A 72,089-nucleotide genomic window follows, 5' to 3' on the forward strand; every position below is an offset into this window, starting at 1 on the left:
AAATTGCTTTACTAATACTGTGGTGGCAGCTGTAAGATTTTAGAAAAGTTTTCTTTCCTCTGAGCCTCAGTTTCTCATCATTAAAATGAGATTAGTAACACTCCCTTTATATGACTTATAGCTGATTATGGGGAACAATTATAACAGTAGATATGAATGCAATTGATAAACTGTAGAAAGTGACCAGACAGGGAGAGAATATGTTTCCCAAATTTGTTGGCCCTGATGGTATTTGCAGGTAGAGCAAAGCCAGGGACCAGGGCCGACATTCACAGTCCATGAATCATCACTTGAATCCTCAGCTGTAAAGTGAAAGGCAAGTCTGAGCCATTCTTTGATTTGTTGTGGTTTTATGCCTTTGAAAGCCACGCCTACCTATATAAGAATGCAGAACTTATAAGAAATTCATTTGAAGTGCTTGTTCTATTGGGTACAGCAACCTGGGACCCAACCCTTTCATAATGAACTCAGGTTGCTTTTGTTAATGGCTTGTGTCTGGTTTCCAAACTTGCCCTTATGTAACCCCAGAGTCTTAATTCAGTCTCAAACTTTAATGAAGACAGAAACCTCGCACATCAGGGCAAAGAACCCTTGTTCTTACAAACCTCCAATCAGCACAGCTTAGGTGTCCAAGGCTACACAAAAGATGCTAGTGTTTCAGGGATTTAACAACTAGGCAGAGGCATCCAGATCTCACCCTGAGCTCATTACCATAACCCAGATTAAGAGCACTCTGCTGTGTGCTGTGCTTAGTCACTCAGTCGTGTCCGACTCTTTGTGACCCCATGGATTGTAGCCGTCAGGCTCCTTTGTCCATGGGGATTCTCCAGGCAAGAATACTGGAGTGGGTTACCAGGCCCTCCTCCAGGGAATCTTCCCAACCCAGGGACTGAACCAAGGTCTCCTGGATTGCAGGCGGATTCTTTACCATCTGAACCACCAGGGAAGCCCAAGAATACTGGAGTGGGTATCCTCTCCAAAGGATCTTCCCAACCGAGATATCGAACTGGGGTCTCCTGCATTGCAGGTGGATTCTTGAGCTGAGCTACCAGGGAAGCCCCCTCCTCTGCCTCCTACCCAGCTATTCCCATTCCAGGACAGACACAGAGACCACGTAATTGCTGTGTGCGCCCAAGCGGGTGATGCGGTAATCCTCAGCTCCTGGATCATCGTACGGCCAGGGAAATGTTAAAAAGCACCAGACCTCGGGTAGCCTCCAGGGGAACTACTGGAATGTTGTTTATCTTCAGACCGCAACAACTGGTCCATTATTTCACAACAGGAAGGTCTATCCTGGGGCTCAGACGTTGAAGGCTTAGGGAAGCAAGGCCTGAAGTAACTCCCCCTTCTCTTCCACCTTCTGTCTCCCCACACTCCTGGACCCTTCTCCCCCGCAACAGTTCAGATGTGAGAAAAAAAAAAGATGGGGGGGAGGGGGCGGACACAGCCAAGGCAGCGACCTTGAAATAGATACAGCTTTCTGAGCAGCTTGCAGTTAATTTAATACTTTGGCTGGGAAGGGACACAGCCTGATCCAACAGGATTTTAGGTGACAGGGAAACTAGAAACTGTGCCTTTTTTTTTTTTTTAACTGTCTTAACCCCTTGGTTAAGATACCCTTTCTTCTACAGCATCTGCATTTTCAAAAGTTCAGATATATTCTCTTAGATCTCCTATATGATGGAAAGAAGTCAATCATGATTCAAATTCCAAAATGAGAGTCAATGCCTGGTAACTCTGTCTTAGCTCCATGTGATCCAGGAAATTCATTTTAAAAAGTCATAGTAAGTAGCTCTATGATCTTGGATGACTCAATTAACCTCTCTGAGACAGTGTGCGAACACTCAGGAAGCTGACAAGAGCTTATAGTCAGGCCCATGAAATGGAGAGGGTGCATGGGCTTTACAAATTCAAGCTTCAGAGACCTCCTAATCTCCCGGGCAGAGAGCATAGGACTCAGAAAAACCTCAGCGTTTTGGTTTTCTTGCCACATATGGGATCTTAGTTCCCCAGCCAGGGATCTAACTTGCACCCCTTGCAATGGAAGCACAAAAATCTTAACCAGTAGACCATCAGAGAGTTCCCTTGGTGCTTTTATTATTTTAAAAAGTGGAAGCAGACTGTTGTTGAGAAAAGAATCTTTATACCCTAGACCATTAGGATATTCCTGAGCTTTTAGAGAGTTACAGTAGGAACATATTGGTCTTTAATATGCATAAGTGAGTCTCATCACTGCTCTTGCACAAACTGCTTCAACTTGGCTATTCTCTCCTGTGATGGAGAGAAGGAAAAAAGCTGGATCCAAGATAAATCTTCTGGATAAGCCAGGATGGAGAAGCATTTGACCTCAAGACAGATGAATAAATGGTACTTGTTTAAGTAAAATATAACTACTTCATGGCCAACTCCTTCTTGATCAAATTTTTAGCCCTTAGCATTCTAGCAGGTCAACACTTACCTACATCTGGTATACCTACCACGCCCAATCTTAGGCATAAAAAATGAACAAAACACATTTTGCATTAAGGAAAGGCACAGAGAGAATAAATAGGTTAAAAAAATCAAATCTGATACCAAGCAAAGTGAAGAACAGGTACAAGTAGCATGTCATGCAATGGGGTGCAAGAAAAATACAGTTAACTCTGGCTGTGAATGTCAAAGAAGCCCATCATGAAATTGGTGCCACATGACCTGAATCTCAAATAATATGGGGGTTAGCTCATTTCAAGCTGAAGTCAAAGCAGCAACAAAAGCAAAACAGTGTGAAAATATGAGTGATACATATGGAAAGCAGTGAGCAACTAGTGAGGCCATGATAGGTTGTTGGCCATTCCCTCCCATTCTTCAGAAGAACTCCCACTTTCAAACCGCCCTTTATGGCAGCTTTGAAGTGGAAAAATTCTTTTCCAGAGCCATCATAGTGAGGAAGTTAAAAACACAGGTGTGGGGGGCCAGCTAGTTCTGTCACTTACCATTGTGTAGTTTTAATCCAGTTGGCTAAGTTCTCTGGACATTAAGTTACACTTCTGCAAAATGGAAATGATCATATTATCTGTTGTCAGATTTCAGTAATAAAAGCAATATAATATTCTTGGCACAGTGCCTGGAACATAGTAAGGATTCAGCATTAACTGTTTTCATTGTTACTTGCTCATTTTAGTTCTCTTATTAGATAGGTATTCCTAAAAGTCAAGAATGATCCGTTCCTACTCTTGGCCCAGGATTTAGAATAATGCTTTGCACAAAAACAGAGGGCTTCCATGAGCACTTAAATATGAATGAATGATTAAACTCATATATAATAAGTAGAAGATCAAATTTCAAATCTGGACTTTTCTATAACCTGGGTTTGACTTTGGCTCATGTAACTGAGCTATACAACTGTCTTAAAACTTTACTGTTTTATAGAGCTAGTAGATACTCTGCTGTGGTGATGTGGGTTCAGATGAACAGCTGGAGACTGCAGATGCCAAGACATGGGTCGGAAATTCCTTGGATCCAGTGCTCTACCATTGACTGATCTTTCCTTCTAAAGGATATTTACTTGGATTGTGACTGAATTCCTTCAACTGTAAAGCAAAAATAATTACAGTGTCCACTTAAATAGGGTAAACTCATTGAAAAGGCATTTGAAACTCTTCAAAAAGGCATTTGGCTAAAGTCTAGGTGGATAATGGGATGTCCCAGGATGCCAGAGAGAATTTCAAAAACAATAACATTTTAAACAAGCCACTTCAACAAACTCCTTATATACTTTCTTACTTTCTGAATAAATTCAAAATTAAGGATGAAAAAGAAAAACCAAAGTTAGCAGCTATGAGGTAATCAAACTTTCAGATATTATAAAAGAATATATATACACAGAACACATAGATATCTAGTTTTTTTGGACGAGGAAATGCATGCATTTTTTAAAAAAAAAATGCATTCCTTCCTGAATTACCTTCAAATCAGCTAAAAAAGTTCAGCACCAAGGAGGAGTAAAAGGTAAGGATGCAAAAGCATCAACAACAACAGAAACCCCTCTGGAATGGATGGATATTCTAGAGGAATAAATGTAGAGAATTCTAAAAAGCCTTTCATACTAATGACCTTGTATGGCTATTTCTGTACAATAGATCCTAAAGAGGAGACCTGGTAAATTAAAAAAAAAAAAAAAGATGGACATTCTAACACTAACAGGTGGTGTCAAATTCTCCTGTCAAACTGTTGTAGCAAATTATCTTACACTTTGTTCCCAGGGACCTTGTCTCTGACATCCTGGCCAATAGAGTCTACTGAAAAATAGAATAAGTTGAAAATTGGAAACAATTTACAACAGTTAATGGATCGACAAATTTCAGTACAACCATACGGTGGACCATTGCTCTACAAAAGGAAAAAAAAAGTCACTGATGTACACAGCATCAAAATAAATCTCAAAAGAATATACTGAAAGAAAGAAGTCATACAAAAAATAATCATATGATTCTATTTGCATGAAATCCCAGAAAAAAAAATTTATTCATGGTGACAGAAATCTGAGGCTGGGAGTGAGAGTGGCTGCCTACGAAGTGGCAGAAGGTAACATTTTAAGTGGACGGAATTATTCTATATCTTGATTGGAGGTGTGGTTACATGGGTGAATATGTTTGTCAAGGCACTAATTATATCTCAATAAATTCCATTAAAACTTAAAAGAATAGGACAAAAAGAGGAAGAGAATGAACCCTAGGATTCAAATGTGGCTTGGATTCTATCCGACCCTGGATTTTAGTGTTTTTACCCTGCCACAACAACCTGTTTTAGAATATTTTATTTTCACTTTATACTTTTCTAAAAGTTGAAATCTCAATCACCAGGGCACACTTAGATTCTTCCAGGGCTGCCAGGAGAGTAAATTGACTTGGTCTGTACTCTTTTACATCCAATGTAAATTTAAAGGAATCATGCTCTGTATGTATACAAGTGCTTGCTCCCAGAGATATCCACACCAGAGCTGGGCTACTGCAAGGCTTTAGGGTGCCTTCTTATCTATAGTGAGCTTAGCTTGGCTTTGACTCTCACTGAACACTTTCCCACCCCAGAAATCTGTGCACTTATCTCTTCTTGCAGTCTTTTGAGTATATTCTCTTATGGTTCAAGGATCTTCCTCTCAAAATTGAAACAACAGAAAATTATGAACAAATTTCTAAATATACATGTTCCTACAAAACGTTTTCACATTTATTATCTCATTGTATCTTCATCAATTCTGTAAAATAGGAATGGTTCCCATCACTTTCAGGATATAATTTCCACTTTCAGGTCAGCTACAAAGTCCTTCTATCTATCTGGCTCCATCTTACCTGGCTTGCCTCATGTTTAATCCCAGTTACCTACATCCATCCAACCTTTCCTCCAGCCAGCCTGAAACACTAAGTTTTCCTATTCTTCCATTGCCCCCAGACCTCAATACATATTACTCTTTCTGCCAGACACAATCTCCCATCTTTGCCTTCTTGCCTAAAACTGAATTACCTCTAAAAGTTGGCCTGTATCAACCCTTTGAAGTCCACCACTACCTGCTCCCAGGGCTCTAAGAAAGCAGAGCACTCTTATTATTGGTTTCCCAGATTTCCCCCTGTGAACTCCTGGAGGCCAAAGACATTGCCCATGTTATCACCTAGCCCCAAGGTGGCTAATATAATGACAGATACATAAGAAGCACTAAAAAGGCTTTTGCTGAATAATTGATTTGACATGAAATTTCTGGATGAAAGAATGACTGTCTAATGTCTAAAGTCTGAATTCCAGGCTCAGAGGAGGAGGCAAGATCCTGATTTTGAGTTCTACACTGAGTTCTACACATGGCTTACTGGCATGACTGTAGTCTTTTTGTTTGTCAAAAAATGTCTGAGGCCAACTTAAGGACACGAGACTGTAATTTCACTGTGTCGATCTCAGCTGAAACTAAGGTGTGCTGGCATGAGACAGTAATCACTTAACTGCCTTGTGCCTAAGAACACTAATATTTTGGCCCTTCCAGACAGGCTCAGCAATGTGATTAGGAGCCATTTGAAAAATGACACCCCACAGTAAAATGGAGCTTTGTGGCCTCTTCCTCAATGCCAGCTTCTGATCCTTTAAAGCCTTCTTTAGAAACATTTTTTTTTTTTTCCTTTTCTTGTGTGTTTATAAAAAAGTGAGAATAAGAACTCTCTTCAGAAACTACTCTCAGCCGCCAAATTATCCAGTATTTATTTAGGCAATATTCAAGTCTCTGTATTTATAATAAACCTAAAATTGTCTTATCCAATAGGCTAATGAAAGTCTATGCTAGATTATGTGACTAGACATTATACTTTGCTAAATTCTTACAAGCAGTAAATGACTTTGTGAGTTTGGTACTCGTTTTTGGTCTTCCTCATTTTTTGTTGAGACTGTAGAGATCATATTTGTATCTGTCGATGTTTTTACAATGCCATCATTAGCTAATAGAATTTCAGGTTTGGACAGGAATATGTTGTTGGATCATTTCTGTACAGTTCTCTGCCAAATGGCTCCGGAATTTCTGTTTGCAAACTCCCTCTATAAAGAACTCACTAACTCCCAGGATCATTTCATCCCATCTTGGAACAACACTGGCTATTTCACCTTGTGAAATCATTTTTCCTGGAGGTTCCATAACATTAGTCCTAATCTAAACCTTAGAGCACAAGTATAATGCCTCCTCCATGCCATCTCTTCAGATGTATGAAGATGAGAAAGGTAATTCCATTAAATCTTCTGCAAGTGATTCCCTCATAGGAAGTTGTTTGAGTCATGTTACTAAAGGATCCCTCTGGTTGTTTATGTCACTTAGAAGTCTGCTCCTTAGATTTAGTAGCTGCCATCCAGATATTCTCTGATGAAATACAAAGAGCAGGACCAATGACTGCCTCCCTCATCAGTTTACATGAGCCCTGCAGCTCTTTCCTTGATCTTATATTTTCTATTCTGCTTTCAAAGTTGCCTTTCAGTTTATTCTTTCATGAGGCTTGGACACTCATTATATTGTTTTTCCATTATGCTATTAAAAAGTGTAGCACATTTGTATTTGCAATATAGAAAACAGAGTACACAAAGAAAATTGTAATACATTTGCATATAACATTTCTTGTAGCCCCACTTCTGCCTAGTGGCAAAAATTATTACCTTGTTATTTGACTTTGCTTTTTCCTAATCATGTGATTTCTCCAGGTCCACAGGCTGCCATCTCTGATCCTCCAAAAGGATGCACAGACCATTCCCCATACCTTCCATGCCACTTTGAGGCTGCAGGCTCTTCAGATGTACATCTTTCATATTTTTTGCCCAGACCCAATGCGGCACCAACCCTTGTTCAGCGCTGCTCCTCTATGCTAGATGAAGTACCCAAGAACCTGCCAGAACCCATTTAGGAAACAGGTTCCTGATCAGCTATTAATTTCAGATCTCCTCACCTGGGGAAAATGTAACACTTAACCACTCACCTTCCAACTCTTTCAAGTTAATCCCTGAGTAGGGGGAGTCACTTTCTGAGAAACTTTCCTCAGCTTCTCACTAGTTTGTTCATCTCTCTTCCCCATTTCCAGATTTTTATCTAGCCACAGTCAATATGAAAACCATTCTAAACTTATTGCTGTTAGGCCAAAGGCAGTTCCATGTCAGAACCTTTTTTATGAATTTCTGAAAGAACCAGTTTCTTAAAAGTCCCATAGCATTTTCTCTGAAGGTTTTCCTCACTCTCGTGGGATTTGAAAAGCCTATTTTGAAACTAAAAAAAATTGAGCCTTTCCTCATATCTTGTTTCTGAACTTCTGCTGTAAAAATTTACCCTGAGGGTGTGAGGCTAAAGAGAATAGTTCCTGGAGCCAAGAAATTGGAAGGAGGTAAGTGTCAGACTTTATTTTTTTGGGCTCCAAAATCACTGCAGGTGGTAACTGCAGCCATGAAATTAAAAGACACTTACTCCTTGGAAGTAAAGTTATGACCAACCTAGATAGCATATTCAAAAGCAGAGACATTACTTTGCCAACAAAAGTCCATCTAGTCAAGGCTATGGTTTTTCCAGTAGTCATGTATGGATGTAAGAGTTGGACTGTGAAGAAAGCTGAGCGCCAAAGAATTGATGCTTTTGAACTGTGGTATTGGAGAAGACTCTTGAGAGTCCCTTGGACTGCAAGGAGATCCAACCAGTCCATTCTGAAGGAGATCAGCCCTGGGATTTCTTTGGAAGGAATGATGCTAAAGCTGAAGCTCCAATACTTTGGCCATCTCATGCGAAGAGTTGACTCATTGGAAAAGACTCTGATGCTGGGAGGGATTGGGGGCAGGAGGAGAAGGGGACGACAAAGGATGAGATGGCTGGATGGCATCACCGACTCGATGGACTCCAGGAGTTGGTGATGGACAGGGAGGCCTGGCATGCTGTGATTCATGGGGTCGCAAAGAGTCAGACATGACTGAGCAACTGAACTGAACTGAAACACACCAATTGGGCTTCCCTGGTGGCTCAGTGATGAAGAATCCACCTGCCAATGGAGGAAACACAGGTTCGATCCCTAGGTCGGAAAGATCCCTTGGAGAAGCTAATGGCAACCCACTCCAGTATTCTTGCCAGGGAAAATCCATGGACCAGAGGAGCCCAGTGGGCTACAGTCCTTAGGGTCACAAAGAATCAGACACGACTTAGTGATTATAACAACAGCAATACGAACAACATCAACACATCAATTAATACTTTAAAATCTTATTCAAGTTTCTGGAAAATAAAATGGTTGAATTCCTTGCCAGGAAGGAGTGGTTAAAAAGTGTTTATAATCCAGAATTTCCACCCTAACCTTTCAATCATCCAGGTGCTCCTGCTGCGGGGTCTTAAGAGACAGGCTCTGCAAGACACCTTATTCCTCCTACTTTATTATTCTCCTATCCAGGTGAAATCACAGAACATATTTCTATCTGACTTATCTCCTGTTCAGTTAAAATAAGTGCAAGTCACAAAAATTCCTTTTTGTCCTTAGAATCTCAGGTAGTTATTAGAGTCCCAGTGCAAATCATGTCACCAAATGGACAGGTCATCCTAGAGATGCACACACACTAGGAAGGGTTAATGGCAGGCCTAGGATGGTGAGGAAGGGGGTGGCTGTGCCTATTCAGATTGCATCCATATGTTGGTCTGCTAACTTAGAAAGTGAGCTTCCCTGGTGGCTCAGATAGTAAAGAATCTACCTGCAATGCAGAAGATCCGGGTTTGATCCCTGGGTCTGGAAGATCCCCTGGAGAAGGAAATGGCAACCCACTCCAATATTCTTGCCTGGAGAATTCCGTGGATAGAGGAGCCTGGTAGGCTATAGTCCATGGAGTCAGAGAGTCAGGCACAACCGAGTCCAACTCACATACATAACCTGGAAAGTGTTTGCCACTTTTCACCCACTTTTCCTGGGTAAAAAAGAAGGTGCTATGAAAAAGTGTTGACCAGAAAGGAAGGATATTCCTCCTCTCCTCACTTGTAAGCCTGGGCAGAACTCCACCATAAGAGGGCTTTACATTTTTTAAATTGAATTTGATACATCTTTATTAATTAGTCCCTTATGGATCAATCAACTATTCAAATTATGCAGTGTTTTCTAGGTCCTAGTCTCAAAATCAGGTGAGTGAAGGAGTGTGTTGCTCCACAGGAAACATCAAGAAAGTCCCAGGACTGGGGTCAGGCCAAGGTGAATAGTCAGAATGAGAAAGATACATTATGGCTCCAGTGAGAGAGAGCAATGAAGAAACCGGTAAAAATGCAAAATCTCATTGGCTGGGAGAGTCAAGAGGCTTTGAAAAGGAAGATTTAACCTGGGGTGTCATTTTTATTGCATTTCTAGCACCTTTCCTCTGCATCCCAGTTTTACCATAATCCACTGTGAGCTCAGGTAATGCAAACTCATTTTCATATCAGCAAAAGGGATTAAGAAGGTAAATCTTCAGAGGGAGAAAATATCCATGATGTATTTTAAAGCTGAATGCTATATAAATGATTTTCCATCCACTCTTTTTTACTATTCATGCCTCAGTTCACTGTCATGCCCATGAATAAATGAAATTTAACAAATGTTGTTTGGTTCACAGTGACCCAGAATCACCCTAGAAGCTGAAGATCAGCTGTGTTCCATTCCAGGGGCTCTTAGAGCATGAATGTGAAGGCCTTGGAGATAAACAAAATCAAAAGACTTCCACAGTCTTTTCAAACTTGTTTTGATAAACAAAATATCACGTACCCACATTTAATTGCATTTGAAAGTCAAAGTAATTTAAATATTGTGACAAAAAGGCAAATCAGATCAATGGAACAAAGTGTGCTACTGTGGATTCATGGTACAAGTCTCCCTTGAACTTTCACAGACCCTCCATAGAAAAGTAAGTTATAGATCAGTGATCGGTAAACTGTGGCCTGCAGCCTGTTTTTGTATGGCTTATGAACTAAGGATGGCTTTTACATTTTTAAACGGTGGTGAAAAAATACCAAAAGAAAAATAACACTTCATGACATGTAAAATCTATATGAAATTCAAATTTTGCTCTCCAAATATGAAGTTTCATGGGAGTCCAGCCACTCTCACCCTATTGGCCATGGCTTGCTTTGTGTAACACCAGCAGAGCAGAGGGTGTGCAAAAAAGATCATGTGACCTCCAAGTCCTGAAACATCTACTATCTGACCCTTTACTGAAAAAAAAAAAAAAAAAGTCTATCCCGTATTTGCTTTCTTTTAAAGATGAGAAAATTAAAACCCAAGGAGACAAAAGACATCAGAGTCATTCAGTTGGTATTTGGCAGAAAGTGAAGTGAAAGTGAAGTCACTCAGTCGTGTCCTACTCTTTGCGACCCCATGGACTGTAGCCTATCAAGCTCCAATGTCCATGGGATTTTCCAGGCAAGAGTGCTGGAGTGGATTGCCATTTCCTTCTCTAGGGTATCTTCCTGACCCAGGATTCGAACCTAGGTCTCCCGCATTGCAGGCAGACGCTTTACTGTCTGAGCCAGAGATAGCTCTAAAACTCAGCCATCTAAACTCTATGTAGGGTCTTCCCTCATTATACTACATGGCCCGGTGGGAGGACAGTCCCAAACATTATAGAGAGCAAGCCTGTGACTGAAGAGGCTGTAGGAATCACAGCCATGGTTTCAAGATTTTAAGAGCATATGTGAATAATGTGCTTCCTAAGGAAAGGAGAAAACAAAACAAAACAACACTGAAACTAATCATGAAAGTGTGTGGTAAAATTGTTTTACACATGTAGCGCATGCCCTGCTGTGAGAAGTGGCCATCTATCCTGGTCTGGGCTGAATACTGCATGTCTTTCGGTCCCAGTACCTACTGATGCTCTAGCCGATTCCTACCTTGCTACTTAAGAGCCCTCAGAAACAGGAATGTCAAATGCTTAATGTAAGGGAGCGAACTGGGAAAAAGCAAAAAAGAGAATCTGGGCCCAACCCTGGTGGTCAAGTGTTTAAGACTTTGCCCTCCCAGTGCAGGGGGCACAGATTTGATCCCTGGTCAAGGAACTAAGATACCACAGGGTGTGGCCAAAAATAAGAATCTGGGAGTTTGGGAGAAAGTTGAACTTGATTTTCTGCTGGAGGCTACAGCTTTATTATTTTTTCCGATTGGCACGCGTCTTCTTTGTTTTGAATAATGGAGATAATTATACATTCAAGGGATCACGCTCTTAAACCCCCCAAATGATTAAGAAATCTTATTGTCGGCAATCATGAGAAAATGTAATAGAGGATTACTCAGAGAGACAAGGTAAATCACACATCTTCAGGTCCCTTGCTTAGTTAAGAGACCTAAATCACCATTCTCCTCTCTTTCCCATGCTCAATTGTTGATAATGCAGGCCTCTCTTGAGGCACAACAATATTCTCTCCTAAACCCTGTTCATGTGAAGTCAAAGGTTCCAATGAGTTCATCTTGGGAAACGACTACATTGGTGATTTTGGTGCTGACCTGTAAGCTCCCGTTTACTGGCAACTGGGAGTAGAACAAAAGCTTGCTTTGTGTTTAGGCTGTAAGGTTCTTAGGGAGAAAGGAACCCAGTGTATCATTTGCTCAATTCAACAAATATTTATTGGACAGCTACAACAAAGTAGACATTAGTCTAAAAGCTGGGATCTGCTGAGCCACCAGGGAAGTCTCAAAAGCTAGGATGAAACAGTAAACAAGTATACTCCCTGACCTTGTAGGTAGGTCTGTATCTAATAAAACCAGATAAATAGACAAGGAAATAGGAAAGTCAAATGTGTATCACGAAGGATACAAAGAAAGTAAGTACAGATTGTTCAGTGAGCTGCCTGGGTGAAGCAAATCAATTCAAAGAATAAGTGGAATTAACCAGGAAAAGAGCTTAGAGGGGGCATTTTTCAGGTCGAAGGGACAAATGTGAAAACCCTGCGGATGAGGTAAGTCACGGACTACTGAGAAAACTAGGGTGGGGCTGATCAGACCTTGGGAGGGGAGCAGTAGGCATGTGAATAAGGAGGGAGGAGGGCCAAGGATGAGGCTAGGAATGTCCACCAGGGCCAGCCAGAAAGGCTCCTGTGAGCCTTATCCTGACAGCAAGGAAAGCAGGCATAATCAGAAGGCAATGCAGAGGCTCAGAAGTTTCTTAATGACAATAGGTGATGTGATCAGATTTGCCGCTTTCTTGTTACCATAAAACAATGACCTAAGTTTCATGGTGTAACAATAAAAATAAGAGTAGTTTGTACATATTGTGTTAATATGTACCTGGGATTGTGTTAAGCACTTTACCCAAATTATATGATCTACTCCTTGCAAAAATCCATTGAAATAGACATTACTATTATTTGTGACTGACAGATGAGGAAACTGAGACATTGAGATTGAGTAGCATGACCAACAGTGTACAATTCTTAAGAAAAGGAACTGGAATTTAAATTCAACACAGTCTGCCTCCAAAGCTCAGGCTAAACATGGGCCTGGGAATTAAAAAAAAAAAAATAGATACAACTTCCAACTCTGGTTCTCAGTAATTGTGTGATCGTGGGCTTTCATCATTTGTTTTCCTTGTCATTCGATAAGAATGAGCTACATAATCCTCAATCCTCTTTTTCTAGTTTAATATCAAGATATTGTATTTCTTTGAGGTCAGTTAAAAAAAAAAAAAAAACAGTAGTTTCAGGGTAATCATTTGACTCCTCTTATTCTTCCTAAGGCAAAAATTAGTTACAAGAAATCAACCCCTATAGAAAATACATGATCTCTCTCAAAGGTAATTCAAATCTTTCTTGCTCTCCCCTCACTCTCTCAACCTTCTTTCCCAAGGTTTGTGATGGAAATCCAGTAACAGAGTGATTTCCATAAACACATGTTGATTGTCAATGGATTATAAAATACAGTATCACTAAGACTTCCCCACCACACACACACGTCACTGTCATCAGGTTTTGTCTTCTTCATGGTCCATCAACAGTGACAATAATCCAGGCTATGTTTTCTGTCAATTACACTTTAAGCTGGTCAGGGTGAGACTTTTCATTAAAGAAAAATCAACAGCTCTGAAAAGGCAGGTGTTATAAGCTAACAAAAAGATTCAGTATTCATAATGTCTAAATTGTGTTTGTTGGATTTGGAGGGGCCAGCAGGTACCTTTTCCTGAATTTATAACCATCTGTAATAAAGAATGAAAGTCATGATTGGAAAAAAAAAAAAAAAACAGCTAGAGAATGGTAGAGGACTGTGCCATTTTAGTGTCCACAAGATGCCAGGGGAATATCCATGCTCAATTGGCTTTTGATGCTGAAAACATAACTCAGTGGTTTCAACTTCAGAATTCTTAGACTTTGTGGAACCACAGGTTTGAAATCTGTTTGGCAAGCCTGAGTCATGGTTTCAAACTCTGTTTCCTTAGAAAAGAATCTGAAGAGCAAGTGATTTATAGTATGTCCTTCTAGAAGAGCCCTCCAACCCCTGGCCACTGAATGGACTTTGAAATATGCCCAAAGGGATCCTTTATCCACGGACAATCTCTGAGTGCTTATTATTCACTTTACTAGTGTAGAAGCTCTTTAATCATTGTCTCTGCATTTGCTTTAATCTAAAAACTGTCAATTTATTAGCTCATACTGTGCCTGAAGCTTTTCGTATCTTCCTGGGGAAAGACTTGTATAGATTCAAGGGATGATTCTAAAAATGTCAGATTGATGTGAGATTAGGATATGAAGAGACAAAATAATATAGTAATAAGAGTATAGAATAAAATTTCTATAAAATTTATTTCTGAAAAGAAGAATTCCACATCCTTAAAACCATCCTTAACTCCGCCTAGTAATAACAACTGATATGTAGGTAAAAAAGCTATTTATTATAAACATGAAGTTATTAATTCCAAAGGATTTTCAACACCAAAGTTTTAGGAAGCTACACAGAGTGTTCACTGGAGGGATACTCCTAAAAATGAAAGTGGTTAAAAAACCAAAACAAAGCGCCTGAGGTACAATACATATACATATATATATATATATATATATATATATATATTCCACCCCCCCGGGGTTGAAAAATCTCAAATTTGTGTGTGTATGTGTGTGTGTGCGTGTGTGTATATATAGAGAGAGAACTAAAGTTTATTTCTTATTTCTAAAGTATAATTTATTTAGTTTATATAAAGTTTATATATATATAACTATATAAACTGCAAACTATATATAAAGTTTATATATACATATATAAGGGTCAGACACAACTAAGCGACTGAGGACCTTATCTGTCCTCAGTCGCTTAGTTGTGTCCGACCCTTTATGACCCCATGGACTATAGCCCAGAGGAACAGGCTCCTCTGTCCATGGGATTTTACAGGTGAGAATACTGCAGTGGGTTGCCATTTCCTTCTCTACTACATCTTCTCAACCTAGGAATCGAACCCGAACCCACGTCTCTTGCATATCCTGTACTGGCAGGTGGATTCTCTAAACCTGTGCTACTTGGGAACCTACACTTACATATATAGTTTCCACTGGAGTTGACAAATCTCAAATGGGTATCGATATAGCTTTTTTTCATGGAGAATAATCAAAGCATTGAGAAATATAATGTTCAGGATACAGAGATAAGAAGCCCAGGATAACACAAGAGCAGAACAGTATATAGTACACATGCTATAGAGAAGATGGCATAAAAAGAGTCCAGAGATAAAGAACTGAAAGAATGAGTACCCTTTGAAGTAAAACTGGAATTCTTGGCTTCTAGATTACCTAAAGACTGCTAAGTCTAATTGCTATAATTGCTAGGAACCCTACCTGTGACATTCCTGATCTGTTGCTAGTTTTTGGCATCTTTCTCCCAGAGTTGTTTTATGATCAAGTAAAATCTTTGATTCATTTTTTTCTCCTATGGAAGACACTATTAAGATCACCTTGTCCAACTCATTGACTTTACAAATGAGGAAACCAGGGCCTCAAGAGGTTAAAGTGAATTGTTCAAAGTCACCTAGATGGAGAGTATTATAGGCAGGACTAAAATCCTGAATTTTCTAATTCCCAAATCACACTTCATTCCAAGAGCCCGTTCTTAGTCTCAAATAATCAGCACTTTTCTCTTCATCATAGTGGTCATTTCTACAGAGGTAGAGAAATACTGGAGGTGATTTTCAAATGTTAACTATATATCTCGGAGAAGGCAATGGCACCCCACTCCAGTACTCCTGCCTGGAACATCCCATGGACAGAGGAGCCTGGTAGGCTGCAGTCCATGGAATTGCTGAGGGTCAGACATGACTGAGTGACTTCACTTTCACTTTTCACTTTCGTGCATTGGAGAAGGAAATGGCAACCCATTCCAGGGTTCTTGCCTGGAGAATCCCAGGGACGGGGGAGCCTGGTGGGATGCCGTCTATGGGGTCACACAGAGTCGGACACGACTGAAGTGACTTAGCAGCAGCAGCAGCCCTATCAAATAGCCACCTTGTTTTATTTCCTTACCAGAAGTAGAATTGAAAGATTCAAAGGATCTTAGAGGTCACCTAGACCTACTTTCCTATCCTATAAATAAGGAAGCTGAGGTTCAAAAAGGATGTCTTACCAAAATACAAAATACTAGAATTTGAAGAAGCAACAATATTTAGTCAAATGTTTTAAATTTAGAGAAAAAGAATTACAAAAAGCACTTAACTATTACAACACCTGTACTTCCCACTATTCATAACTGATAATTCTTCATATTTGCTATATCTCTTTCAAATATTTTATACAAGAAATACAATTATGCATATACAATTGAAATACTTTTTACCCAACCCCTAGTCTTACTGCCCTCCTTATCAACCCAAGGACAGTAGATATTGGAAATTTGTGAATTCTTGCAATCTATTTTGTATAATTTCACAGAGACATCATAGAGACATCAATGGATGATATATATTCACAGCTCATGCCAGAGGTATAGGGGTATTAAAATCTATGCTGATTTTGTTTGATTGTATATTATTTTTCCTTGAAATATTTAGTAGAAAACTCCTGTAAGGCAAGAAAATTGTAAACTATTTCAATCTAATAGACTTGTTTAACAGGCAGGTCACAGAGGTTAAGTGACCTGCCCTAAGTGATACAATGTCACCATCCATATGAATTCAGATGTTTTTCCCCTACAGTGGTCTCCACATTTATCTTTTCACTGGAAAACCCCACCTAATTATCCCTTTCCTCTTAGTTTAAGTCCTCTGGGTGTTTTTTCTTCATCATTTTTAGAAAGCCACATTTCTCTCCCACACCTCCATTCAGAAAAGAAACAATTCTGAAGTTGAGAAATCTCATACCAGAAACAATATTCTCTTTAACTTTGCACTTTGTTCTGAACAGCAGGGCAGCCAGGCAGACACCAGGCTCACACACCATTATGAATCTGTCAGCAATTAGAATTCTAAACCCTATTCAGGTTTTACTTGCTTCAATCAACTTGTCACTGCAGTGAGGATTATCTACTTTCTCAACATAAACATCAACAGAAGTGAGTGCAATGGCTTGAGTCCTTGGCGAAGGTACCGCCATGGAGAATGTTAAATAGCACATTCTGCAGACAGGAGGGATCCGGGGCCTTAATGGGCCATAATTAGAGGGGGCAGCGCCTCCACTAGCCTTTGTGTGAGGCTTCAGAATTCCTCTCCTTAGGACAGAGAGACGTCTTGGGAGATGCAAGGAGACTGCTGTTGTCTGCTTCTCCCTTCTCTGTCTCCTGAGCTAAAGAAAGGACCTTGGGAATCATGGCACCCAGCCCCCTTGTTTAAAGGATTAGGAAGCCGAGATCCACAGAGGGAAGGCTGTGGCCAAGGTCAAACCTGGGACAGAGCACAGCATCCTCCCAGCCCTGGGCATCTCTCACTCACCACACTGCCCACTTCAGGGAGAGTAGAAAGAACCTGAGTGATAAGCCACATTCTCCCTCAAATACTCTCACTTAGTGGTGCAAAATACCAAGCAATACAGTGCCATGAATATGAGGACGGGGCCAGCCCAGGGAGCCATGGACATCTAGAGAAGAGATTTCTTTATTCCACCTCAAATCCACTGAGAAGATAGAGAGTATGTAAGTACACAGTAGAAATTAATTTGATTCTTTTTAACAATTTTTCTTTTAAAATTATTATTGAAGGAACTTGGGTGGGTAAAGACAAAGATGGTTTGTTATCTTCTACTACTAATAAGAGCTAATATTATATATATTAATGTATTTACTCTTCATAACAACTTTATAAAGTTAGCACTATTATTTTAACTTTTATTTTACAGATGAATAAACTGAAGCACAAAAGGTTGTGAACCTTGTTCAAGGTTATGCACATGGTACTGGCAAAACTAAGATCTGAACCTGGATCATCTGGCTCCAGAGCCCCTGCTCTCAATCACAAGAGTAAGGTGATCAACCATCCTGATTTTCCTGGGACTGCCCCAGTTTTAGCAATTAAAGCCCCATATCCCAGGAAACGCTTCAGTCCTGGACAAACCCTGATAGTTTATCACCCTGCACATAATCATACTCTTTTTTTTTGTCACAATTAAACCCAAGCCTCAGTAATTGATCCAGCTAGCCTGGTGGTCATACCCATCTTTGTGCCTTGTGAGGCTGAACTCACAGGGAAAATTTAAAATATTAATATGTTCCAGGTACTACTCTGAGCAATTTTCAGGCTTTGTTATTTAAATTCTCACAAGTACCCTAGGCGAGGTACACAGATAAGAAAACAGAGGCTCCAAGAGAACTGGACCAATTGTCTAAAATCTCAGTGTTAGCAAGTAAAAACCAGAATTTGATCATAGGAAAGCAGGAAGCTCTTGAGACTTCATTATAGGAAAATAGCTAAAACAAGGGAGTTTCAACATTTGAAAGTCCTACCTATTTAATGTTTATTCCCAGATGTGGGAATTCTGGCTCCTTTAGAATTCCCTTCCTGAGTAGACTCATGTGCTTCCTCCTCCTTCTGACTCAGCCATGGGATGCAGATCCACTGGTCACAAGTTAGCACCAACAAGCTCAGTGGCCGCCCCACCTCCATTCAGTGTCCACATTGTTTCCCCCTCTTTGATGATCGCTCCTCTGCCGTGGTGTGCATGTGAAATCCTTACCCATCCTCTAAGACCAGTTCATATGCTACGTTCCCTAAAGCCTTACTTGGACCTAGTTTAAATTAATCCTTCTCTCTTCTTCTTTCCTTTAGCCATACTAACTCTTTTAAAAATATGTATCCCAATCTGTCCTGCCTACAGCCACAGAATTCAAGGATGAGAGAGGGCCATGGTAGCTCTCTTGCTGTGTTGGGGAATCCACCTTGGCATTATGTTATTTCCCTTCTTACTACTCCATAGGACCAGAGATAGCACCTGCACACAGCCCATAGTTTGATGGTCTCTTGAATGAATATATGTCTATACCATTTGTACATGGAGATTTGGATAATGAAAACAATATCTGGGATGTGTGTGTATATCAGGGGATAATCTCTTTGACTCTTCTAGGCTAGATTTTACTCCAAAACTAAATAAAGTAAGTGATTAAAGCAATTGACTTGATGATTGTAGTACATAGTTACCTCCATAAAACTTACCTAAAATATCTTCGCAAAATTATTTGGTTTTAAGAATAGCAATTCAATTTTTAAATGATCTAATAAAGAAGACCCCAATGTTTTTGGCACCAGGGACTGGTTTTGTGGAAGACAATTTTTCCATGGCCCAGAGAGTGGGCAATGTGGGGATGGTTTCAGAATGATTAAATCGCATTACATTTCTTGTGAAATTTATTTCTATTATTATTACATTAGCTTCACCTCAGATCATCAGGCATTAGATTCTGGAGGTTGGGGACCCCTGGTCTAATAGAAATAAATACAGGGCAAGGAGTCAGTTCCCACTTTCTTGGTAATGATCCAAAATCACTGTGTAAACTTTGGTGTTTTTCTTTGCCCAAACTGTAGGATGATGGTAGTAGAATTACATGATTTCTAGGATCCCCTCCAGCTCTACATGCCTATTATCCAATAATTCTAATAATTAGAGCAAGTCTTCCCTCCCAGGGACATTCTGTTTCCTAGAGTAGCCTTGGCATTCAGAAAATTCTGGGTGAGTAATAGTATCAATAACCAAGTCAAGGACCAGTTGAAGCCACCTGAGGAAGAAAAGAATGTTCTGTTTGAAGGAAGGAAGCCAGAGATTCTGGAGGGACATGATGTGTGAAATGCAGCCTGGGGGTTTAATGAGTTTGAGGCGTGAAAACCCAAGCTTCAGGGCCGCATTCCCTGGCAGTGTTGAGCACGGCATGTTTCCATGCCCTGTGTGGCCGAGTTCTATTTTAGATGTACTCGAGCTTGAATCCTCCTAACACAGACAGCTGTGACTGTCTGTTAACTTTTAGGCATGGTTTTCCATTCAAGCAAATGGCTCTTGGTTTTATATTGACAGACCTAGGGAAAAGCAGCTTGAGAAGAACAGACTTAGAAACTGCCAGAGAATTGATTGGTGGTGAAATAAGTGTATTTATTGAGACTGAGATGTAACCAGCTTAGCCCAATGGAGCAGAACAGAGAGAAGATTGGTCTATGAAGGTCAGAAGCAAATGGTATGGGGAAATCTTATTGGACAGCCTCCCCCATCACACTAAGAAATGTTTAATTCAGTATTTGAGAGTCTCTTAAGACTTTTTAGCCATTAACGTTCCTTTCTAGCTATGACACACCTCTTGAGGCCTTAACCCATGGAAAAAATGAGAGCACAGATGAGGCGTTTTACCATGCGCCCAGCCTTCTCTCTTTTGGAATCTCTTCCAGGGCCCAAAGTGCCGAGCTGTCAAGTCCTGCCCTGAATGCTTTGGTTAAGTGGATGCCCAGCCCAACTGAGGAAGCTGTGTCAGGACTGGGTTAAGCCCTCCAGCTGCTGGGAAGAGCAGAAGTGGTCACCATGGAAACAAGTACCTCATCAGTCTTGTAGTGAATCACAGGATCACTGGGATACACAGGAGGCTAGAGTCCCTGGAAAGACTACACCTTTTCCCCTGAGAAGACATAACTGCAATCTTGAAAACCAAGGCATTCTTGAAAACCAAGCTGCCTCTAAAATAGAGGAGATAGCCCAGATTGCTTCTGCCTTCTAATTTAGGCCTAGAGCCTACGTGACCTGAGACTGTAAAGGCAAGAAGGTGCCCGTTTATGTGTATTTTGCTATTTTAGCCAGCTCTACTGGATGCAACTCAATGTCAGAGGGAGAAGAGAACTCTGGGTGTTATCTATTCAAAACTCCAATTTTGTAAAGGAATATCTGAGGAGCCAGGGATGAATTATTTGTCCAAGGCCCATATAATGAATCACTGGGAAAACCAGGACTAGAATCAAGATTTTGCACTCCAAATTTATTACTCATTCCACAATCCTTGGGCCAGAATGAATTTGATATGAAGCTAATAAAGGTTAAATTTCAAAGTACCTCCCCTAATGGGTCCCTTCTGAGGCTTTGAGAGGGGCCCTAGCAATGTATTCCTATGTCAATTTTTCTTGCTTCTTTTTCACCCTTAATTTTCAAAAATAAATTTTATTTAACTGAAATTGGTTAGAAGTGCTGTTCCTTTCCATTCTGTCTCCCCCTTCATCACTCTTCCCCTCAAGTTGGGTGTCATATTTGTGAGATACGGTTAAAGGGAAGTTGAGTTAGGTTAGCATTCAGTTGGGGTTAAGTAGGTAGGGAGGGATTCCCTGGTGGCTCAAACTGTAAAGAATCTGCCTGCATTCCTCCAGTTCCATTCTTCTTTCTCAAGATAGCTTTGGCTATTCGAGGTTTTTTGTATTTCCATACAAATTGTGAAATTATTTGTTCTAGCTCTGTGAAGAATGCCGTTGGTAGCTTGATAGGGATTGCATTGAATCTATAAATTGCTTTGGGTAGTATACTCATTTTCACTATATTGATTCTTCTAATCCATGAACATGGTATATTTCTCCATCTATTAGTGTCCTCTTTGATTTCTTTCACCAGTGTTTTATAGTTTTCTATATATAGGTCTTTAGTTTCTTTAGGTAGTTATATTCCTAAGTATTTTATTCTTTTCATTGCAATGGTGAATGGAATTGTTTCCTTAATTTCTCTTTCTGTAAGAATATACAATGGATTAAAGACAATCTCTTTAACAAGTGGTGCTGGGAAAACTGGTCAACCACTTGTAAAAGAATGAAACTAGACCACTTTCTAACACCATACACAAAAATAAACTCAAAATGGATTAAAGATCTAAACGTAAGACCAGAAACTATAAAACTCCTAGAGGAGAACATAGGCAAAACACTCTCCGACATACATCACAGCAGGATCCTCTATGACCCACCTCCCAGAATATTGGAAATAAAAGCAAAAATAAACAAATGGGACCTAATTAGACTTAAAAGCTTCTGCACAACAAAGGAAACTATAAGCAAGGTGAAAAGACAGTCTTCAGAATGGGCGAAAATAAGAGCAACTGACAAACAACTAATCTCAAAAATATACAAGCAACTCCTACAGCTCAATTCCAGAAAAATAAATGGCCCAATCAAAAAATGGGCCAAAGAACTAAATAGACATTTCTCCAAAGAAGACATACAGATGGCTAACGAACACATGAAAAGATGCTCAACATCACTCATTATCAGAGAAATGCAAATCAAAACCACTATGAGGTACCATTTCACGCCAGTCAGAATGGCTGCGATCCAAAAGTCTATAAGTAATAAATGCTGGAGAGAATGTGGAGAAAAGGGAACCCTCTTACACTGTTGGTGGGAATGCAAACTAGTTACAGCCACTATGGAGAACAGTGTGGAGATTCCTTAAAAAACTGGAAATAGAACTGCCTTATGATCCAGCAATTCCACTGCTGGGCATACACACTGAGGAAACCAGAATTGAAAGAGACACGTGTACCCCAATGTTCATCGCAGCACTGTTTATAATAGCCAGGACATGGAAGCAACCCTAGATGTCCATCAGCAGATGAATGGATAAGAAAGCTATGGTACATGGACACAATGGAGTATTACTCAGCCATTAAAAAGAATACATTTGAATCAGTTCTAATGAGGTGGATGAAACTGGAGCCTATTTTACAGAGTGAAGTAAGCCAGAAAGAAAAACACCAATACAGTATACTAATGCATATATATGGAATTTAGAAAGATGGTAACAATAACCCTGTGTATGAGACAGCAAAAGAGACACTGATGTATAGAACAGTCTTTTGGACTCTCTGGGAGAGGGAGAGGGTGAGATGATTTGGGAGAATGGCATTGAAACATGTGAAATATCATGTAAGAAACGAGTTGTCAGTCCAGGTTCAATGCACGATACTGGATGCTTGGGGCTGGTGCACTGGGACGACCCAGAGGGATGGTATGGGGAGGGAGGAGGGAGGAGGATTCAGGATGGGGAACACGTGTATGCCTGTGGCGGATTCATTTTGATATATGGCAGAACCAATACAATATTGTAAAGTTTAAAAATAAAAAATAAAAAAAAAGAATCTGCCTGCAATGCAGGAGACCTGGGTTTGATCCCTGGGTCAGGAAGATCCCCTGGAGAAGGGAATTGCAACCCACTTCAGTATTCTTGCCTGGAGAATTCATGGACAGAGGAGGAGTTTGGGTAAACTCTGGGAGTTGGTGATAGACAGGGCGGCCTGGTGTGCTGTAGTCCATGGTGTCGCAAAAAGTCAGACATGACTGAGCAACTAACACAAAAGTATGTAGGATAAAATTACATGGTTCCCAGTCAATTTATGAAGAGCTAAGTTGCTCTTTATCTTGACTTAGGACTGGCTTTCACTTACATAACCAACTAACACCAAGGTTCAAAGGAAAGGCAAAACCAAAGTTCAGCTCCTACGAGGATACAAATGGTCCCTCAAGTGTTTGGCACAGGAAAGATGAGGGCAGTGGAGAAGAATGGTGGTTAAAATATAGAAGCCAGGGGGTAGTCTATAAAAATTCTCTCAAATCTATCTCACATGGGGAATAAACCTGATAGACATTTTCCATCATCAACAATGAATTATAAAGTTGAATAAAACTTTTCAAAACTATTAATAATAATTTTATAAAAATACATTTCAATAAATTGAAGAAAACTGACATTTCTCTTTATAGAAGATAGATTTTAAAAGGTATTACATAGGAAGAGGTAGTCAAATAATATGCACTTTTATTGAGTATGAATGAAGTATTGTATAGGTGTGTTAACTAACAATGGTATTGTGGTATTTTCTGAATTTTTAATTTTTTGGAAATTTTAGGTTTATAATATTTTCAATTGATTTATATGTATTCTGTCATTCAAAAAATAGGGTGCATAAAACCTGCCTCTGTCTCCTGCCTGAGACACCTGTTTAATGAGTTTGCATTAATCACGGGATTGCCAAAAATGATAGGAAATATTTTAGGTGGGTTTTGTGGATCAGGAACCCATAATTATTGTACAGTCATGCCAGCATAATGTTCATTGGAATTAAGCAGTGTAGTATAGTGTTCAGAGTCATCTGCATTTTGTACATGAGCAATTCCCAACTCCAATTCACAGGGTCAGTTTCATTGCCGGTAACAGGCTCAAACCTTATACTGCTTCACTATTACTCATCAGTGTTATGTTTGTCTACACCTGTCTCCCAGGTAACCAAACCACTTAAGCTCATTTCCTCTTACAAGATTCAATTCATTTTCCAAATATGCACATTTGCAAAATATATTTGTTCAGTCACTCATGTCAAACTCTTTGTGACCCCAAAGCACACGAGGCCTCCCTGTCTATCACAAACTCCCAGAGGTTACCCAAACTCCTGTCCATCGAGTCGGTGATGCCATCCAACCATCTCATCCTCTGTCATTCCCTTCTACTGCCTACAATCTTCCCCAACATCAGGGTTTTTTCAAATGACTCAGCACTTCGCATCAGGTGGCCAAAGTATTGGCGTTTCAGGTTCAACATCAGTCCGTCTGATCTCCTTTAGAATGGACTGATCTTTAGAATGCACTGGTTGGATCTCCGGGTAGTCCAAGGGACGCTGAAGCCTCTTCTCCAACACCACAGTTCAAAAGCATCAATTCTTTGGTGCTCAGTGTTCTTTATAGTCCAACTTGACTACTGGAAAAACCATAGCCTTGACTAGATGGACCTTTGTTGGCAAAGTAATGTCTCTGCTTTTTAATATGCTGTCTGGGTTGGTCATAACTTTCCTTCCAAGGAGTAAGTGTCTTTTAATTTCATGGCTGCAGTCACCATCTGCAGTGATTTTGGAGCCCCCAAAAATAAAGTCAGCCACTGTTTCTGCTGTTTCCCCATCTCTTTGCCATGAAGTGATGGGACCAGATGCCATGATCTTAGTTTTCTGAATGTTGAGCTTTAAGCCAACTCTCTTCTTTCACTTTCATCAAGAGGCTTTTTAGTTCTTTATCACTTTCTGCCATAAGTGTGATGCCATCTGCATATCTGAGGTTATTGATATTTCTCCTGACAATCTTGATTCCAGCTTGTGCTTCATTGAGCACAGCATTTCTCATGATGTACTCTGCATATAAGTTAAATAAGCAGGGTGACAATATACAGCCTTGATGTACTCCTTTTCCTATTTGGAGCCAGTCTGTTGTTTCATGTCCAATTCTAACTGTTGCTTCCTGACCTGCATACAGATTTCTCAAGAGGCAAATCAGGTGGTCTGGTATTCCCATCTCCTGAAGAATTTTCCACAGTTTATGGTGATCCACACAGTCAAAAGATTGGTTCCAAATAGGAAAAGGAGTATGTCAAGGCTGTGTATTGTCACCCTGCTTATTTAACTTATATGCAGAGTACATCATGAGAAACGCTGGGCTGGAAGAAGCACAAACTGGAATCAAGATTGCCAGGAGAAATATCAGTAACCTCAGATATGCAGATGACACCACCCTTATGGCAGAAAGTGAAGAGGAACTAAAAAGCCTCTTGATGAAGGTGAAAGAGGAGAGTGAAAAAGTTGGCTTAAAACTCAACATTCAGAAAACGAAGATCATGGCATCTGGTCCCATCACTTCATGGGAAATAGATGGGGAAACAGTGGAAACAGTATCTGACTTTATTTTTGGGGGCTACAAAATCACTGCAGATGGTGACTGCAGCCATGAAATTAAAAGACACTTGCTCCTTGGAAGAAAAGTTATGACCAACCTAGAGAGCATACTGAAAAGCAGAGACATTACTTTGCCAACAAAGGTCCGTCTAGTCAAGGCTATGATTTTTCCAGTGGTCATGTATGGATGTGAGAGTTGGACTGTGAAGAAGGCTGAGTGCCGAAGAATTGATGCTTTTGAACTGCGGTATTGGAGAAGACTCTTGAGAGTCCCTTGGACTGCAAGGAGATCCAACCAGTCCATTCTGAAGGAGATCAGCCCTGGGATTCTTTGGAAGGAATGAAGCTAAAGCTGAAACTCCAGTACTTTGGCTACCTTGTGCGAAGAGTCGACTTGTTGGAAAAGACTCTGATGCTGGGAGGGACTGGGGGCAGGAAGAGAAGGGGATGACAGAGGATGAGATGGCTGGATAGCATCACTGACTCAAAGGACGTGAGTCTGAGTGAACTCCGGGAGTTAATGATGGACAGGGAGGCCTGGCATGCTGCAGTTCATGGGGTCACAAAGAGTCGGACACGACTGAGTGACTGAACTGAACTGCACAGTCAAAGGCTGTGGCATAGTCAGTAAAGCAGAAATAGATGTTTTCTGGAACTCTCTTGCTTTTTCAATGAACCAGAGGATGTTGGCAATTTGATCTCTGGTTCGTCTGCATTTTCTAAAACCAGCTTGAACATCTGGAAGTTCACAGTTTACCTATTGCCAAAGCCTGGCTTGGAGAATTTTGAGCATTACTTTACTAGCATGTAAGATGAGTGTAATTGTGTGGTAGATTGAACGTTTTTCTGGCATTGCCTTTCTTTGGGATTGGAATGAAAACTGACCTTTTCCAGCCCTGGGGCCACTGCTGAGTTTTCCAAATTTGCTGGCATATTGAGTGCAGCACTTTCACAGCATCATCTTTTACGATTTGAAATACCTCAACTGGAATTCCATCACCTCCACTAGCTTTGTTCGTAGTGATGCTTCCTAAGGCCCACATGACTTCACATTCCAGGATGTCTAGCTCTAGATGAGTGATCATACCATCGTGATTATCTGGGTTGTGAAGATTTTTTTTGTACAGTTCTGTGTATTCTTGCCACCTCTTCTTAATATCTTCTGCTTCTGTTAGGTCCATACCATTTCTGTCCTTTATTGAGCCCTGAATAAAGCCCTGTCCATTACTGAGTTTGCATGAAATGTTCCCTTAGTATCTCTAATTTTCTTGAAGAGATCTCTAGTCTTTCCCATTCTATTGTTTTCCTCTATTTCTTTGCATTGATCACTGAGGAAAGCTTTCTTATCTCTCCTTGCTATTCTTTAGAACTCTCCATTCAGATGCTTATATCTTTCCTTTTCTTTTTTGCTTTTTGCTTCTCTTTTTTCACAGCTATTTGTAAGGCCTTCTCAAACAGCCATTTTGCTTTTTTGCATTTCTTTTTCTTGGGGATGGTCTTGATTCCTGTCTCCTGTACAATGTCATGAACCTCCATCCATAGTTCATGATGCTTTCTGCCTATCAGATCTAGTCCCTTAAATCTATTTCTCATTTCCACTGTATAATTATAAGGGATTTAATTTAGGTCATACCTGAATGGTCTAGTGGTTTTCCTACTTTCTTCAATATTTGTCTGAATTTGGCAATAAGGAGTTCATGATCTGATCCACAGTCAGCTCCTGGTCTTGTTTTTGCTGACTGTATAGAGCTTCTCCATCTTTGGCTGCAAAGAATATAATCAATCTGATTTCGGTGTTGACCATCTGGTGATGTCCATGTGTTGAGTCTTCTCTTGTGTTGTAGAGAGTGTTTTCTATGACCAGTGCATTCTCTTGGCAAAGCTCTATTAGCCTTTGCCTTCCTTCATTCTGTACTCCAAGGCCAAGTTTGCCTGTTACTCCAGGTGTTTTCTTGACTTCCTACTTTTGCATTCCAGTTCCCTATAATGAAAAGGACATCTTTTTGGGGTGTTAGTTCTAAAAGGTCTTGTAAGTCTTTGTAGAACCATTCAACTTCAGCTTCTTCAGCATTACTGGTTGGGGCATAGACTTGGATTACCATGATATTGAATGGTTTGCCTTAGAAATGAACAGAGATCATTCTGTCATTTTTGAGATTGCATCCAAGTACTACATTTCAGACTCTTTTGTTGACTATGATGGCTACTCTATTTCTTCTAAGTGATTCTTGCCCACAGTAGTAGATATAGTGGTCATCTAAGTTAAATTCACCCATTCCAATCCATTTTAGTTCGCTGATTCCTGAAATGTCAACGTTCACTCTTGCCATCTCCTATTTGACTGCTTCCAATTTGCCTTGATTCATGGACCTAACATTCCAGGTTCCTATGCAATATTGCTCTTTACAGCATCGGACCTTGATTCTATCACCAGTCACATCCACAACTGGGTGCTGTTTTTGCTTTGGCTCCATCCCTTCATTCTTTCTGGAGTTATTTCTCCACTGATCTCCAGTAGCATATTGGGCACCTACTGACCTGGGGAGTTCATCTTTCAGTGTCCTATCTTTTTGCCTTTTCCTACTGTTCATGGGTTTCTCAAGGCAAAAATACTGAAGTGGTTTGCCATTCCTTTCTCCAGTGGACCACACTTTGTCAGAACTCTCCACCATGACCTGTCCATCTTGGGTGGCCCTACATGCCATGGCTTAGTTTCATTGAGTTAGACATGGCTGTGGTCCATGTGATTAGGTTGGTTAGTTTTCTTTGATTGTGGTGTCAGTCTGTCTGCCCTCTGATGCCCTCTCTCCGCGCCTACCGTCTTACTGGGGTTTCTCTTACCTTGGATGGGGGTATCTCTTCACGGCTGCTCCAGCAAAGTGCAGCCTCTGCTCCTTACCGTAGATGTTGGCTGTCTCCTCACAGCCACTGCTACTGATGGTGGGATATATCTGGGGGACAGGTTATTCTACCCTATTTTACAGGAGGAGAGGACTCAGTGATGAGGTGAGTTATTAGCATTCAAATTACTTAATTCCATCTCTGGTATGTCCACTACTTACAGTTTTTGTGAAGAGCAAATAAAATAATGCAATAATGCCTATAAAATGTTCTCAGCCATACACAAGCATGAGCGCTGACAAATGTTAATGCTGGTTGAGTCTTTACCTATGGATAAGCATTGCCAACCTGGATTCATGAAGGATTCAGATGCCTACAGGTGTTTCTACAATTCCTTGAAAGAAAATGTGGTCACAGTACACAAGCTTCAAATTTTTCTGCTCCAAAATCAACCACAGATTTTGAACCTAGAGCAAGAAATCTAACCCATTACTCTTTGCCAACTTAAGTGGTTACGAAATTTTACTGAGCAAGATTTGCAAGGTAATATGTCATCAGAAAACCTAACTTGACTGGCACCTTCCCTCCTTCCCAGTTGCATGACCTTGGTAAAGTCATTCTATGTATTTCTATTTTGATTTCTTTATCTGTAAAACAAAGATATTAATAACTTACAAGCCTGTAAGAAATCAGAAGATAATATATGGTAAATTTGGAGACATATAGACAGTGAGTTATGATTTTTGCATCTGCAAAATAAAATGGAGAATTGAAGCAAAGCAGCAGATGGTTTGGTTCACATTCTTCCTTCCACAAGCCCTGCCACTTCTTTCTTCAGAATTACTAAGGACATACAAGTGTAACACACTTAATATGATTCCAGGACAGAAAGTTTATAACCTGGATAAGATGGAAGCAAATGCATATTTGACAAAAAGTGAAAAATAGAAGTTGCTATAGAAATCTAGTGAAAACTTATTATGTAAGTAATATATGCTATCAATAGAAAAGTGAAAATAAGTAGGAAGGAAAGAGAAGTGTGATGGATAGTGTATGTGAGCTATGTTGAGTCTTTTCCTAGAAGGAAGTCAATGGCTACGGCTAAGTCACTTCAGTCGTGTCCGACTCTGTGCGACCCCATAGACAGCAGCCCACCAGGCTCCCCCATCCCTGGGATTCTCCAGGCAAGAACACTGGAGTGGGTTGCCATTTCTTTCTCCAATGCATGAAAGTGAAAACTGAAAGTGAAGTCGCTCAGTCGTGTCCGACTCTTAGCCACCCCATGGACTGCAGCCTACCAGGCTCTCCCGCCCATGGGATTTTCCAGGCAAGAGTACTGGAGTAGGGTGCCATTACCTTCTCCAGGAAGTCAATAGATAGCGGCAAATAAATATAGAGAAATAGAAACATATTTTCAAAGGTATGATGATTGCTATCAGCAGAACTACAAAGACTCTTAAAAGCACTTGCCACTAACTTTCAACCACTAAGTTGAAATATAGAGAAATAGAAATATATTTTTCAAAGGTATGATGATTGCTATCAGCAGAACTACAAAAACTCTTAAAAGAACTTGCCACTAACTTTCAACCACTAAGTTGAAAGAGATGAATTGGAAGCTTTTGGTTTCTAACACATCTCTTTTGTATTGTTTGATTTTATTTACCATTTATTTGATAAAATATGGGAGGAAAATTATTCAAAAAGGCATTTATTCTTTTTTATCTTTGGTGACATCAATATAAGTTAAAATATCATTATTTTAATATAATATTGTTATTACTAATACTGTTATTATATCAACATTACTAATATTGTTATAATATTGTTATTACTAATATTGTTACTGTTATTACTAATATTGTTATTACTAAGTTTTTCATTTTCAGCATTATTTGTCTTTATTCCTATACCTGCATTATTCAATAGGATAGCCACCAGATACATGGGGCTGTATGAAATTAAATTCATTAAAATAAAATAAAAATTCATTTCCTAAATCCCATGTGCTATATTCCATGACAAAAGCCTACCTTGTTGGACAGAATAGAGTTATGGGATTTTCCATTATTGCAGAAAGTTCTATATCCTCACACTCTAAGCAATTTCATTCACACAAGGTTTCAACTACCACTCATACTGAGATGACAGCCTGATCTTTATCTCTAGCCAAAGATCTTGTCTCCTGAGCAACGTGCCTTCACAAGTAGCTGTTGACTGGACAGAAAAATTGTCTATGTCCCATGGCTCTTCATACTCAATTCATCCAAATCTGAACGTGCTGTATTTCCCAAGGAAGCCATTTTTACTTTGTACATTCCCCATCTCTCCTGGGAAAGTCTGAAAAATCACTAGAATCAGCTGGCTGGTCTCTACTGGTTGCAACTCACTCTCCCTGAAGCTGATGGCAGCCTGGGAGAGGTTCAGTTCATCTCTTCTTCCTGACACACTTCTTCTGGCCAGCTCATCACGTTCTGCTGATTCTAGGTGTGGCCTACACATCTGCTAAGCAAGCTCTATTCTAAAACTCAAACTCCTGACTGGTGCTCTGGGCATCACTCAATCTTCCTTATGATTGTTTTTTTAATCAGTAAAATGCTATTCCTCAATTTCTGTAACTATGACACATTCTGAATGTTGCTGTGTGCTTTTGATGTAACCACAACAAACTCTGGGGAATAAAAAGACTTTTGGTAAAATCAAAATACTTTTTCTTTCTAAAGTCAGGGAGAGGGCACTCATTTGTGGAGCTGGATTCTGAGAGAGGTGGCCAAAACCTTACTGTGTCCACATCAGTAACTGGTTTTGACATACAATGGGGCTTGCTAGAGCCCAAGATTTAAAAATAAATAAATAAATAAATAAAGTCAGGGAGAAGGCCTAAGTTGGTCTGTTGCTCTGTAAAACCAGTCTACAAAAAGGCAGTGGTTTCCTGTAAGCTTAACAAGTGCTACTGACATGGATTGAAACCAAAATACCTATGGGATCAGCCTCACAAAACACATTTACCAGTTACTGAGTATAGGTAAAGGTGTATGGTAGAGAAGAAATGTGGATAGCTTCAAAGAGTTTACAGTCACAGGGGTAAATAGTTCAACAGTTATCTTAAATCTAAGTTAGGTTGAGGATTTGGTAAAATGACCATCTCAAAATCTGATCCAATGTCCTAGCAGGCATCTATTGTTTTGTTACTGCAGAGGTTAGAAAGCTGAACATTACAACTCTTCAGATCATTCAGATCAGATCACTCGCTCAGTCGTGTCCGACTCTCTGCGACTCCATGAATCGCAGCACGCCAGCCCTCCCTGTCCATCACCAACTCCCGGAGTTCACTCAGACTCACGTCCATCGAGTCAGTGATGCCATCCAGCCATCTCATCCTCTGTCATCCCCTTCTCCTCTTGCCCCCAATCCCTCCCAGCATCAGTCTTTTCCAATGAGTCAACTCTTCTCATGAGATGGCCAAATTACTGGAGTTTCAGCTTTAGCATCATTCCTTCCAAAGAATCCCAGGGCTGATCTCCTTCAGAATGGACTGGTTGGATCTCCTCGCAGTCCAAGGGACTCTCAAGAGTCTTCTCCAACACCACAGTTCAAAAGCATCAATTCTTCAACGCTCAGCTTTCTCCACAGTCCAACTCTCACATCCGTACATGACCACTGGAAAAACCATAGCCTTGACTAGACGGACCTTTGTTGGCAAAGTAATGTCTCTGCTTTTCAATATGCTATCTAGGTTGGTCATAACTTTCCTTCCAAGGAGTAAGCATCTTTTAATTTCATGGCTGCAGTCACCATCTGCACTGATTTTGGAGCGCAGAAAAATAAAGTCTGACACTGTTTCCACTGTTTCCCCATTTATTTCCCATGAAGTGATGGGACTGGATGCCATGATCTTCATTTTCTGAATGTTGAGCTTTAAGCCAACTTTTTCACTCTCCTCTTTCACTTTCATCAAGAGGTTTTTGAGTTCCTCTTCACTTTCTGCCATAAGGGTGGTGTCATCTGCATATCTGAGGTTATTGATATTTCTCCCTGAAATCTTGATTCCAGCTTGTGTTTCTTCCAGTCCAGCGTTTCTCATGATGTACTCTGCATATAAGTTAAATAAACAGGGTGACAATATACAGCCTTAACGAACTCCTTTTCCTATTTGGAACCAGTCTGTTGTTCCATGTCCAGTTCTAACTGTTGCTTCCTGACCTGCATACAAATTTCTCAAGAGGCAGATCAGGTGGTCTGGTATTCCCATCTCTTTCAGAATTTTCCACAGTTTATTGTGATCCACACAGTCAAAGGCTTTGGCATAGTCAATAAAGCAGAAATAGATGCTTTTCTGGAACTCTCTTGCTTTTTCCATGATCCAGCGGATGTTGGCAATTTGATCTCTGGTTCCTCTGCCTTTTCTGAAACCAGATTGAACACCAGGAAGTTCATGGTTCACATATTGCTGAAGCCTGGCTTGGAGAATTTTGAGCATTACTTTACTAGCATGTGAGATGAGTACAATTGTGCGATAGTTTGAGCATTCTTTGGCATTGCCTTTCTTTGGGATTGGAATGAAAACTGACCTTTTCCAGTCCTGTGGCCACTGCTGGGTTTTCCAAACTTGCTGGCATGTTGAGTGCAGCACTTTGACAACATCATCTTTCAGGATTTGAAACAGCTCAACTGGAATCCCATCACCTCCACTAGCTTTGTTCATAGTGATGCTTTCTAAGGCCCACTTGACTTCACATTCCAGGATGTCTGGGTCTAGGTGTTGATCACACCATCGTGATTATCTGGGTCATCAAGATCTTTTTTGTACAGTTCTTCTGTGTATTCTTGCCATCTCTTCTTAATATCTTCTGCTTCTGTTAGGTCCATACCATTTCTGTCCTTTATCGAGCCCATCTTTGCATGAAATGTTCTCTTGTTATCTCTAATTTTCTTGAAGAGATCCCTAGTCTTTCCCATTCTGTTGTTTTCCTCTATTTCTTTGCATTGATCGCTGAAGAAGGCTTTCTTATCTCTCCTTGCTATTCTTTGGAACTCTGCATTCAGATGTTTATATCTTTCCTTTTCTCCTTTGCTTTTCACTTCTCTTCTTTTCACAGCTATTTGTAAGGCCTCCCTAGACAGCCATTTTGCTTTTTTGCATTTATTTTCCATGGGGATGATCTTGATCCCTGTCTCCTGTACAATGTCACGAACCTCATTCCATAGTTCATCAGGCACTCTATCTATCAGATCTAGTCCCTTGAATCTATTTCTCACTTCCACTGTATAATCATAAGGGATTTGATTAGGTCATACCTGAATGGTCTAGTGGTTTTCCCTACTTTCTTCAATCTAAGTCTGAATTTGGCAATAAGGAGTTCATGGTCTGAGCCACAGTCAGCTCCCAGTCTTATTTTTGCTGACTGTATAGAGCTTCTCCATCTTTGGCTGCAAAGAATATAATCAATCTGATTTCAGTGTTGACCATCTGGTGATATCCATGTGTAGAGTCTTCTCTTGTGTTGTTGGAAGAGGGTGTTTGCTATGACCAGTGCATTTTCTTGACAAAACTCTATTAGTCTTTGCCCTGCTTCATTCCGTATTCCAAGGCCAAATTTGCCTGTTACTCCAGATGTTTCTTGACTTCCTACTTTTGCATTCCACTCCCCTATAATGAAAAGGACATCTTTTTTGGGTGTTAGTTCTAAAAGGTCTTGTAGGTCTTCATAGAACCGTTCAACTTCAGCTTCTTCAGTGTTACTGGTTGTGGCATAGACTTGGATTACTGTGATATTGAATGGTTTGCCTTGGAAACGAACAGAGATCATTCTGTCGTTTTTGAGATTGCATCCAAGTACTGCATTTCAGACTCTTTTGTTGACCATGATGGCCACTCCATTTCTTCTGAGGGATTCCTGCCCGCAGTGGTAGATATAATGGTCATCTGAGTTAAATTCACCCATTCCAGTCCATTTCATTTCGCTGATTCCTAGAATGTCAATGTTCACTCTTGCCATCTCTTGTTTGACCACTTCCAATTTACCTTGATTCATGGACCTGACATTCCAAGTACCTATGCAATATTGCTCTTTATAGCATCAGACCTTGCTTCCATCACCAGTCACATCCACAGCTGGGTATTCTTTTTGCTTTGGCTCCATCCCTTCATTCTTTCTGGAGTTATTTCTCCACTGATCTCCAGTAGCATATTGGGCACCTACTGACCTGGGGAGTTTCTCTTTCAGTACCCAATCATTTTGCCTTTTCATACTGTTCATGGGGTTCTCAAGGCAAGAATACTGAAGTGGTTTGCCATTCCCTTCTCCAGTGGACCACATTCTGTCAGATCACTCCACCATGACCCGTCTTGGGTTGCCCCACGGGCATTGCTCTTAGATCCCTTAAATTCTGGATAAGATTAAGTTCTAATTTAATCCAGGTCTCCTACTAATAAGAACAGAATGTTGGCCAAGTTTCTTAGCCTCTTTGCATTTTACTTTCCTCATTTCAAAATAGAGGTTGTGACCTTAACATTATATTGAGAGATTTACTTAAGGATTCACTGATACAATGAATGCAAATACCTTAGCATATGGACTGGTTCCATAGACACAATAAATTCTTACAATTAATATTAAGTGGAAGACATGGAATGTCCCTTTCCAGGTCCTGCTTCAGAGTAAGTAAGGGGGAAAGGAGACAAAAAGTGTCACATTCGGTTTGCTGATGCAGATCTAGCATATGCATTGAGGCTCTGAAGCTAGAAATTCCAGCAAAAGCTTGTGATCATTGAATTGTAGCTAAGGTGGTGTGATCCTGGTACCTGCTGTTGTGAGAGCCACTATCTGATGGCCTAGTTTCTTGTGTGTGTGGCAGAGATAATTCATCCTCAGATGGGTCAATTTTGCAGTGTTGTTCTGAGAATAACTTCCACAGTCCCAGCCTGGGGGTTGTGCCTCCAGCCTTAGTAACAATGTCAACATCATAAAGTCTTAATTCTCTATATTAAAGCACTTTGTGTTTAAAATGGTGAAATGGTTTATATTACATGAAAATAAACCCAACCTGATATATGCAGAATGGAAGAAGGCATGATTCCTTCCACTACACTAGGAAGCTGTGGTGGCTTTGTGAGGTATGAGTGACAGAAATGGGCCACATCCACACTCCGGATCTGTTTCCTCAGTTATAAAATGGAAAGTTGTCTTGAAGCAGAACATGGAAATGGAATTCTGTTTATTCTGCTCACCAGGAGGAAACTTCTTCACCATCGTCTTTTAGGACCACCGAGGATTAGAGGCCACAATTGTCCCCTTCCAAATGATGCAACAAATTATGCAGAGCCATCTTAAATCAGACTCATTTTTTCTTCCCTCTTGATTGTGGGGTATTCTCCTTGAAGCCATAGGTGTGGGTTGAGAGAGAGAAGAAAATGTAGTAGAAACAGGAACCATAGTTCTCTGAGCCACTTACTTACACAAATTCTTGGCCCTCTAAACCTACTTGAACCTTGTCAGGTATATATCACCTTCAACTGATAACAGAGTGTGGTTGTGCTTGCCTGAATTTAAGACTTGGTGAGTCAGACCACACCCAGCTCATTATGTGCAGCTTAAGCTGCATTGCAATTTGGTGATGTATGGTCAAGTGCTCAGTCTCTATTAGGGCCCAGTGGCAATCTGAAAGGAAAACTGCTATCTAAAAGAATGGGTTGTCTTTGCTTAACATCCTAAGGTCTATCCAGTGATCCATCTGTAGGGGCTGACCAAATTCCGTGCAGCATCTCTACCTGCCGCAGATATTTTAAGAACCACTGTATCTACTGGGGATGTAGCCCAAGAGGCAAAGTAGCTTTCACAGCAGGCTGGACCAATTGCAGATATCTTTTCTTTTCTGTCCCCTACTCAAAGATGGCAACTTTTTGGATTAATGGTCAAGAAGTTCAAATCGCAGACTCAAATGAAGTACATGTTGCCTGCAAAATCTGAAGAAAGATTTGAAGAAAGCAGGGAAAACCACTAGGCCATTCAGGTAAGACCTAAATCCCCTTACAATTATAGTGGAAGCAGCAAATAGATTCAAGGGATTAGATCTAAGGACAACGCACCTGAAAAACTATGGACAGAGGCTCATAACATTGTACAGAAGCTGGTGATCAAAACCATCCCCAAGAAAAAGAAATGCAAAAAGGGAAAAGGGTTGTCTGAGGAGGTTTTACAAATAGCTGAAAAAAGAAGAGAAGTGAAAGGCAAAGGAGAAAAGGAAAGATATACCCATTTGAATGCAGAGTTCCAAAGAATAGCAAGGGAAGATAGGAAAGCTTTCCTAAGTGAACAATGCAAACAAATAGAAGAAAACAATAGAATGGGAAAGACTAGAGATCTCTTCAAGAAAATTAGAGATACCAAGGGAACATTTCATGCAAAGATGGGCACGATAAAGAATAGGAACAGTATGGACCTAACAGAAGCAGAAGATATTAAGAAGAGGTGGCAAGAATACACAAAAGAACCATACAAGAAAGATCTTAATGACCCAGATAATCATGATGGTATGATCACTCATCTAGAGTCAGACATCCTGGAATGCAAAATCAAATGGGCTTTAGGAAGCATCACTATGAACAAAGCTAGTGGAGGTGATGGATTTCCAGCTGAGCTATTTCAAATCCTAAAAGATGAGGCTGTTAAAGTGCTGCACTCAATATGCCAGCAAATTTGAAAACTCAGCAGTGGCCACAAGACTGGAAAAGATCAGTTTTCATTCCACTCCCAAAGAAGGGCAATGCTGAAGAATGTTCAAACTGCTGCACAATTGCACTCATTTCAAATGCTAGCAAAGTAATGCTCAAAATTCTCCAAGCTAGGCTTTAAGAATGAGAACTGGAAAATCCCAGATGTTCAAGCTGAATTTAGAAAAGGCAGAGGAATAAGAGATAAAGTGGCCAGCATCCATTGGATCATAGAAAAAGCAGGAGAATTCTAGAGAAACATCTACTTCTGATTCATTGGCTATGCCAAAGCCTTTGTGTGGATCACAATAAACTGTAGAAAATTCTTAAAGAGATGTGAAAACTAGACCACCCTACCTGCCTCCTGCAAAATCTGTATACACGCAGAAGCAACAGTTAGAACTGGACATGGAACCACAGACTGGTTCAGAATTGGGAAAGGAGTATGTCAAGGCTATATACTGTCACCCTGCTTATTTAACTTGCATGCAGAGTACATCATATGAAATGCTGGGCTGGACAAAGCACAAGTGGGAATCAAGATTGCCGGGGAAAATATCAATAACCTCAGATATGCAGATGACATCACCCTTATGGCAGAAAGCAAAGAGGAACTAAAGAGACTCTTGATGAAGGTGAAAGGAAAGTGAAAAACTTGGCTTAAAACTCAACATTCAAAAAATTAAGATTGTGGCATCTGGTCCCATCACTCCATGGAAAATAGATGGAGAAACAGTGGAAACAGTGAGAGACTTTATTTTCTTTGGCTCCAAAATGACTCCAGATGGTGACTGCAGCCATGAAATTAAAAGACTCCTGCTCCTTGGAAGAAAAGCTCTGAAAAACCTAGACAGTGTATTAAAAAGCAGAAACATTACTTTGCCAACAAAGGTCCATCAAGTCAAGGCTACGGTTTTTCCAGTAGTCATGTGTAGATGTGAGAGTTGGACTATAAAGAAAGCTGAATGCCGAATAATTGATGCTTTTGAACTGTGGTGTTGGAGGAGACTCTTGAGAGTCCCTTGACTACAAGGAGATCAAAGCAGTCAATCCTAAAAGAAATCAATCTTGAATATTCATTGGAAGGACTGATGCTGAAACTGAAGCCACCTCAATACTTTGGCCACCTGATGCGAAGAGCCGACTCACTGGAAAAGACCCTGATGCTGGGAAAGATGGAAAGCAAGAGGAGAAGGGGATGACAGGATGAGATGGTTGGATGGCATCACCAACTCAATGGACATGAGCTTGGGCAATCTCTGGGAGATGGTGAAGGACAGGGAAGCCTGGCATGCTGCAGTTCATGGGGTTGCAAATAGTTGGACATGACTAAGCGATGTTTATTGATTAATAAGAGAGCAGAAATTTGCCATTTGCTTTTAGGAGGTGTATCTTGACATGATTGAGACCACTGATACCATAGAAATATCACCAGTATGACTTTTGGTGATATAGGACTTAGAATTTGTAGAGATATTTCAATATATGTGTCACGTAAGTCTTGGGATAGTTGCTACTTCCTGTTCACCTGGTTGTATCAACACATGATATCATTAGGAAAACATACCAATGTGATATCTTATAGAATAGAGAGGTGATCAAGTTTTGTGGTTACTAGAATATGACAAAGGTTTAGAAGGTTGATGTGCATTGCTGAGTATATTGCTTGTCCTAAGACCTGAAAGTAAACTGCTCTGATGACTTTTCATATCAAGTAAAAAAAAAAAAAAATTCCAGATCCACAACTGCATACCATGTTCCAAGACATTTATTGTTTCATTCAAGCAAAAAACAGCAATAACAAAAATGATAAAAATCACATGGATCAACAATTGTAGTCAGAGTCAGCACCTCATTAAATGTACAATAATCCATTCTCATTCTGCATTATTTTTAGTCTTATAACCAATTCGGCTTCTAGCAAATAAGTTAAAAATTGTTATTCACAAGAAGATGCAATATGCCCTAATTTTGCCAATTTATACAAACAGAGTTCCAGAAAAACATCTATTTCTGCTTTATTGACTATGCTAAAGCCTTTGACTGTGTGGATCACAATAAACTGTGGAAAATTCTGAAAGAGATGGGAATACCAGACCACCTGATCTGCCTCTTGAGAAACCTATATGCAGGTCAGGAAGCAACAGTTAGAACTGGACATGGAACAACAGACTGGTTCCAAACAGAAGAAGGAGTACATCAAGGCTGTATATTGTCACCCTGCTTATTTAATTTCTGTGCAGAGTACATCATGAGAAATGCTGGACTGGAAGAAACACAAGCTGGAATCAAGATTGCTGGAAGAAATATCAATAACCTCAGATACGCAGATGACACCACCCTTATGGCAGAAAATGAAGAGAAACTCAAAAGCCTCTTGATGAAAGTGAAAGAGGAGAGTGAAAAAGTTGGCTTAAAGCTCAACATTCAGAAAACGAAGATCATGGCATCTGGTCCCATCACTTCATGGCAAATAGATGGAAAAACAGTGGAAACAGTGTCAGACTTTGTTTTGGGGGGCTCCAAAATCACTACAGATGGTGACTGCAGCCATGAAATTAAAAGACACTACTCCTTGGAAGAAAAGTTATGACCAACCTAGATAGCATATTGAAAAGCAGAGACATTACTTTGCCAACAAAGGTCCGTCTAGTCAAGGCTATGGTTTTTCCAGTGGTCATGTATGGATGTGAGAGTTGGACTGTGAAGAAGGCTGAGCGCCGAAGAATTGATGCTTTTGAACTGTGGTGTTGGAAAAGACTCTTGAGAGTCCCTTGGACTGCAAGGAAATCCAACCAGTCCATTCTAAAGGAGATCAGTCCTGGGTATTCTTTGGATGCTAAAGCTGAAACTCCAGTACTTTGGCCACCTCATGCGAAGAGTTGATTCATTGGAAAAGACTCTGATGCTGGGAGGGATTGGGGGCAGGAGGAGAAGGGGATGACAGAAGATGAGATGGCTTGATGGCATCACGGACTCGATGGATGTGAGTTTGAGTGAACTCCAGGATTTGGTGATGGACAGGGAGGCCTGGCGTGCTGTGATTCATGGGGTAGCAAAGAGTCGGACATGACTGAGCAACTGAACTGAACTGATACTAACAGAAAGCTGGAGAACATGTATGAGGCCTGATTTGAAACCTATTAGATCTAAGTGACAGCAATATAATTGAGAGTAAACTAAATGTGTGTATTAGAGTGCTCCAGAATAAGATTCTGAATGTTTTTGAGTCACTAAAAATGGCTCCAATAGGGGAGAACCCAGACAGCAAAGCAGACGTGGTACCTGAAGCAGAGGGACCTGTGGTGTGAAGGTGGGGCCAAGGATGAACAGGCAATTTCCTGCCACCTGCTCAGGGACACCCTCACTTGAGGTTGCACCCAACAGGACCAGCAAGGGCACTGGTGGCTATTGGAGTGTGGGAACCCAGACCAGTATTGCCCCTCAGACAACAGCCTGCAGTCCCCCAGCTGGGTACTCTTGTCCCAGCTGCACTTGGAGAAGAGTGCAGATTCATCTGAGTGTATCATTGCTCCCATGCAAGGCGGCTTTTACTGACTTGGTTTAAAGAAGCTGATTCTTCCAAGCTGCAATTCAACACCACCAGCTGAAGAGACCATAATGGAGAAACTGTCCTTTAAGCTGCTTCTGGGAAAAGAAAGATGCTATGTTGTTTTAGCAGATGGATTCCCCAAGTGGCAGCAATGTCAGGGAACACCCAGAGGCAGCCCTACTTCTTCTTATTCCCCCAAATCAAAACATAAAAGTCAGAGAGTGAGTGCTGTAGACAGCCCTGAGAACTAGGAGGAAGTCTGGGACAATTGGAGGCCACTAACAATGGCCAGGATCTTTGGCTGCTGGGAGCTTCCAGAGGAAAAAGACAGCCTGTGTTCCAAAACCATTATCACAAGAGATTCCTTCAAAGGCTTAAATGAAATCCCCCAACACGATGCCTGCCACATTAGATGGACAGGAGGCAGTCTCTAAGTGACTGGACTTTGGTAAGAATTTGGGTTCTTTGGTAAGCTCATGAAGTTTCATGAGCTTTGTTAAGCTCATGAAGTTCTGAAGTTAACTCACACTCCAGAGAACACTACCATCCTCCATGGTGAATAACTCCTGAAAGAACACTCCTGAGTGTCTGCTTCCTGTTGACTTACTGTTCAAAAAGGAGCTCAAGGCAAGTGACAGCAGCCAGAAGATGCTACAGTGGCTGGCCACAAAGTCACCCAAGAAGGAAGACCCCAAAACACCCAAAAGGCAGTCAGATGTGCCCCAGGTGTCCAAGCAGTTCCTGCAAAAAAGTCTATTCCCCTCCAAGGAAGGCAGTGCGGGGCTTCTGGAGTGATGGCTGAAGTGGGGGGAGGAGGAGCCTTTTGGCAAGCAGCCTCACACCAGGTAGCACAGCACTTCCAGAGACCAAGGCCACAGTGTGCAGCACGGAATACCATCGTGATAACAGGTTCCAGCATTGTGTGTGTGAGTAGGGGCAGGGGGATGTTGCTTGGGAAATAAAGCGTTAGTTAACACTTGTTGCTTCTCCAGGCAGAGGCTGTCCTGGTTGGGACCAAGAATCCCTGGTGGGGTGGGTGGGCAGCCAGGAAGAGGAAGGGCACCACCATCAATTCATGGTGGGAAGGGAGGGGACATGGTGGGAAGGGAGGGGACTCTTGTGCCCACAGCCCTCTCCTGGTTGGACCAGTGGACCTTCCCTCAGAGCCTGACCCCACTGACCTCAGCCTGACTTGACCTGACCTGGTGCTGCTAGCAGAAGTTATTTTCTTCTCAGCCTTTGGACTCTTTTAGTCTTTCAGAATTAAGTTTTTAAAACATATTTTTTCCTTGAATAAATTATACTTGATAAACTGTCTATATTTCAGAAAATGCTGCTGGTGGAAGGAATTCCAGATCTCACAGTTTTCTTCTGGCATCAGACCTAGGGAGTGATTTTGTCATAAATGTGGGGCACTGGAGTTTTCTGTGGACAAAACTGTATTTTTGGAAACAATAAAAAGGCTTGGTTGGGGGGAGGGGAATGTTTCCAATTTGCTTGGTTAATTGACTAAAAGATGGATCTAAAGGAAGCATATACTGAATGAAGTTGAAATGCAGGAGGAAGGCACCCCAAAGCTTAGAGAGACTGTGATGCTCATGTGAATTTATGTAAGAGCTTCTCAGCTATATTCTGACTACATCCCCTCAGAAGGTTCAAAGACATGTCCTTCACCAAGGCCAAGAGAAACACATTTGTGAGGGAAAACCCAATATGCTCTTTTTTTTAAGTTTTTTTGTTTTTTGTTTTTTTGATGTGGACCATTTTTAAAGGATTGAATTGGTTGCAACATTGCTTCTATTTTATGTTTTGGTTTTGGCTCCAAGGCATTTGGGATCCTAGCTCCCCGAATAGGGATTGAACCCACATCTCCTGCATTGGAAGGTAAAGGTGAAGTCTTACTCACTGGACTGCAAGGAAGTCCCAGAAACCCAACATTCTTAAACAGCTTCATTAAGGCTATTCTTATAGGCTAAAAATTACAGTGGGACCAATTGCCATAAAGTTGGGCAATCTGCATCCAGTGAGAATAATAGTATCATGATGAAACAGACCAGGGCCTTAGGGCCTACTCCCCTTTATCCCCTATCTGCCTTTTGTCTGTAGAAAAGTTTTAGCTAAAAAGAAAAAGCAGAAGCAAAGGGAAAGAAGTCAAACAGGACAAAATAATAATAGTTTAGTCATTAAGCAAAGTCAAGGACTTTTAGTTCCTCCTGAAGGCTATAGATAATTCTGAACCATATCCTGTGAGCTGTTTTGTAGATACTGAAACCCCAAACAAGTGGGAGAAGTTCACTACATCATGACCAGACTGTAGCCATGACATAAGCTGCCATAATTCTGAGAAATGGCCTCAAATAGGAACAAACCAACCCTGAAACTGAAGACTAATTATACTTTCAACAGTCAAGATGATGCTAATCAGACCACCTTGTGACCAGTTTTGAGATGACTATCAGAGCTAGCTGTACTAGCCTCCCTCTGCCTATACATCCTTGAATCTCTCCTTTAAAGGTTTTGCCCACTGATTGACAGTGGGGGGAGTTGGTATTTGGACATGAGTCCACCCACCACAGCCCTTTGCCATTGCTAGCCTCCAAACTAAAACAAATTTTCCTTTTCGCAAACCTTGCCTCTTTATTGACTTTAGAGCAGTGAGCAGCTGGACCCCACTTCTGATAACAACGTGTTGGTAAATGCTGATTCAGGTCAGACTTCTGTTTACTCTTGCTTATACAGACCAAATAAAATTTGACTGGACTGCTCATCTTTTTTTGCTTTAAGGACAAAACCATCAGCTAACCAGTGTCAAAGATCTCTATGAAACAAACCATTCTGATTATGGCTTTGACTCAGCCATAATGGTAGCCATTCCCACTGAGGACAGGAAAAAAAAAAAAAAACACCTCTCTTAAAAATATTGTTTGTTGCCAGGTACTATTAAAAAAAAAATTAGTTTGATACTAACTCAGGATAAAATGCTAAACAGGTACTATAGAAAAAATGAACAACAAACTTAAGTCAAAAGAGAAAAGCAGTGATTTCTGGGAACTAATCTAGGTTCATTACTAGTAATCCATACAAAAGTGGCCTGATTTGTCCCTTAAATGAGATTATTAAATGAGAAAAAAGTTATATATATTATATATAGTTGATCATGAACTTCATGTGAATAAATAGGATTATAAAGAATACCTGGATTTCATTAATAAACAGTACATTGGCAAATGGAGAACAATCACATTCTAACTTTCATTGGTCAACCTATATTTGAACTGCCATGTCAGTGTTGAATGTAATATTTTATTTGCTTACTATTTTTGTTGTTTATATTTATTACTTATTTAATTGGTGGCATCAGCTCTTAGCTGCAGCACATGGGATCTTTCTTTTTTGTTGGAGGATAATTGCTTTACAATGTTGTGTTGGCTTCTGTCATATATCAACATGAATCAGCCATAGGTATACATATGTCTGCTCCCTCTTGAACCTCCCCCTCTCCTTGTACCCTATTCCACAGGGTTGTCACAGGGCACCAGCTTGAGTTCCCTGTGTCATACAGCAACTTCCCATTAGCTATCTATTTTACATATGGTAAGGTATATATTTCAGTGCTACTCTTGGGACACACAGGGTCTTTGTTGCATCACGTGGAAACTTTTGATTCCACACAGGCTCAGTAGTTATGGCATGCAGCCTTAGTTACCCTATGGTTTGTGGGATCTTAGTTCCCCAACCAGGGATTGAACCCATGACCCCTCCATTGTCAGGTGGGTTCTTAACCACTGGACCACCAGGAAAGTCCCAAATACAATATTTCAAAAGAAATGTTAACCAAGCAGAATTGTTTACAAACAAGAGAGGAGTTCAATAAGGGCTCTGGATAATCCAACACATGAAGAACATTTGTGGTAACTAGAGGGTTTTGTGTCAAAAAGCAAAAATAAAACTACTTTGTTGGGAGAGCACCAGTTAGCTGCCTTTATTTGAAGTGTGGCCATATGAAATGGTTGATTAGCTGATTTACTTGGGGTAACTTCAAAGGAAGATAAGGACCAAATAGATAAATTTCCAGAGGGGACGATTTGTATGTAATACATAGAAAAATTTTCAACTCAGTGCGGTCACTTAGCAGTAGAATGTGCTGCTGTAGGAAGCAATGAACTTTCTGTCTGGCAACACCTTTGCATAAGTTGAGTCTGCTTCTGCTGTGTGTTTCAGTTGAGTACATTCCTGCAATAGGTAGGAACTAGATGACCTTTAGGTCCCTTCCAATCTCAGTTTCAATAATTTCATAAAGAGTGAGCAGGGAATCTAAAAGGAAAGAAGAGCAGTTTCTGAGATGCATGGGGTAGTCATTGTGGACAGGGTGTGAGACAAGGTGGTAATTCAGATAAATTGATCTCAATATATTCTCTATCCATAATGTAGCATCATGATTTCTCATATATACTTGAAACATGAGAGTTAATTAACTGGACATTTTGTTTTCTCACCTCAAATTAGGATACATCTGCTTAGAGGACAACTGTGGTACACTGATTTAGATGATATGCCTTTCCTTGGGTATGGGGATATGTGGAAAGAGCAGTGACTAGGAGCAGGAAAATGGAAGTGTTAGAGTTTAATCCCAGGATTGCTCCAAACTCACCATCTGCTTTCTGAGAAATTTCTTGCAAATTCCATTTAGCTTCACTGAAGAGGAGATTTGTGAGATGTTAACTAAGAACTTTCAAAAACTGAGTGTAAGATAGCTCATCAGATACAAGATCTAGGCTCAGAAGCAACCTGATGACTTCTCCTCTCATATTTCACATGGCAGGCCTGAAATGAAATAGAGCTAACATTTTTTTATTTTTTGTCTTGACTAGTGAGGCTAGAGGGAGGATTTTGAAGAAGATATCATAATTCATCCCTGTGAGTATAGAATTATCTGAAGAAGTGGCTACATTGGAGTGGAGTAAGGTAAGAATTGACCAAATATCAGTCACTCCGAAGGCTTTAAACTGAGTTTTTTGTTAGCGTCTGAAGATGTAATGTCTGCAGGGAAATCAGGAGGCCTGGCCCCCTAACTGCCTTCGGAGCACGTTGTGGGGGGTGCAGACCAAAGGTGAGTTTACACATCAGTGACTAAAATTTCCTGCCACTAAGCATAAGAAGTCACTCATGAGCAGCGTCCCAAAACCACAGCTACAGGATGTGGGCACAAGCCCTTGTATAATTGTTGGCCAAGAGCCAATGAGCATTCATCCCTGTGCAAATACTTGGGCTTTTTTGTTGTTGTTAACCTTTGAAAACCACAGGCATTAGTCTCTCTCTTTCTTTCCCTTTGGCACAAGTCATCTTCTTTTCTCCACCTTGGTCTCTTGTGTGTAAAGAATTTCTGGGGGAGCTTTTAAACCTGAATTTAATACGTTTGCACTCTGCTGTCTTGCCCCACAAAATGCCAGGCAGAGGTAAAGCTGCCTTACAAAATATCTGCTGGCTTCCGCAGCTTTGTTTGGTCTTTTTAATCAGATAGGACATCAGAGAGCTCCATGAGTGACCTTAGCCTTTTAAGAAAATACAAGTAATTTCTGGAAATTCCCCCTAAACAACGGTGACCTATTGTTTTCTCATGTCAGAATTAACCCAGAAGCTATGATACACTGGTTTAGATGACATGCCTTTTTCTGGGAATGGAGATATGTAGAAGGACAGTGGGGCTGGAATAGGAGATTGAAAACTTTAGAGTTTAATTCCATATCGCCAAAAAGTCACCATCTGTTTTTGAGCAATTTCTTTCCAATTTCTAGGCTTTTGCTTTGTGTTCTGTGAAATGAAAGCATTGGATTAGATGGTTTCTATGCTTCCTTAACCCCAGGGCTCTATGAATTGGCTTCCTTAAGAATGTTTCAGCAAAGGGACAATGAGAGGAGGGCTCAAAGCAAAAGATCCTCATGAATTGGCTTCTCTTTTCTGCCTTAGAGGATGGCCAAGGGGCAGCCTCCAAAAAAGCCCAAGTGCCCACTGGAAGCCTAGGTGTGGTGATTCTTGGCAGTTTCTCTTTTTGTAAGTGTTAAAGAATGCGTCGGTTTTGCTTCTGTAACCCCAATTCCCCATACCCAGGAATGGAAACAAGTTGAATCTACTCCAGCATGGGAATTTTATTTTTAAATAAAAGAGAGTGGCAGATCACTTTTACTTAAAAGAGACAGAAGGAGAAATTTGTAACCATCAAAACTGCCCAAGATACATCAGAAGACTATGAACAATCTGTCAATTGTTCAAATAGTTTCTGAATGGAGGTTTACTGGAGATTTTTTAGTGGAATTTCTTGAATGGATAAAGAACAGATAGAGAAGATGGCCAACCATGACATTTTTATGATGATATGCTTTATACTTAATGCCCCTTGTATCTAATCTTATTCCCAATCAGACCTATGTTGCCCCTTTGGGAAACTTTACTGGTATAGTTCAGATAATAGCCTGAAGGAAAAGCCCAGGGACACATATAGGTCTTTGGTTTGTGGGTTGTGGCTGGTTGTCTAGCTTATGGACAAGAAACCCAACTGTCCACTGGGAATACCACACGGCAAATGGTAAAGAGAGAGTAAGTTCATGCATGTGTGTGTGCTAAGTCACTTCAGTAGTGTCTGATTCTTGTGACTCTTTGGACTGTAGCCTACCAGGGTCCTCTGTCCGTGGGATTCTCCAGGCAAGAATACTGGAGTGGGTTGCCATGCCCTCCTCCAGGCAATCTTTCCCACCCAGAGATCGAATCCACATGTCTTATGTCTCCTGCATTGACAGGTGTGCTCTTCATCATTAGTGCCACATAGGAAGCCCCAGCAGGCCCATAGTGACCAGAAAAATAATTCCCAGAAGAACTGAATTTAGTTCCCTTGGATGTTGTCTGAGGTTCTGCACCAAAGTGGCATTGCTCTACAGGCAGATACTCAATGGTTTTTATTTAATAAAATAATTTGACTTCATTTCATTGAATCCTCCCAAGATCTTAACGAAGTAGGCAAAAGAGATAGGATCATCTCCATTTTACAGATGAGGAAATTAAACCTTAGGAAAATTAAGGTAATTTTCCAGGGCCTTACATGACTGATTCAACTCTTTCCAGACAAAAAAGGGTGTTTTAACTAATGACTGGGGCTTCCCTCGTGGCCCAGATGGTAACGAATCTGCCTGCAATACAGGAGACGTGGGTTTGATCCCTGGCTTGGAAAGATCCCCTGGAGAAGGGAATGGCTACCCACTCCAGTATTCTTGACTGGAGAATTCCATGGACAGAGGAGCCTGGCAGGCTACAGTCCAGAGAGTTACAGAGTCATATGTGACTGAGCAACTATCACTACTTAATGATTAACAACAATTATTTAAAGAATTATAAGGTCCCTGGTTTTAAAAGATTTTATCAATCATCTCTTTAGCAATCCCTTTCACAATATTCACTTTAGTTCCTCCTGCTGCTGCTGCTAAGTCACTTCAGTCGTGTCCGACTCTGTGCAACCCCAAAGACAGCAGCCCACCAGGCTCCCCTGTCCCTGGGATTCTCCAGGCAAGAACACTAGAGTGGGTTGCCATTTCCTTCTCCAATGCACGAAAGTGAAAAGTGAAAGTGAATTTCTTCAGTCGTGTCCAACTCTGAGCGACCCCATGGACTGCAGCCCACCAGGCTCCTCCGTCCATGGGATTTTCCAGGCAGGAGTACTGGCGTGGGTGCCATCGCCTTCTCCATTAGTCCCTCCTAGTACATGTCAAAGAGCAATGCTTCCCATCCTTGGGCATTTTTAAGTATAAGAAGTTCTTTCTTATCTTAAACTGCCATCCAAATCCCTGAATCCTCTTATCCTCTGATCATAATCCTGCTTCCTAGGTCCCACTTATCAGTTTCTAGAATATCCCACAAGATGGTCTGTATGAAATATGAAGATAGTTCTCATGTCATCTCTGAGATCACTCTTCTCACAGTAAACAGCTTTGGTACCCTATTGTTACAGACTGGACCTCAGGGTTAAGAGATACCACCCTCCTCTCATCTTTTCTGATTTGCACTATATCCTTTCAAAGGTCATTTGGGAACAGTCCAACTTAGAAAATTCAAAGGGAATGAATATGCAGAAAGAAGTCAATTGTCAGACTGATCCTTAAATGGTAAATAAAGAGAATGTGCTGGACCTTTCATAGACCTCTGCCAACAAATGCCACTATCTTGAGGCAAATGGGGATTTTCGGGCAGCACTGTTAATAATAATTTGCCAATTGTGCCTGCTTCAGAACCACTGCCAAAGCAATCCAACGACTTTTCATTCCACTACTGTTGACAGGACAGCTAAGGATTTCAACATTTCCTTTTACAGTCTGAATAGAAGTTTCCTGCCTTGGGGACTGTAACAATATTTGCCATCATGAAGGAAAAAAAATGTGGGTCCTGGGAAGTGGAAAGAGAGGGAGAGAAGTACTAATGGAAGTAAACAAAGATAAAGACAAAATCAAACGAGAGTTATTCAAGGTTTGGATTTTGAATGCCTCCTTCAAATTGATGTTTGTGAAACATCAGAGGTCAAATCTTTGAAATTGAGGAAGTAAGCAGGTTAAAGAAAAGACTTTAAAGTTAGACTTCACATAAGCATCCTCTCCCCCCAAAAAGCTGGAATTTTAAAATTGAATACCAGCCAAGGTGTCTCAAATTTGGGTCTTAGGACAGGCAAAAAGATGATTATGTTAATAATATATAGAATTCAGCATTAAAAGTTTTTTTGAGATTAAAAACAGATGAGATAATCTCCTGAGTTGTTTACAATTAGACATAAGTCAAGAAGAGACAAAGAGGAAATGTGAGAGAAAAGAAAATGTAAACAGAATGAATTACAAAAGTGTTTTTGAAAAAAATGCTTCTTATCCCCTCTAGAATCCATAGACATTCCACAGAAGGCACTTGTAAGACCCAAAAGATAGGAGGTCAGTGGCATTCCCATCTCTGTCTCAACCACAGTGGTCTTACTTCTACCTGTTTTACATATTGGGCATCTGAAACAGATTCATTAGAAGGAAAGATCTGCTACTGAAAAATAAAACATAAGAACAATCAATCAAAAAAGAAAAAAAAACAGCAAAAAGGAAATGAGCCACTGAAAGTTCTTGATCAGGGAATGATATGATCAAATTGTGTTTTTGGAATCTGGCAACAAATGCAAAATGAATTAGAAGAGGCTCAGCCTTGGAAATGATACCAACTAAAAGGTTATAGCAATTATCCAGCTAAACAGAATTTAAAATGTGATCTAATAATATACCTGTGCGAATGAAAAGGAGAAATATATGAAACTTTTTCAAAGAATAAACTTTAGTTTGATATCTGGACATTGGGCTTAATGCTAAATATGGTCTGTTTGTGCCATCCCCCTAAATTTATACATTGAAATCCCAATGTCATGCTATTAAGAGGTGGGGCCTTAGCTTATGAGAGCAGAGCCCACATGAATGAGATTCTGTTGTTGATGTTCAGTCGCTTAGTCATGTCGAACTCTTAAACCGCATGAACTGCAGCACACCAGGCTCCCCTGTCCTTCACTATTTCCTAGAGTTTGCTCAGATTCATGTCCATTGAGTCAGTGATGGTAGCTAACCATCTCATCCTCTGCCACCTCCTTCTCCTTTTGCCTTCAACCTTTCCCAGCATCAGGATTAGTGCCCTTATAAAAGAAGCACAACAAAACTCTCTTGCCTCTTTGTCTTATAAGGATATAGCAAGAAATCTAAGTGCCAGGAGAGGGCCCACACCTGATCAGGTTGGTACCCTAACCTCAGAATTCCAACCTCCAGAACTGGAAGAAATAAATGTATGTTATTAGCCACCCAGCCTGTAGTATTTTTGTTATAGCAACCCAGACAGACTTAAAGAGATACTACATGGAATGTATTTGGCAAGAAGATTAAAGACATCAAAACTGGTAACTGTGACTATTAAAATCTCATAGAGAAATCCAGAATTTTGAAGAAGCTGAATATAAGTGGCTACTGATATAGATAATCAGCAGACAGAAATGCAAAATTGAATCTTACAGAAATACCAGGGATGGGAATATGGATTTGGAAGTCATTCTCATAAAAAGGAAACTGAAATAATACAGATTGAGACCCCAGTGAGAGAGAAGATCAGGATCTAAGGGCTGAAAATAAAGACCCAGAACGTGCCCACATTTGGAGGACTGAGAAACAAGAACCCAGAGGGTCTGCCCTGAGTTTATGATCAGGTATTTATTTGATAATGTTATTCAATATACTTAGGTGAATTTATTTTCTGATTTTAAGAAATTTCATAAAAGATCTGAAGTGTGCATTTATCAGTCTAATCAAGCTTTTTGATCTCCTAAGATACTAAATATTTAAAATCATGTGATACTATTTAAAAGTAGCTGATTATTTCAATCTAAAAATACGGTGAGCTGAAACAGAATCTTCAGTAATGATGTAGCTATGGATGATGTATTTATCCACCAAAAAGAGTATCAAAAACCAATACTCCCCCGGGCAAGGGAATAGCCAAGTTTGTTTCGGTTTCCAATGAATGACATTAGCCCAGTGTAGGTCTCAATCAATATGGGTTCAGTGAGCACCGTCAATCCCTTTCCTCTTCCAGATTCAGTGGAATTCTTGTGGGTATTCTGGATAGCTGGAACAAGCTTAGACGTGAACCCAGATAACTGAAGAGGAAAAGAACACACAGAATTAGTGAGTGCAAAGCAGGTCCAGAGACACACCCTCCCCAGCCAGTCCTCACAAAAGTTGACTGCTCTCCTGGAGCTGCACTTATTCTTACTACTTAAACAGAAATCATTTCTTGGAATTGTTACTATTGCTTCTGTTAGTCTTTTAATAGATTGATCTGTTAATATATTTTGTACATAATAAAATTAACTGCCACACCTTATTTATTTTTCATTATTCATACCTTGTACAACATTAAGAAGTCAGTTTAACAAATATTTGCTGATAGTCTAGTGTGGATCAGACACCTGTCATGTACTGCTGAAGATTCAGACAAGTGAGATATAGCCTCTGCCCTCACAGTGAGTGTGTTGCTTCAGTTGTGTCTGACTCTTTGTGACCCTGTTGGAATGTAGCCCTCCAGGCTTCTCTATCTATGGGATTCTCCAGGCAAGAATATTGGAGTGGGTTGCCATGCCCTCCTCCAGGAGATCTTCTCGACCCAGGGGTAGAAACTGCGACTCTCACATCTCCTATATTGGCAGGTGGGTTCTTTCTTTTTTGCCACTTTATCTATTTTTTAATTGAAGGATAATTGCTTTATAGAATTTTGTTGCTTTCTGTCAAACATCAACAAGAATCAGCCATAGGTACACCATGGCTGATCTCTCCCAAACCCCCTCCCATTCCACTCCTCATCCCACCCTTCTAGATTGTCACAGAGCCCCTATTTGAGTTCCCTGAGTCATACAGCAAATTCCCACTGGCTCTCTATTTTACATATGGTATTGTAAGTTTCCATGTTACTCTTTCCATGCATCTCACACTCTCTCCCTTCTCACCCCAGGTCCACAAGTCTGTTCTCTATGTCTGTTTCTCCACTGCTGCCATGCAGATAAATTCATCAGTATCATCTTTCTAGATTCCATGTATATGTGTCAGAATATGATATTTATATTTCTCTTACTTCACTCTGTATAATAGGCTCTAGGTTTGTACACCTCATCAGAATGACTCAAATGTGTTCCTTTTTATGGCTGAATAATATTCCATTGTATACATGTACCACAGCTTATTTATCCATTCATCTGTTGATAGATAGGTGAATGTACTTATATGCAGGGTACATCACAAGAAACGCTGGGCTGGATGAAGCACAAGTCAGAATCAAGATTGCCAGGAGAAATATCAATAACCTCAGATATGCAGATGACACCACCCTTACGGCAGAAAGTGAAGAGGAACTAAAGAGCCTCTTGATGAAAGTGAAAGAGGAGAGTGAAAATGTTGGCTTAAAGCTCAACATTGAGAAAACTGAGATCATGGCATCCGGCCCCATCACTTTATGGCAAATAGATGGGGAAAGCAGTGGAAACAGTGGCAGACTTTATTATGGGGGGCTCCAAAATCACTGCAGGAGGAGACTGCAGCCATGAAATTAAAAGATGCTTACTCCTTGGCAGGAAAGTTATGACCAACCTAGATAGTATATTAAAAAGCAGAGACATTATTTTGCCAACAAAGGTCCATCTAGTCAAGGCTATGGTTTTTCCAGTAGTCATATATGGATGTGAGAGTTGGACTATAAAGAAAGCTGAGTGCTGAAGAATTGATGCTTTTGAACTGCTGTGTTGGAGAAGACTCTTGAGAGTCCCTTGGACTGCAAGGAGATCCAACCAGTCCATCCTAAAGGAGAGCAGTCCTGGGTGTTCATTAGAAGGACTGATGTTGAAGCTGAAACTCCAATATTTTGGCTACCTGATGCAAAGAGCTGACTCATTGGAAAAGACTCTGATGCTGGGAGGGATTGGGGGCAGGAAGAGAAAGGAACAACAGAGGATGAGATGGTTGGATGGCATCACCAACTCAATGGACATAAGTTTGGGTAAACTCCGGAAATTGGTGATGGAAAGGGAGGCCAGGTGTACTGCAGTCCATGGGGTCGCAAAGAGTTGGACACAACTGAGCAGCTGAACTGAACTGCACTGAACTGTCGATAGACATCTAGGTTGCTTCCATATTCTAGATGTTGTAAATAGTGCTGCAATGGACACTTTAGTACATGTATCTTTTTCAATTTTGGTTTCCTCAGGGTATATGCCTAGGAGTGGGAGTGCTGGGTTGTAAGGTGGTTTTATTCCTGGTTTTTTAAGGAATCTCCATACCATCTTCCATAGTGGCTATCTCAGTTTGATGGGTGGGTTATTTACCACTGAGCCATCGGGGAAGCCCACACAGCAGTGGCACTATAATAATATTTAAAAGATGAACTTGTAATGATCATACAAAGTCCATGAAAATAAACAGCAAAAACAGGCACAAGATATTAAAGAAAATATAAGAAATCATATATGGCTAGAGGATCAAAAATGACTTCCAAAGGAGACATTTGAGACAATCCTCTAGGGGTTTCAGCAAGTGAAATGAGGTTAAAGAGGATCTAGCTGACTGCTGCTGTTATTTCTAACCCAGCATCCTTCTCTCTATTTGAGATTCTTCTTCAAATAAGAGTGCCTCAGGGCTTCCCTGATGGTACAGTGGATATGAATCTGCCTGTCAATGCAAGAGACACAGGTTTCATCCCTGATCCAGGAAGATCATGTATGCCACAGAGCAACTAAGCCCATGCACCACAACTATTGAGCCTGTGCTCTAGAGCCCAGGAGTCACAGCTACTGAAGCCTTCACACCTACAGCTAGTGCTCCACAGCACAAGCTATGTAACCATCTCATCCTCTGCCACCCCCATCTTCTTTTTTTCTCATTGCAGAGAAGCCACTGCAATAAGAAGCCTGCCCACCAAAACTAGAGAATAGCCCCCACTCCCACAACTTGAGAAAAGCCTGCACAGCAACAAAGATCCAGCACAGCCAATAAATAACTGATTTTTAAAAGATTAAAAAAGAATGCCTCTATTTTCCTTTGGAGAGCCACATTCTTCCATTTAGTGCAAATAGCTTAAGTGGAGCTGGCTTTAGTACATGACTCAGTTCTAACCAATCAGAGGAATCCATAGGAGATTGGTTTAGGTATGGGCACATGACCAATGCAGCTGTGAAACATATCATCCAAGTCCAAAGGTATTCATGGTCATTTTGGCCACACAGTGAAAACCTGACTGAGACTGAAAACAATAAAAGTGAAAGACCTAAGACATGAAGACTGAGAAATTCTTCACAAAACCATCCGAGTTACTAGATCAGCCTACCCTGAACTTCAAGTTAAATGAGTAAAAAAAAAAAAAAAAATCACTCTTTTGGTCAAATCAGGTTGAATTGGGTTGAGAGGAGGGTAATTCAGGGAGCACGGCAAACAGAGATATAAAGAAGGAAATGAAATAGGAAAGCCCAGATCTTTGTATTTCCAATTAGCCCAATTATATCCATTAACTCATTCCAGTATAAGCCACTCAGGTAAGTAAAAGAAGGTATCATTATTTCATGTTAGAAATCAAGGCTCAGAGAAAGTAAATGATTTTGTCCAGAGTCAATCCATTTTCTGCGCAATGGTAAATAAGAATATTAGGAACAAGGGACTATTCACAGTGAGATCCAAATACGCTTTCTAGGGAACTGGCTTGCAAGTCTAAATTAAAACTTTCAAAGTGTATCCCAATATCCATATAAGTCATTATGCATATTCAACCAAGTGACCAATGTTTCTCCTTTTCTCCATAAGGAGGACCAATCTTTGCTTTGAGGGACTAATACAGAGTGATGATTCAATGAAGAAAGAGAAGCTTGTCGTTACCCATAATCACATTTTCAATATAAGTTTTATCCTGGACTGTTAATTTTTTACCAAACTGCCCTTGGGCAAACCACTTCTCCATTGTAGGCTTAGTTTCCTTGTTAGTAAGAAAAAAATCTAAACTTTAGAATATATCCATCATTACTATTTGACCTAGTCTATAATGAACAAGGGGCTTCCCTGATAGCTCAGCTGTTAAAGAAACTGCCTGCAATGCAGGAGACCCTGGTTCAATTTCTGGGTTGGGAAGATTCCCCTGGAGAAAGGATAGACTACCCATTCCAGTATTCATGGACTCCCCTTGTGGCTCAGATAGTAAGGAATCCACCTGCAATGCAGGAGACCTGGGTTTGATTACTGGGCTGGGAAGATCCCCTGAAGGAGGGCATGGCAACTCACTCTAGTATTCTTACCTGGACAGAGGAACCTGAAGGGCTACAGTCCACAGGGCTACAAAGAGTTGGGTATGACTGAAGTGACTTAGCATAGCACAGCACAGCACAAAAGGGACAAAAAATAGGAAAGAAAGAAAAGCCATGCAAATAAAACTTATGTGATCTACTTGTTCTGTTACCTTATCATAAATTCACTTCTCCTTTGTGAGCCTCAGCTTACTCTTTTGGAAAGAGGCATTGAAATCTATGGTTTGGGGCTAATTTTGTTGTTTAGTTACTAAGTCATGTCTGACTCTGTGACCCCATGGACTGCAGTACGCCGGGCTTCCCTGTCCTTCACTATCTCTCACAGTTTGCTCAAATTCATGTCCACTGAATTGTTGAGGCTATCTAACCTACTCATCCTCTGACCCCTACCCGTCTCCTTTTGTATTCAATTTTTCCCAGCATCAGGGTCTTTTCCAATGAGTTGACTTTTCACATCAGGTGGCCAAAGTATTGGAACTTCAACAACTCAGAAGTTAAAAAAAATAGCGACTTTATGATAAACAACATAAAGTTTGCTAGAGTGCATTGATATCTGTGGGTTTTCAATAAAGTAATAGTTACCTAATTAGATAATGTCAAACCTCAATTTAAACTTACTTCCCTGACTAAAGAATCTAATAGATAAGCAAAGTTTTTCTTGTTTACCATGAGTTTCAGGCTATAGTGACAAAGACAGACAGAAGTTACCTCTTATTACTACTCCCAGCACCCTCTTTAAGACCTTAGAATGGATTTAAATATTACGTGTTACTGAATGAAACAAACTGTAGTCATATAGCCTGGAAATTCTAGAAAGGAAGACATCATTCCTCACAGAACACTCCACCAGTGCTTTGGTGACTGGATAAGAAAAACAGCAAGTGTTCTTTCTTAAGCTTCCAAAGAGAAAAGCAAAATGGGAAGAATAAATTAATTTCAATAACAGGAGTATTTAATTTAATTGCTATGTTTAAAATCACAAAGTAACCAAGGTCAGAAGTGATCTTAAGTGGGCAGATTCCAGTCACTCATCTATTGTTTTATTTGCCTTGCCTCATACTCACTAAGAAGCCACATTCCTCTACATGGACATACCCACCTCACAGCAATCTAACCATGTCCCCTTCATCATTGAGTACAGTGGGGGAAAAAAGTACATTTCCTTGCCCAAAACTAATGGTTAGATTTTAGAAGAATCATTTAATCTCCCTGGATCTTAGTTTATGTATCTGAAAATGGGAAAATAATAATGATGGTAAATACCAACTTCATCAGACTATTGTATGAATCCCAGTGAATTGCTCAAAAATATTTTAAAGCATACTACTGCAGCCATGAAATTAAAAGACGCTTACTCCTTGGAAGTAAAGTTATAACCAACCTAGATAGCATATTCATAAGCAGAGACATTTCTTTGCCAACAAAGGTCCGTCTAGTCAAGGCTATGGTTTTTCTAGTGGTCATGTATGGATGTGAGAGTTGGACTGTGAAGAAGGCTGAGCGCCGAAGAATTGATGCTTTTGAACTTGTGGTGTTGGAGAAGACACTTGAGAGTCCCTTGGACTGCAAGGAGATCCAACCAGTCCATTTTGAAGGAGATCAGCCCTGGGATTTCTTTGGAAGGAATGATGCTAAAGCTGAAACTCCAGTACTTTGGCCACCTGATGCGAAGAGTTGACTCATTGGAAAAGACTCTGATGCTGGGAGGGACTGGGGGCAAGAGGAGAAGGGGATGACAGAGGATGAGATGGCTGTATGGCATCACTGACTCGATGGACGAGAGTCTGAGTGAACTCCGGGAGTTGGTGATGGACAGGGAGGCCTGGCGTGCTGCAATTCATGGGGTCACAAAGAGTCGGACACGGCTGAGCGACTGATCTGATCTGATCTGATGAAAGTGAAAGTGAAAGTGAAGTCGCTCAGTCGTGTCCAACTCTTTGCGACCCCATGGACTGTAGCCTACCAGGCTTCTCTGTCCATGGGATTCTCCAGGCAAGAATACTGGAGTGGGTTACCATTTCCTTCTCCAGGGGATCTTCCCAACCCAGGGATCAAATCTGGGTCTCCCGCATTGGAGGCAGACACTTTAACCTCTGAGCCACCAGGGAAGCCCAAAGCTTACTATTTATAGATGTAAATATTATCACAGGCAAGAAAGAGTTTAGATTCCTTAGTCCTACTCCTTTCGATTCCAGACTTTGAATGCCAATTTCCTTAATATGCATCATAGACTTGAGAAAGTATTTTTTTAATCTTGTGATATGCCCTATTCTAAAGTAATAAAAATTCCCTAGATGCCAAAGGATATATATTAAATTCTATTCAGAAACCATGATTTCAAAAGACATGGGTTGAGCATCAAAGTATCTCTTTCAAGGTATTTATCAATTATAAAGGAAAAATACTAACTTTACAAAGGAGCAATCTGGCACACACCATCTTAGACAAATGATTAAGTTAATATCTGTAACAAGGCATACAGGCACAGTGAACCTGCAATATGATGCAGTGAAACGACACAGCATCACTTCTGTAGTATTTTTGCCCTTAAAAAAAGCAGACTTCAATCTAATCATGAGAAAACATCAGCCAAACCCACCATCAGATCAGATCAGATCAGTCGCTCAGCCGTGTCCGACTCTTTGCGACCCCATGAATTGCAGCACGCCAGGCCTCCCTGTCCATCACCAACTCCCGGAGTTCACTCAGACTCTCGTCCATCGAGTCAGTGATGCCATACAGCCATCTCATCCTCTGTCGTCCCCTTCTCCTCTTGCCCCCAGTCCTTCCCAGCATCAGAGTCTTTTCCAATGAGTCAACTCTTCGCATCAGGTGGCCAAAGTACTGGAGTTTCAGCTTTAGCATCATTCCTTCCAAAGAAATCCCAGGGCTGATCTCCTTCAGAATGGACTGGTTGGATCTCCTTGCAGTCCAAGGGACTCTCAAGAGTCTTCTCCAACACCACAGTTCAAAAGCATCAATTCTTCGGCACTCAGCCTTCTTCACAGTCCAACTCTCACATCCATACATGACCACTAGAAAAACCATAGCCTTGACTAGACAGACCTTTGTTGGCAAAGTAATGTCTCTGCTTATGAATATGCTCTCTAGGTTGGTCATAACTTTCCTTCCAAGGAGTAAGCATCTTTTATTTCATGGCTGCAGTCAACATCTGTAGTGATTTTGGAGCCCAGAAAAATAAAGTCTGACACTGTTTCCACTGTTTTCCCATCTATTTCCCATGAAGCGGTGGCACCGGATGCCATGATCTTCGTTTTCTGAATGTTGAGCTTTAAGCCAACTTTTTCACTCTCCTCTTTCACTTTCATCAAGAGGCTTTTGAGTTTCTCTTCACTGTCTGCCATAAGGGTGGTATCATCTGCATATCTGAGGTTATTGATATTTCTCCCTGAAATCTTGATTCCAGCTTGTGTTTCTTCCAGTCCAGTGTTTCTCATGATGTATTCTGCATGTAAGTTAAATAAACAGGGTGACAATATACAGTCTTAACGAACTCCTTTTCCTATTTGGAACCAGTCTGTTGTTCCATGTCCAGTTCTAACTGTTGCTTCCTGACCTGCATACAAATTTCTCAAGAGGCAGATCAGGTGGTCTGGTATTCCCATCTCTTTCAGAATTTTCCACAGTTTATTGTGATCCACACAGTCAAAGGCTTTGGCATACTCAATAAAGCAGAAATAGATGTTTTTCTGGAACTCTCTTGCTTTTTCCATGGTCCAGCCACCATGAGAACATTCTATCAAAAGCCCCGAGGTCATGGGGAAAAAAAGAAAAAGGAAAGACTGAGAGACTGGTCACATTTTGGAGGAGAATAAAGAAACAGAATACTTAAATATAACATGGAATCTTGGATTGAATTCTGGAGTATGCAGAAGACATTAGGAAAAACAAAACAAAAAGCTGATGAAATTTGGATAAGATCTGTATTTTAGTTAATAGTCCTATGAAAGTGAAAGTGTTAGTCGTGTCTGACTCTTTATGACCATGAACTGTTGCCTTCCAGGCTCCTCTGTCCACAGGATTCTCCAGGCAAGAATAGTAAAGTGGGTTGACATTTCCTTCTCCAGGGGATGTTCCTGACCCAGGGATAGAACCTGGGTCTCTTGCATTACAGGCAGACTCTTTACCATCTGAGCCACCAACGAAGCCCTGCTACAGTATAGTATTGTACTGATGTTTTATTTCTAGGTTTTGATCCCTGTATTATAGTTATGTAAGTTTCTAGAAGAGTTTGAATGAAATTCTAATATTTAGGAAAGAATTCATGTGCTTAATTTTCCAAAGGGATATAGAAAAAAATCAGTCTCGATACTTTTTGAAACTTGTTTCTTACAACACTTTTCCTTATAGGTTGGGTGACCATATCATACATTATCCAAATCAGAATTCTTTTGAAAAGCAAGAAAATGCTATTATTAATAGTATTAAACACACACACACACACACACACACACACACACACACACATGCCTGAAGTCTTAGGAAAAAGTTAGGGAAGAAAAGCTACAATCACATCAATCATAGCTGCTTTATTTTTATCAGTTTTATATATTTGGGTTCTGAGAAGGGTTTTTTTGTAGAAAACTTTTCCTTTAAAAAATAAAAAAACCCACTATATTAAGCTTGCCTAAGAAACTCTCTGATAGTCTGTTCAATCCACAAAGAGTTACAGTCCCCATGCTCTTATTCATCTTTCACGTTTCACAACCAAGCTCAAATCCTTTCTCTTCCACAATGCCTTCCCAAATAGTCAAGGCAAAAATTACTTTTTATTCTATCATATTTCATATATGCATCTCAAACTTTCATCCAGTTTTCTGAGAATCAAAGTCACAAGTATGGCTATTCATCTATACAACTAATCTAATATTTCTCTACCTTGGAATTATTGCTATTTGGGGCTAGGATATTATTTCCAGCAGGGGAGTATGTCCTCCAGATTTCAGAAAGCTAAGCAGTAGCACCTCAATCCCAGAGGTGATAATCAATAGTGTTGTCCACATATTGCCAATGTCCCCCAGGGATAAAATCATCTCCTGCTGAGAACCATTGAACTAAAGGAAGTATAGAACATGATATATCATGAGTATTCAGATCAAAGAGATCTGGGCTTACATTGCTAATGTGGTTCTCACTAGCTGTGTGATCTTGGGCAAGTCTAACCTCTCTGAATTTTATAGTTCCTCTTCTATAAAATAAGGATATTAATAGCATCAAGCACCGTCCAAGGAGCAGTGGCTGTGCAGGCGCAGGAGGGCCGAGAGGAGATACTCCATGTTCAAGGTCAGGAGGAGCGGTGGTGAGGAGATACCCCTCTTCCAAGGTAAGGAGCAGCAGCTGTGCTTTGCTAGAGCAGCCATGAAGAGATACCCCACGTCCAAGGTGAGAGAAACCCAAGTAAGATGGTAGGTGTTGCAAGAGGGCATCAGAGGGCAGACACACTGAAACCATAGTCACAGAAAACTAGTCAATCTAATCACACAGACCACAGCCTTGTCTAACTCAATGAAACTAAAGCCATGCCCTGTGGGGCCACCCAAGATGGGCGGGTCAGGGTGGAGAGATCTGAAAGAATGTGGTCCACTGGAGAAAGGAATAGCAAACCACTTCAGTATTCTTGCCTTGAGAACCCCATGAACAGTAGGAAAAGGCAAAATGATAGGATACTAAAAGAGGAACTCCCTGGGTCGGTAGGTGCCCAAGATGCTACTGGATATCAGTGGAGAAATAACTCCAGAAAGAATGAAGGGATGGACCCAAAGCAAAAACAGTACCCAGTTGTGGATGTGACTGGTGATGGAAACAAGGTCCAATGCTGTAAAGAGCAATATTGCATAGGAACCTGGAATGTCAGGTCCATGAATCAAGGCAAATTGGAAGTGGTCAAACAGGAGATGGCAAGTGTGAACATTGACATTCTAGGAATCAGCGAACTAAAATGGACTGGAATGGGTGAATTTAACTCAGATGACCATTATATCTACTACTGTGGGCAGGAATCCGTTAGAAGAAATGGAGTAGCCATCATGGTCAACAAAAGAGTCTGAAATGCAGTACTTGGATGCAATCTCAAAAATGACAGAATGATCTCTGTTCGTTTCCAAGGCAAACCATTCAACATCTCAGTAATCCAAGTCTATGCTCCAAACAGTAACACTGAAGAAGCTGAAGTTGAACAGTTCTATGAAGACCTACAAGACCTTTTAGAACTGACACCCAAAAAGATGTCCTTTTCATTATAGGGGACTGGAATGCAAAAGTAGGAAGTCAAGAAACACCTGGAGTAACAGGCAAATTTGGCTTTGGAATACGGAATGAAGCAGGGCAAAGGCTAATAGAGTTTTGCCAAGAGAACACGTTGGTCATAGCAAACACCCTCTTCCGAAAACACAAGAGAAGACTCTACACATGGACATCACCAGATGGTCAACACTGAAATCAGACTGATTATATTCTTTGCAGCCAAAGATGGAGAAGCTCTATACAGTCAGCAAAAACAAGACCGGGAGCTGACTGTGGCTCAGATCATGAGCTCCTTATTGCCAAATTCAAACTTAAATTGAAGAAAGTAGGGAAAACCACTAGACCATTCAGGTATGACTTAAATCAAATCCCTTATGATTATACAGTGGAAGTGAGAAATAGATTTAAGGGACTAGATCTGATAGATAGAGTGCCTGATGAACTATGGACTGAGGTTCATGACATTGTACAGGATTCAGGGATCAAGACCATCCCCATGGAAAAGAAATGCAAAAAAGCAAAATGGCTGTCTGGGGAGGCCTTACAAATAGCTGTGAAAAGAAGAGAAGTGAAAAGCAAAGGAGAAAAGGAAAGATATAAGCATAGGAATGCAGAGTTCCAAAGAATAGCAAGAAGAGATAAGAAAGCCTTCCTCAGTGATCAATGCAAAGAAATAGAGGAAAACAACAGAATGGGAAAGATTAGAGATCCCTTCAAGAAAATTAGAGATAACAAGAGAACATTTCATGCAAAGATGGGCTCGATAAAGGACAGAAATGGTATGGACCTAACAGAAGCAGAAGATATTAAGAAGAGATGGCAAGAATACACAGAAGAACTGTACAGAAAAGATCTTCACGACCAAGATAATCACAATGGTGTGATCACTGACCTAGAGCCAGACATCCTGGAATGTGAAGTCAAGTGGGCCTTAGAAAGCATCACTATGAACAAAGCTAGTGGAGGTGATGGAATTCCAGTTGAGCTATTCCAAATCCTGAAAGATGATGCTGTGAAAGTGCTGCACTCAATATGCCAGCAAATTTGGAAAACTCAGCAGGGGCCACAGGACTGGAAAAGGTCAGTTTTCATTCCAATCCCAAAGAAAGGCAATGCCAAAGAATGCTCAAACTACCACACAATTGCACTCATCTCACACGCTAGTAAAGTAATGCTCAAAATCCTCCAAGCCAGGCTTCAGCAATACATGAACTGTGAATTTCCAGATGTTCAAGCTGGTTTTAGAAAAAGCAGAGGAACCAGAGATCATATTGTCAACATCTGCTGGATCATGGAAAAAGCAAAAGAGTTCCAGAAAAACATCTATTTTTTCTTTAATGAGTATGCCAAAGCCTTTGACTGTGTGGATCACAATAAACTGTGGAAAATTCTGAAAGAGATGGGAATACCAGACCACCTGATCTGCCTCTTGAGAAACCTATATGCAGGTCAGGAAGCAACAGTTAGAACCGGACATGGAACAACAGACTGATTCCAAATAGGAAAAGGAGTACATCAAGGCTGTATATTGTCACCCTGTTTATTTAACTTATATGCAGAGTACATCATGAGAAACGCTGGACTGGAAGAAACACAAGCTGGAATCAAGATTGCCGGGAGAAATATCAATAACCTCAGATATGCAGATGACATCACCCTTATGGCAGAAAGTGAAGAGGAACTAAAAAGCCTCCTGATGAAAGTGAAAGAGGAGAGTCAAAAAGTTGGCTTAAAGCTCAACATTCAGAAAACTAAGATCATGGCATCTGGTCCCACCGCTTCATGGGAAATAGATGGGGAAACAGTGGAAACAGTGTAAGACTTTGTTTTTCTGGGCTTTAAAATCACTGCAGATGGTGACTGCAGCCATGAAATTAAAAGACACTCCTTGGAAGGAAAGTTATGACCAACCTAGATAGCATATTCAAAAGCAGAGGCATTACTTTGCCAACAAAGTTCCGTCTACTCAAGGCTATGGTTTTTCCATTGGTCATGTATGGATGTGAGAGTTGGACTGTGAAGAAAGCTGGGCACTGAAGAATTGATTCTTTTGAACTGTGGTGTTGGAGAAGACTCTTGAGAGTCCCTTGGACTGCAAGGAGATCCAACCAGTCCATCCTAAAGGAGATGAGTCCTGGGTGTTCTTTGGAAGGAATGATGCTAAAGCTGAAACTCCAGTACTTTGGCCACTTGATGCAAAGAGTTGACTCATTGGAAAAGACTCTGATGCTGGGAGGGATTGGGGGCTGGAGGAGAAGGGGATGACAGAAGAAGAGATGGCTGGATGGCATCACCGACTCGATGGATGTGAGTTTGAGTGAATTCCGGGAGTTGGTGATGGACAGCAAGGCCTGGTGTGCTGCGGGGTCACAAAGAGTCAGACATGACTGAGTGACTGAACTGAACTGAATAGCATCAAATTCATAAGTTGTCTACAAAGATCAAACTAACTTCAATAAATAAGGATTTGCAAATGCTCTATGCACATGTGCCCACCTGCTAATGTCTTCCAGGAAGGTCTGGGGAAGGATATAAGATTAAGGTAGAACTTGGAGTCATATTGCAAAGGCATTAAAGGAAGCCTATTGCCAATAATCAATATTGTGAATAAATAATTAACTATGTCATCATTTAACTATGATTTCCCAAAATCTAAAGCTCAGTTCACCTCAACTTTTCCATGGGCAACACCTTCTTGGTTGTCAAGATGCCTTTTCACAGATTTTATATATATATGAAATTGGGTCACGGAATGCCTCCCCAGTCCTCATCGTAAGTTTTATTTCATGAGAATTCTCTGTGGCCTCAGAATCAAAATGCTGGAAGGAAAAAGTTAACACTACTTTACATTCAGTGAACTTGGCATTTCACTCAGGTAAGATGCCCTTCATTTCTAGTCATTTCTGTGAGCTCTTTAAGATGGACCATGAAAACAGAGGGACAAGATGGGCATGAAGGAGAGGCAGACAAAAGGCCAAGTCCCCAGGCTGGCTCTTGAGCATTTCAAGCACCTGAACTTAATCTGTGTGACAGGAACGTGGTGTCATTTGATATGAATGCCACCAGCCACATACTTTTCTTTAAAAGCTTTTATACGCCCACCCCTGGCTCCCTCTATTATTCCAGCCTCAAAAGCAGAGGGTCAAGTTTTAACAACTCCGGTTACAGAAGGCCTGAGTGCTGGTTAGGGTAAAGGATAGGTGTGTGGTGTGTGTGTGTGTGTGTGTGTGTGTGTGTGTGTGATATTCTTGACTTTACAGCGATTATTTACCAGCTGAGTGACTGGGCCTCTGGTTTGCTTCAGGTGCTGTCTGCCAGCAGTTCACTGCCCAGAGTCTCAGTTTTCCTTATTACAACCATCTCTTGCTTCCTGTTTACCCTGGGTAAAGAGACCAGGTTTCATGCCTGCAGGCCCACATTCCTTTGCTGAGCAGGTTTTCCAAGCCTCAGGCTACAGGTTTCACCCTCCCATTGTAGCAAGTGAAGCATGTTGAAATAAAAAGTAAGTCCATCCAACACCCAACAACGGAAACCACTTGGGAAGCCGCACAACTGAACAGAATGTTTGTATCATCCTTGCACGATTATTTGGAATTATCTTTATAGATACACTGTGACTGTATGTTCAAGAGTATAGAGCAAAAAAGGAGACTGAGGCAGAAGCTTTTTTTCCTACAAATTCTAATTTCTATCCTCATCCTATTCCATTTCCCCAACCCTCCCCATGCATATATGCACATTCACACACACACACATACACACACACACACTTTAAATTCTAGCTTAAGTGAATGACTCTTTGTCCAAGAACATCTTATACACGTTTGTAATTTGCAGCATCTAATCATGTTTCTTTTACTTAAAATGCCTTTCGGCATCTGCTTTGATGGCTAAATCACTCTTGAGTTTCACATCAAATGTTATCACATTTGTTAACTTCTGGACTTATCTATTCTTTTTGCTGGGCTCTGATAGAACCTTTTGATTCTATCAACAGTATTTGTACATCAAATTATAATTTTTTAAGTACCATTTTTGCATTCTCCCTCTAGACTATAAATGTCTGGAGGACAAAATCTGTTTTATTCTTCTTGCTATCCCAACAATTAGGGCTTCCCTGGTGGCTCAGTGGTAAAGAATCTGTCTGCCAATGCAGGAGACACAAGTTCGATCCCTGGGTTCTGAAGAGCCCCTGGAGAAGGAAATGGCTACTCTAACATTCTTGCCTGGGAAATCCAATAGACAGAGGAGCCTGGCAGAATACAGTCCATGGGGTCACAAAAGAGTAGGACACAACTCAGCAACTAAACAAACAACAAAATTCCAATGAGTATCCACTGCATTGCTCTGCATATATTAACAGTATGCCAGGTGGACACTTAACAAATATTTGTTAAGGAATGCCATGGCAATCCAATGATTAGGACTCAGTGCTTTCATTGTCAAGACCAATGAAATTAGTCATTCAATCTGGGTTCAATCCTAAGTCAGGGAATGAAGACTCCAAAAGCCGAGCAGCCAAACAATTAAAATAACAAAAATAAACAAATAAATATTTGTTCAGTCTATGTGGTGGGAAACCAAGGGGTTAAGAATATAAAGTTACATTTGATTACTAAAATATTGGTTCAGTTTCATAATTCTCTCAAAAATAAGAAGAAAGATGCCAGACAAAAGTAAAAAAGGTTTGGTCTGTGGCTCACTTTGATTAGGCAATAGAGCATTCATGATCTATTCACTATTATTCTAAAGCTCTGGACTCAATCACTAGTTCCTCTCAACAAGACTCTCCACACAATCAAAGAATCCATTATGACAATGTGAAATCAAGCACATTAATCAGTTAGATTCTTGGTCTATAATTTGCTTAATAAATACCACTCTGTAACCTGTCTTCACTGATTAAACTCACTTTAATTGTTCCTGTAAATCGCAAGCCCTCCAAGCTTCATGTAGATTAAAGATTATATCACAAGATTCCTTTAACTGCCCCTTATCGATCATGCCTCTAATTATGGGTAGCCATAACGATGGTGGCTTAAGTTAATTTTCTAAACATGGAGCTAGTCTTGACGGTTCAAATTAGTCGAGATTCTGACCATTTAACTGGGCCTACGTAAGTGTCCAAAGAATGACCTCTTGATGTCAGAGGGCCAAAAACTCCACCCTCAGATCATGCTGATGCTGCCATTTTCTGAATATGCATCCAAAGAAGCAGCAGTTAACTTAGGTATGCCTGCGTGGAACACGGATCGCCTCAGCTTTTTCTTGCCTCCAATCACCTTTCTCCATGCCTCAGACCACCCTGCTTCTTTATCTCATAAATATCTCAAGCCTCTTGAGTTTGGGGAGGCAGATTGGAGATCTGTTCTCCTTTCTTCTCTTTTGGCTTCCTTGGGAAGAAATCCTTTCTCTGCAGAAAACCTCAGCATCTAAGCATTTGGCTTGCTGTGCATTGGGCAAATGAAACTAATTCCGTAACAAATGGTTAAAAGAAGAAAGATATGGCTAGAAGTTGCAAATATAAAGTGGATGAAACAATTAAGAATAACTGACCTAGGTTGTAAAAATATGATATATCCTACCCTATCATATATCATAGCCATGACTATGAATATGCACACACACAGACTTCCTTCTGGTTTTTTCTTCTTGAGCATTAACAAATTATTTGAATGTGGAAATACAGTTATAATTATAAGACCTCAGCCAATTCACTTAACCACTGTAAGAACCTCCACTTTTAAAGTGGAGATAGCATTCTGACCTCAAAGAGTTTTTGTTAATTGAATTACATGAAAACATGCAAACTGTAATCAATAAATATCATGTAATTACAACAAAGGTCCGTCTAGTCAAGGCTATGGTTTTTCCTGTGGTCGTGTATGGATGTGAGAGTTGGACTGTGAAGAAAGCTGAGCGCCGAAGAACTGATGCTTTTGAACTGTGGTGTTGGAGAAGACTCTTGAGAGTCCCCTGGACTGCAAGGAGTTCCAACCAGTCCATTCTGAAGGAGATTAGCCCTGAGATTTCTTTGGAAGGAATGATGCTAAAGCTGAAACTCCAGTACTTTGGCCACCTCATACGAAGAGTTGACTCATTGGAGAAGACTCTGATGCTGGGAGGGATTGAGGCCGGAGGAGAAGGGGACGACAGAGGATGAGATGGCTGGATGGCATCACTGACTCAATGGACGTGAGTCGGAGTGAACTCCAGGAGTTGGTGATGGACAGGGAGACCTGGCGTGCTGCGATTCATGGGGTCGCAAAGAGTTGGACACGACTCAGCAACTGAACTGAACTGAATTACAAAATTTATATGAAATTATTATGTCTTGTAATAATAAAAGCAATACCAAAAATGTTTCTATTTTCACAACTGTTTATACGAGAAATGCAAAGTATGTGAACGTGCAGATTGAAAAAGTTGGTAAGGCTTGGAGGTAAGCAAGAATATCTGGAAAGAGGCCACTTGACTATCATACTTATCAGATGTAGAAATGATATAGAGTTAGTGAGATAGGTAAAAGAAGTAGTGAATTTTGACATAGTATTTCATAAATTGATGGGCATTTTTTAGATCAGTGCTGAAGGACTTAGAGATAGTATAAATTTGAATTTGAATGCAATTTACCCATTAATGCTCCTTCCTCAGGTACCTTTCAGCCCAATCAATCCCATGACTCAGCTTTGCCCCAGTGTTGTATGATCTGACACCTATATTACCAGTTCAACTTTGTCTCCTGAGCTTCAAACAGACCTAAATTTCTAACTTCCTGGCAACCAGCTCAACTCCACATTTCATGAACATTTCAAACTCAATATGTCCTAAACAGAATCCCCACATCTAGTCTTCTTTTAGTTCTCTCCTTTTAAATTAATGGACTCACCATCTACCAAAACAGACTACAATCTTTGACTTCTTCTTCTCATTCACCTACCATATCCTATCAGTTATCTTCTTCCACTGATATCCTGAATATCTCAAGATTTCTTCATCTCTCTCCATTCCTAGCACCCCTAATGTAGTTTATGTACTTATATGTACCATATGAGCCAATACAATTATGGTGAGAAATACACAAGATTCAACTCCAGCTAAGCTGTCTGTGTCTAAGACACTCCATGCACTTTCAACTGTCTCCACATCTTCGCATCTGATCCAAACTTCTTTTTCAGTTCTTTAATACTTATTTTAAAATCCTTGTATTTTTATCTGCTTCCTCTATTAAACAATGCCTTCCACAAAGGCAAGAATCTTGTCTCATTTATATTTGTATTCTTAATCACAATCATAATACCCACAACTTGTAGGTACTAGAAAACATTTGTCAAATAAAGAGATTCCAAGTGCTGTAGAATAAAAGACTCTGAGTAAAAACCAAAAAAAAATAAAAATAAAAAAATGAATTTTATAAATGTACTTTTAAAAATAAATTATTCCATTAGATAGTAAATAATTTGAAATTTTTGACTGTGAAGAGCTCAGTTCCACATAATTTCCTCTCTTCTGCCATTGTGGGTTTCCTAAATTGAATTAGGGCTTCCCTCAAAGCTCAGTTGGTAAAAAAATCTGCCTGCAATGCAGGAGGCCCCAGCTCAATTCCTGGATTGGGAAGATCCCCTGGAGAAAGGATAAGCTACCCATTCCAGTATTCTTGGGCTTCCCTTGTAGATCAGCTGGTAAAGAATCTGCCTGCAATGTGGGAGACCTGGGCTCGATCCCTGGGTAGGGAAGATCCCCTGGAGAAGGCTACCCACTCCAGTATTCTGGCCTGAAGAAAGAGTCAGACAAAGAGTCAGACATGACTGAGTGACCTTCATTTTCAAATTGAATTAAATTGCTTCAGGTATTTCATTTAGTTATGCACTTTCACCATATTCTTTTACTTTTCCCTATTTCATTTACTAGAGAAATTTAAAAAAGGTAGTTTAAATCACCCTTTAAAAATTGTATTATACCAAAATATTCATATAAAAGGAATTCTATATCCCCAGAATTACTATTCTTATTTATACTTTTGCATTAATATAACTGAGAATTAATCAAAGCCAATTTTGGAAAAAGTCCTAAACACAAATAACTTTGTGACATAAAAACCAACAACAAAAGAGAAACCAAGACACAAAGAACTGGATCAGAGCAGTCATCATCTCATATCCCAGACTGAGATCACTTGTTTTCTTAGAGATCTGGGACTCAGGGTGGCCTTTGACTAAGAAACGGTTTGGCAAATGAAGGTTCCAGACTGTTTATAGGAAGAAAAGAAGACTTTGAAAGAATAGTTGAATGAGAAAATCCTTAAAGAAAATACACTTAACAGATTCACAAAGTAGTTTGATTGACTGAAAACCAACTAATTAATCAACCACTTGCCCTGCTCATACCCATGTATGCACATGCGTGCGTGCACACACACACACACACACACACACACACCCCCGCTATTCTTACTTCTATCTAAGGAGAGCTATATGAACCTCAAGTTTCCCTTGGCTGATAGGAAGTCTTGGGCAAAATGTAATGTTCCAGTCTACTAGCTGCATTCATGTATATTTAGGGGGTGGTTATTCTACCACAACCCCTTTTTTAAACTTTCTATCTTATATTGGAGTATAGCCAGTTAACAAAGTTGTGATAGTTTCAAGTGAATAGTAAAGGGACTTAGCCATATGTATACACGTATCCATTCTCCCCTAAACTCCCCTCCCATCCAGGCTGCCACTTAACATTGAGCAGAGTTCCCTGTGCTATACAGGAGGACCTTGTTTTCACTCCCTTTTGATATTTTATTTTTCATCTTCCTTTTAAAGTATTCAATTTTACTTCTATATGGCAGAAAAAAATAAAGCATTATCAAGTATTAGAGCCATGCAGTGGTATTTCTCTGAAGGTAACAGAACTTGTTTTTCAGTCCTTTACCCTGAATTTCTTTCAGCAAAGAACACTCAGAGAATAAGTGCTTAAAGATACCAGGTATGAGAAATAAGAGAAGACTTGGCCCAGAAAGTGATGGATGCCATAACCAAAGCAGGTGGTATTTATTTTTGACTTGTAATAAAAAAGAATGACTACTACTTCAAAATATATATTATATTAATTATTAGAACCAGATTCCCCTTAAAGGCAGGAAATGGCTTTGGAAACATACATTATTAAGTTCTTTCAGTTGGATTAACATGTATTAAAAAAAAAGAGAAACAGATAAATGACTCTGCACTTTAATAAGGAAGAGGAAAAGAACAGGAGTTTGGGGAAGAACAAGAGCAGGAAAGAGAAGACGAGATTCTGAAGCAATGCATCTGAGCATTATTGTTAATAATGTCTTTTAAAAATAAGATCCAATATTCCATCTGAAGTTCTGGGCATTATTGTGATGTACATTCCTATCGTATCTCCCAGAAGCTCTGAGTGAGTCTTCTCTCATGTATATGTCTTTGTGTCAGGGTTATGTTGTTCTATATGACTTTGGGTAGTTAAGAGTCAGACTAGCGGCTGATGTTGATGCTTGGGTTGAGGTATGGTGAATTAGGAGAATGACATAATCCATACAGTGAACTAATTTAGTGCCTTCAAGTGCTTGACATCAGAGGCAAACCTTGAGACCATAAGCCACTGAAGACATCTAAATAAATCTTAAAAAGACCCTTGCCTTTTGCTGAGAGCAGAATGGAACTCTAGCCAACTTCACTTATGTGTTAGAGGGAAAGAAGACCCCCCTCTAGCCTCTAATCACATACATTTTGCCTCCGATCCTTTTTGTAAAACAATGGATTTATTAGTTAAAATTATTTGTTTATACACATACATACTTGCTTACATGAAGAAGTCTGTTTAAAATAAAGCAAAAAATAGAATATATGCCATCCAACCATAGGAGGACTTAAATGCAGACTTCCATATTTTGAATTTATAGCAAATAAAGAATTATGATACTCTAAAATGATGTGACAGCCTATAAAGATAAAATAGACAGGACAGAGAAGGCAAGAATTTCGAAGCCCTTATGTATATTCTTATATATATATGGTTTTGTTGAAAATATAAAGGCTGATTTTTCACTGCATTTATAGCTCTGTTTTACTTTCTGACTATTCAGAGTGTCCAAGGACAGCTTAAGTCTCCCTGCTGCTGCTGCTAAGTCGCTTCAGTTGTGTCCAACTTTGTGCGACCCCACAGACAGCCTCCCACCAGGCTCCCCCGTCCCTGGGATTCTCCAGGCAAGAACACTGGAGTGGGTTGCCATTTCCT

General features: G+C 40.4%; 1 pseudogene; it reads left to right on the top strand.

Moving 5' to 3' along the window:
• Nucleotides 1–28,493: 28,493 nt before the first annotated feature.
• Nucleotides 28,494–41,545, top strand: LOC113897768 (annotated as a pseudogene).
• The last annotated feature ends 30,544 nt before the right edge of the window (nt 41,546–72,089 follow it).

This window comes from Bos indicus x Bos taurus, chromosome 1, assembly GCF_003369695.1.
Source record: "Bos indicus x Bos taurus breed Angus x Brahman F1 hybrid chromosome 1, Bos_hybrid_MaternalHap_v2.0, whole genome shotgun sequence".
NCBI lineage: Eukaryota > Metazoa > Chordata > Mammalia > Artiodactyla > Bovidae > Bos > Bos indicus x Bos taurus.